The 71192-nt window shown below is 43.6% G+C and overlaps 2 protein-coding genes and 1 long non-coding RNA gene across 5 annotated transcripts; 1 reads left to right on the top strand and 2 right to left on the bottom strand.

Moving 5' to 3' along the window:
* Positions 1 to 17295: 17295 nt before the first annotated feature.
* MFSD1 (major facilitator superfamily domain containing 1) lies at positions 17296 to 48966 on the top strand. Of its 3 annotated transcripts, XM_016194038.2 has the most exons (16): positions 17298 to 17477; positions 20309 to 20361; positions 21396 to 21508; positions 25107 to 25149; positions 25985 to 26052; positions 27070 to 27178; positions 29810 to 29912; positions 32386 to 32484; positions 35133 to 35244; positions 36322 to 36378; positions 36931 to 37087; positions 39976 to 40073; positions 40603 to 40715; positions 42252 to 42299; positions 45610 to 45667; positions 47970 to 48966. In XM_016194038.2, the coding sequence occupies exons 1-16, from the start codon at positions 17333 to 17335 to the stop codon at positions 47971 to 47973; spliced, it is 1380 nt and encodes a 459-aa protein (XP_016049524.1). In that variant the 5' UTR covers positions 17298 to 17332; the 3' UTR covers positions 47974 to 48966. The 3 variants fall into 3 exon arrangements, with proteins under 3 accessions (XP_060053565.1, XP_016049524.1, XP_007536579.1); XM_060197582.1 differs by lacking the exon at positions 32386 to 32484 and having other exon boundaries at positions 17296 to 17477; XM_007536517.3 differs by lacking the exon at positions 47970 to 48966 and having other exon boundaries at positions 45610 to 45671.
* On the bottom strand, positions 27757 to 28516 carry LOC132540376 (uncharacterized). The gene is made up of 2 exons (XR_009551554.1): positions 28422 to 28516; positions 27757 to 27931 (listed from the first exon to the last, which is right to left on the bottom strand). It is a non-coding gene; the product is annotated as an uncharacterized LOC132540376 (long non-coding RNA).
* Positions 48967 to 58801: 9835 nt separating the features above from the next.
* Positions 58802 to 59806, bottom strand: LOC103125700 (P2Y purinoceptor 3-like). Its single transcript, XM_007536521.1, is given in 3 exon segments — positions 58802 to 58928; positions 58930 to 59210; positions 59213 to 59806. Coding segments are annotated over 3 exon segments (1002 nt in total).
* Between the last annotated feature and the right edge of the window lie 11386 nt (positions 59807 to 71192).

Genomic DNA, 71192 nt, shown 5'->3' with positions numbered 1-71192 from the left:
ACAGCTGTAGCACTGTTTCACCCCTCATGAAGCTCTTCCTGTTTCCCCGTCCCCAAAGTTGGGGCCTGGGTACTTGAACCCAGATCCTTGCACATTGTTACATGTGCACTCAACCAGGTGCACTACTCTCTGGCCTCTCAGAACAATCTTAAATCAAAATGCCCCAGAACCTTGGTACCCATCTAAAGAGACAAAATAAAGTTAATGACACAAATATATATACACATATGTAAATATTTTAAGACATTTCCTCTTCCTTTTAAAAGATTTTTTCAATGTTATCTATTTATGCCCCCTAATGTTAATTATTTCAGTCTTTCTGGTTGCTTTATAGTTCCTGTGGTCTTATTTTTATTTTCATTTCTTTTTTTTAAATAATTTATTTATTTACTCATGAGAAAGATAGGAGGAGAGAAAGAACCAGATATCATTCTGGTACACGAGCTGCCGGGGATCAGACTCAAGACCTCGTGGTTGAAAATACAATACTTTATCCACTGTGCCATCTCCCAGACCACTCATTTTTCTTTTTAATTTTTATCTATAAAATGGGAATATTGATAAGACCACAGGATAAGAGGGGTACAATTCCACACAATTCCCACCATCAGAACAACATATCTAGTTCCCTCCCCTGATAGTTTTCCTATTCTTTGTCCTTCAGGGAGTATGGACCCAGGATCATCATGGGGCGCAGAAGGTGGTAGGTCTGGCTTCTGTAATTGCTTCCCTGCTGAACGTGGGCATTGACCGGTCAATCCATACTCCCAGCCTGTCTCGCTCTTTCCCTTGGGGGTCAGGGCTCTGGGGAGGTGGGGCTCCAGTACACATTGGTTCATTTTCTAAGTCCTTAAGGTGTGTAGTCAGGTTGTCTATTTGAGCTTTTTCTTTTTTAAATTTTTCTATTTTTTAAAATACTTATTTATTCCCTTTTGTTGCCCTTGTTGTTTTATTGTTGCAGTTATTGATGTCATCGTTTCTAGGACAGAGAGAAACGGAGAGAGGAGGGGAAGACAGAGGAGGAGAGAAATATAGACATCTGCAGACCTGCTTCACTGCTTATGAAGCAACTCCCCTGCAGGTTCCTTACTCCAATCCTTGCGCTTTGTGTTACCTGTGTTAAACCCGCTGAGCTAGTGCCCGACTCCCTATTTGAGCCTTTCCTTGTTTCCTAATCTGTGCCTGTATGGCTATAAATTTCCCTCTTAGTACTGCTTTAGCTTTGTCCCAAATATTTTGGTAGTTTGTGTCTTTATTTTCATTTGGTTCTAGGAACACTTAAATGTCTTCCTTAATTTTCTCTTTGACACTGTAGTTAAGTTGTGTACTGTTGAGTTTCCATATTTTGGGTTTTATATACTAATTTCCTGTTTGTTGTTAAGTGTTACTTTAATTCCACTGTGATTTAAGAAGATGCCTGGGGGGAGTCAGATGGTAGCAAAGCAGATTAAGCGCAGGTGGTGCAAAGTGCAAGGACCGGCGTAAGGATCCCAGTTTGAGCCCCCAGAACCCCACCTACAGGAGAGTCACTGCACAGGTGGTGAAGCAGGTCTGCAGGTGTCTGTCTTTCTCTCCCCCTCTCTGTCTTCCCCTCCTCTCTTCATTTCTCTCTGTCATATATAATGACGACAACAACAATAATTACAACAACAAAAAAAAACCCAAGAGCAACAAAAGGAAAAGTAAATAAATAATAAGAGAAAAAAAAAGGAAGAAGATATCTGGGATGAGTTCAATGATCTTGAATTTGTTGACACTGTCTTTGTGGTATAACATATGGTCTATCCTTGAGAAAACCTCATGTGGACTAAAAAATAATGTGTATTCCAGTTTCTTGGAGTAAAGTACTCTGAAAATGTTTAATAGGCCTAGTTTATCTATATCTTCATTTAATTCTCTCATTTCTTTATTAACTCTGCATAGATGATCAATCAATTTGAGAGGCTGGAGTATTGAAGTTATTACTATACTTCTGTTGATATATTTTTGTACCTCTTTCAGTAGATGTTTGACATATTAAATGGCCCGTCATTTGGTGTGTAAATATTAATAATTGTTAGGTCCTTTTGGAGAATTTATGTAATATCCATCCCTATCTTTTACTACTTTATTTATTTTAAAGTCTATTGTGTCAAATATGAGAATAGCTATTCCTGCCCTTTTTTTGTGGTCAGTTAGCTTGTATGATATAGATCCAGAGCATCACTCTGGAACATATCAGAGCCAGGGGTCAAACTAGGGAAGTTGTGTAGGTTCCAGACTTTACCTACTTTGTCATCTCCCAACTGCCAAGATGTGCTTTTTTTTTTTTTTTTTTTTTTTGTCATTACTAGGACTTTAGTGCTGTGCAACAGAGCTGCTAGTAGGGTCTTGAGTGACTGGAGAGTTGGTTCAATGGTAGAACTTAGGTCTTGCATTCAATAGGCCCTGGGTTAGATTCTGAGCACAACATATGAGTGTGCCTATGTGGGATAATTCTGAAAGTATGGTAAGAGCATAGGGGAACTCCTATCATAAAGATAGAGGTCTGAAAAGATACCCCACCTATCAGCCTCTCCCTTTCAGGGGCTGAGAATGGAGGGAGAAGCTTTCCTGACTCAGTTTCCTCTTGTCAGTCTCCCAAACATCACAAAAACCTACACCCCCTAACACTTAACTCATTCCCTTGTTATAAACCAAATGGCTGCCTGCTTAAAAGTTCACTCTAAGTTCACCATCTTTGATCACATAGAGACTATACCATCATCCTACCCTGTCAGGAGAATACTAGTAAGGCCCACTCGCCATTTCCTCATTCCTCGATCACATATACTCCATACATCAATATTCTGCCTTGACCTAAAGGCTTTTCTCTGTCTGCCTCTCTCTTGCTGGTATGATTAATATGTTTTTCTAAATACGTTCAGCTAATTGACTCTCCTACCCAATAGCCACTAATGATTCCTGAACTTTCCTCTACCCCTATCAATTCTCTTCATTCCTTAGATCCTTCACCATGAGGGTTCTGACCTATAAAACCCATTATTATTGTCACATGTGAAAAACGTCCTTTGTTCCCTTCTGCTATTTAAACCCTGCCTTCTGTACAATAAACAGATCATTTGTGACTAGATGGTCTCCTGGTCTTTTCCTGTTGTTAGTTAGACACTAGAGTTAACACGAGAGGCCAGTACCAGGGCTTACCTCTGCCGTGAGGCACCGCACACCAGTACCGGCATGCCTAGTCTCTCTCTCTCACACACAATGATGAAAAAAATTAAAATGAGAAATGTAAAAATAAGGGAAGGTAGTCTCTTAAGAGATATCTATGAAGAAATCATGTTAAGTGAAATAAGTCAGAAACAGAAGGATGCATATGGAATGATCTCACTCTCAGGCAGAAGTTGAAAAACAAGACCAGTAAACACAAGTAGACCTGAACTGGAGTTGGTGTATTGCACCAAGGTAAAAGACTCTGAGGTGAGCGTACAGGTCCCAAAAGGATGACAGAGGACCTAGTGGGGGCTGTATTGTTATGTAAAAAATAAATAAAATAAAATTATAAAAAGAGGTATCTATTAAAGTTTACATTCACAACAGTATGATTTATAATAAATAGAAAATGTGGGATCAACCCAAGTGTCCAGAACTGGTCACATACATGGACTGTTACTCAGGCTTGAAGAGGAAGACAGTTGCTTGACTTGCTGTGACAATCCTTTGGAAAGGGTTGCACTTGGGCTTTGACTACATGACTGTGTTGCTTGTTTTTTGGTTTAAAATTTTAGCCTAAAACATTAATCTGACCTCCACATGTGCTCTGAAGACTTATGGGGGTCATAAGGTAGTTCCATTTCTAGCCTTCTGAGAGTTCTCTAGACTGCTTTCCACAAGGGTTGGACCAATTGACATCTCCACCAGCAGTGCAGAAGGGTTGCTTTACTGCCTCTCCAACCTCTTCAGCAGTTGTTGTCACTATCTTTTCTGATGTAGGGCATCCTCGTAGGGGTGAAGTGGTATCTCAGTGTTGTCTTTATTTGCATTTATTTTATTTTATTTTATTTATTATTGGCTAGAGACATAGAGAAACTGAGAGGAGAGGAGAGATAGAAAGAGAGATAGAGACAGAGACACCAGCAGCTCTACTTTACCACTTGTGAAGCTTTCCCCCTGCAGGTGGGGACCAGGGGCTTGAACCTGGGTCCTTGTGCACTGTAATGTGTGGGCTTAAACAGGTGCACCACTATCTGGCCCCATATTTGCATTTCTCTAACAATCAATAACTTTAGCATTTTTTCATGCATCTGTTGGTCTTTTGGATCTCTTCTTGGGTGAATATTCTGTTTATATCCTCTCTCCACTTTTGGATGAGATCATTGATTTTTTTGTTGTTGCTGACTTTGGTGAGATCTTTATATATCTTGGTTATTAGCCTTTTGTCTGATGTATGACATGCAAAGATCTTCCATTCTAAAAGGAGCCTCATTGGGTGGTGGTTTCTTTTGCTATGCAGAAACTTTTCATTTTGATGTAGTCCCATGGTATATTTTTGATTTTGTCTTCCTTGCAGTTGAAAGTGTGTTATTGAAAATACCTATACAACTTAAATGGAATAGAGTTCTGTCAATATTTTTCTCAAAGTATTTTAGAGTTTCTGGTCTAATATCCAAGTCCTTGATCCATTTGCAGTTTACTTTTGTGTGTGGTGAAATTGGTTCAGTTTATTCTTCTGCACATTTCAATCAATCAAGGTCTCACCAGTTTTTTTCTTTTAAAGAGAATACAACAAAAGCTACAAATGTTTATTTGGAGCCAGAAAATACGTAGAATCACTAAAGCAATCTTGAGCAATCTTCAGAACTGGAAGGGAGTCGGGTGGTAGTGCAGCAGGTTAAGCGCAGTGGCGCAAACCCCAAGAACCGGCTTAAGGATCTCAGGTTGAGCCCCCGGCTCCCCACTTGAGGGGAGTCGCTTCACAGGCAGAGAAGCAGGTCTGCAGGTGTCTGTCTTTCTCTCCCCCTCTCTGTCTTCCCCTCCTCTCTCCATTTCTCTCTGTCCTATCCAACAACAACAAGATCAATAACAACAACAATAATAACTACAACAACAATAAAAATAAACAAGGGCAACAAAAATGAAAATAAATAAATAAAAAGAAAAAAAAGAACAGAACTGGAGGCTTCACACTCCCAGTCAAACTATATTATAGATTCATTATAATAAAAACTGACTGGTACTGGAATAAAAACAAACACACCGACCAGTAGAATAGAATTGACAGCCCAGAAAAAAACATACACTTGGACATCTAATTTTTGACAAGGTAACCCAAATTATTAAATGGAGTAAGGAGAGTCACTTCAACATACGGTGCTGGGAAAATTGGGTGGCACTGTCCTTTTCTGTCCTAGTTCCTTATTCTCTTGCTGAGGGTGAGGTGAAGGCAGTAAGTAACAGGCAGGTTCATCTCCACATGTTAACCTGGATTTTCCTTACATTGTGACCAAATGACCTCACAGAAGGATAGAAACTGATAGAGGGACTGGAAAGAGCTTTGTGACTTGGCAGCAGCTTTCCTGTGAAAATATAGTAGCAAGTCTTGAAACATGGAGCATAGGAGAAACCCAGAAGCAGATTGAGGTCGGAGGGCCCTCTGCTGGACAGATGAGACCCTGGGTCCTGCTCACTCATTAGCAACTCAAATCCCAGAACAGACTCTTCCTGATGGCTGGCTATATACTGAGTCATTCCATTACTTGCAGTTTTATGGTCCATAGACTGAAGAGGAAGAGTAATAGACTTTCTGAGTGCTAAGAGATGAGCATGGGATGGCTTAAGACAAAACTTTAATAGTTGGATGAATAAATAAAGATGGAGGACTGAATCCTGCAAGACTTTGAAATGGTTCATGAAAGAAACAGTCCCCCCCCTCAAGATCATCTCTGGGGTTCAGTGACCAGACGACCCCACCACTGCTTCCAAGGTTATTTCTTAATTTCTTCTTGATAGTGGAAGAAAAATAGAGATGGAGGGATATAGAGGTAGATAGATGGGTAGATAGATAGGGATTGCAGCATGGTCACCCTTCTGGTCAAGTTTTATCTCATGCAGGCACTCCCATGTGGTTACCTGGGGCAGCTGTTTCAGAAAAAAAAGAAACAACAAACAGTTTTATAAAGGAATGGATGGTACTTAGAGCAGCAGAAAACACCATCAAGGTTGTTGACTTATTTTGTCTCACTCCGGTCCTGATCCGTTTAACTGATTGCTATTGGAAATTTCCATTTGGGTGACCTCTAGAATTTGAAGTGTCACCTTTCTCACTGCCAGGCTTCCCTCTCTGTTCTGTCTCAGGCAGCAGCTCCATCCTCCACCCAGTGGCCAAGCCCAGACTCTACGTATGGGCCCTCTCCCTCCTCATTAACACACCTGACTGTCTCTGCACTCAACCTTTCACAGCTCTGATACTTGACCTCACAGTCTCCACACTATCTGTCTAGTACTGAGCCACAGAACAGTGCTGGATGAGGATAGTTACCTGATTTGCCTAGTAAATGGATGTCCACCACTATAGAAAACAGACAATTTAAGGTAATAACTACTCTCTTGCCAAGTCAATTCACTTGTTTTCAAATGCTAAAAGGGACCTAAGGGTCTGATGTGGAGGGAGGATGGGTTATTGGCAGAATCTCTTGTAAAGCATGTGCTGCTTTCACTTTCCATGAGTTCTACACCAGCCTGCTCTAGGAACAGAGGATGCTGTCCCCAGAGGCCACCAAAGTGAGTAAAGTGCTGAAGGCCAATTTTCAATCCCCATGTGGACTGGATAGAATTTTCCATGGACTTGATGGATCAGAGTAATGCTAAAAAGCAAGTCCTCCAGCCTAGGGGTTTAGAACACCTATAAAACATGTTTTACAGTTTCTGCTCCATTTTATGCTGTTAAGCTAGACATTTGATATCATATGGCACTTTAAGCACCTTGATTTATGGTCAGTCAGCAATTTCATTGGTAATCAAAAGTCCAAAGTATGGGTTTTTAAAGTAATCCACTGTATTTATTACTGACATAAACAGTTACCTGTAGTCGATTTGAACATCTTAGATTTAACTCATGTATTAAAGATCTTATGTTTCCCACTCAGCAAGGTCATCATCAAGGTGAAAACCATAGATGGTTGGAAATGAAAAAGATCAAATGTGGAATGATAAATATTAAAAATAAATGATATGATATGTAGGGTTTCATCCTTCTACATTGCAACTAATAATCATGTTCTGTTTATTTTATGTTTTTACACTCACCTCCTCCCTGAAATTCCCAATTCTGACAGCTGCTAATCTGTTCTTCATCTCTATAATGCTGTTACTTTAAGAGTGCTGTATGATATATGGGGTCACATGATCTGTAAGCTTCTGAGTCTGGCTCTTTCTCATTTGGTATAATTCCCTTGAGGACTGCTGAAGTTTCTGGTGCATTGTCTCATGCTTGTTTCTCCAGTAGAGAAAGCTACAGCTAGGATGGCATAATTCAAGTAGGTTAAGAACAACCTTAGCCCAAGCCAAAGTAAGTAGTGTAGATTCAAAATAATTTCAAAACAAGGGGACATTATTTATAATTATAGCCCTATGTTAGTGAGTAAAAATGTCTATTTTAGACAGTATTAGAGCCAGTCTAGACAACTGTATCTAGTTCATCTAAACTGACTGGTAGCACAGTTTTAAAAATACTTGATAGCCTTAATGTGAATATCAAAGAAAAATTTTTGATAAACCTAGAAAGGATTCCATTTCCATCTTGCATTTGCAGAATGCATTTTTCATAGTGAATCATCACATATTGAGTCCACTGTATGTTTTGGTGTGTGTGTGTGTGTGTGTGTGTGTGTGTGTGTGTGTGTGTGTGTGTGTGAGAGAGAGAGAGAGAGAGAGAGAGAGAGAGAATGTGTGTATGCTCGAATGGAGCAGCCTGTACTTATAGTCTCAGGAAGCAAGTGGGCCAGGGGCCATACTGACATTGCTGTCTCTGACTATCCAGTGTTCTCTCCTGCTGGGAATACTGTGAGAACCAGCTTGAGCATGGTGAGGCTTTTCCCACTGAAAAATGGGGAACTGAGGAAATGAATCTCCCTGTCAGACTCTCTCTTGCTGAGGTTGAGCTTGGGAGAGGTACGGACCTCAGTTTTTTGCCTCCCTGTCAGCTTACTCCCTGTCTCCAGAGACCCTGCATTTTTCTGCCTCCAGGGGCTCGGCATTCCTTGAAACATTAAGCCAGCTCCCCTTCCTTACTCTGCATTCCTTCATACAACGGCCTGCTCTCTTATTATGTACTTGTCAATGCTCTGTTTTGTCTCACAAAGGACTTAAGGTCTTCTCCCTATTTCCCCACCCATTCTGCTCATTTGATAGATTCTTTTCCTACCCTCAAGACCCTCCCTGCCTGCAGGGTATTATTAATCTTACCAGTATAACTCCTCACAACAGTTGCTAAGGAAGTTCCTACCTTTCCCAGTACCCTTTTACCATTCTGTGCCCCTTTCCTAACCATGTATGGTAGTGTCAAGCCACTTCTGTTTCCAACTTTCCAATAAAGAAGTGAACTGCCTAGCCACCACCAGCTCAGTTCCTGGGTCATCTTTCTCATGTTGCTAGCCCAACACTCTCCCTCCCATTGCTCTTAAGATTTTGTATGTGGACCATTCTCTTTTCATAAACAAATTGGAAGTTTAACAAGGTTTGTTTTTTTGTTTTTTGTTTTTTGTTTGCCAGAGCACTGCTCAGCTCTGGCTTATGGTGGTATAGGGGATTGAACCTGAGACCTGGAGCCTCAGGCATGAGAGTCTCTTTGCATAACCATTATTCTACCTCCCCCTCACACCCACCTTTTTTTTTTTTTTTCTTTTCAAACACTTCAACAAAGTAAGGGTTGCAAGTCTGAGTGTGTTTGCTTCAGGCCCTATTCACAGCCCATATTATGAGGTCCCAGAACCATCCCAGGTTCAGAGCTCTCCCTCAGGATCACACACCACAGCACAGGTATACCTGTGACTGGTGTTGATGCGAGAGAGGGAACAAGTACAGTTTCTCAGAGTCCTGCTCCTCTATGTCCCCTGCTATGGAGCCGGGGCAGTAAGTGTGAGATGTTGTCATCCTAACATATCCAGTAGAGACCCCAGACCCGGGTCTCCTGGGGGCTGATGAGGTAGCACTCTTTACCTGGCACAAACTTGCTTCCAGACCCTGAGCAGGAAATTGGGGTGCAGCACAAATTGCAGTATTAGTATAAACAGTTTGGCACAGAGGGTTGGCTCTCATTTAGTGTGTGAGTGCAAGCCTCCTAAAAGCTCTGTAACCAGATGCCAGTTCTGGACTAAGTGTGCGAATGGGTCATTCCAAGGACACAGCCCAGCTTGCCACTCTTCTGTGCTTGGGGATTCTGTCTATTTGATCCCTATTGCTCTATTTCTCAGAAGACATGTAAATGCAGACAACAATGTGTCCTGGAACCTCACCTTCCCAGAGCCCTACCCCACTAGGGAAAGGTAGAGACAGGCTGGGGGTATGGATTGACCTGCCGACACCCTTGTCCAGTGAGAAGCAATTACAAAAGCCAGACTTCCAACCTTCTGTGCCTCATAGAGATATTTGGTCCATACCCCAAGAGGGATGAAGAACAGAAAAGCTGGGGGCCAGCTGGCAGTGCAGCAGGTTAACTGCAGGTGGTGCAAAGCACAAGGACCTGTGTAAGAATCCCGGTTCGAGACTTCAGTTCCCCACCTGCAGGGAAGTCGCTTCACAAGTGGTAAAGCAGGTCTGAAGGTGTCTATCTTTCTTTCCCCCTCTGTCTTCCCCTCCTCTCTCAATTTCTCTCTGTCCTATCCAACAACAATGACAAAAATAGTAGTACACTATTAAACAACACTGATAAACAACAAGGAATAGACCAGTGGAATCTCTAGGATGGGGATAGATGAATGACTGACTGTAACAGTGCATGAAGGACCCTTCTGGGATGACATCTATTATATGTATTGATTTGGGTGGTAGTTCCATAATGGTATATATTTGTCACGAGCTACTAATTTGTATAATGATAACATGTAAAGTTAATGGAATATAGATTATACTGCAATGAAAATGGTAAAGCATTATAGAAAAAAAGGAGAAAAACACACATGGGGTTATAGATGTAGTTTCATAACTAACTCCCTAGTAGTTAGGCAAATTCATATGGCTACAAACTAACTGTTCCCCAACACCTGAAATTCATACTTTGAAACATAATCTACCAGGTGTGGAAGTGAGGGTTTTGGGAGGTGCTGAAGTCATGAGGGTGGAGCCCCATGAAAGGCGTCAGTGCAACTTTTCTCAGAGGCCCTGGCTCCTCCTGGCACAAGAAGGCATGGTAAACTGTCTGTATCTATGAATCAGGAAGTGAGTCTCACCAGACACGGGATCTGCCTGAGCCCTAGGCTTACACTTGCAACCTCCAGGATTGTGGCAAATACATGTCTGTCATTTATAAACCCCTCTGTTTATGATGTTTTGTTGTAGCAGACAACTGCTTAAACAGGAACCAGTGGGCGGATTACTGGTGGCAACAACCTGAAATGGGTTCTGATAAAGACCTGGGACCCTGAGTCTCTGAGACGCTCCTTCCTCAGCCAACATTCCACATGCTGCCAGGACACCTCATGGGGGAACTTATATGTCAGTGTGATTTGCTGGGAGAGGACTCTGGCAAGCCTGTGCCTTATTACCTCTGGTCCTTCCCCACCACTACTCCCCTCTGCAGATTTTGCAGATTGTGCCCTGAAGCTGTGCTAAGCCAGTAGGCTATGGTGCCAGAGTCCTCTTGGAGAACCTTAGTGTACCTCATGGTAGGGAGATCATAGAGACACCAAAATGGGGTGGGAGGATGGTTCATGAAAGGACAGACTGCTGGGGCCGGGTGCTAGTGCACCAGGTTAAGCACCCATAGTATGAAGTGCAAATGTCCCGGCTGCCCACCTGCGGGGTGGTGGCTGTGGTGGCTGTGGTGGTGGTGGTGTGGTGGTGTTTCCTTTGCAAGTGGTGAAGTGAGCTGGCAGGTGTCTATCATTCTCTCCCCCTCTTTGTCTTCCTCTCCTCTCAAAATTTCTCTCTCCTATCCAACAACAACAATAACAGCAACAACAATGGGGAAATAAAAGGATGTCAGGAGCAGTGGATTTGTGGTACAGGCACCGAGCCCCAGTAATAACCCTGGAGGCAAAAAAAAAAGACTGCCACACAAATTACAGAATGGACAATTGGGACAACTGTCTTTTGGGAGAAGTTGGAACCTGGGCAGAATATGCATTTCATGTGCAGTCTCTAGAACTGCAGAGTGGGGTACTGTATCAGAATCCCACAGGCATGACAGCAGCAGGATCAGAGGGCCATGTGCAGTCATTCTGAGTTCTGTGGGACCTGCAGGTCAGAGTCCTAAATACCTAAATTAAAACACACAATACCAGAGGGGCTCGCGATTCAGAGACAAACCAGTCCTGTAACCACCTAGACTTGTGACAGAAGTTTTGCTAGCAGGGTAAGGTGGGGCCATTGTTGGGTGCTTATATGAGGACTGCATGCAGACCTTCCTGAGCAAGGGGGCAAGCAAGAACAAGGTTCTAGAGGCTCAGCAATGGACTGTAGGAATTGCATGTGTGAGGCCCTGGGTTTGATCCTGTGCACTGCCTATGACCGAGCAATGCCTTGCCTTCTCTCTCTCCCTCTCCCTCTTCCTCGCCCTCTATCTCTCTCTCCCTCTCCCTGTCTTTCTCTTATAAAATAAGTAAGTGAGGGTAGGGGTAGATAGCATAATGGTTATGCAAACAGACCTTCATGCCTGAGGCTCCAAAGTCCCAGGTTCAATCCTCCAGTGCTCTGGTAAAAATAAGTAAATAAATAAATAAATAAATAAATAAAATAAGTAAGTGAAATTAGAAACCTGGTTCTGTCTGGCAAGTGGATTTGAGGCTGTGAGACCAAGCCACCATACCAGGAAGACACAGTGTGTGAGAACCTCATAGTGCAGAGACAGGATACAGAACAAACATGATTCCTCAGCCACTCCTGGCTAAGGCCAATAATGGGGAAATTTTGCTGTGGATATCAAAACTCAGTGTGTGTGGGGGGGCGTATTTGTTGCCAATTGTTTTAATCTTGCTTATGTTTGCTCAGTACTGAGCTTATTCTAGAATGGGCACTGACTCTTCTCAACTAATATTTGGTAGTCTTTATTAAGGCTCATATTATTTTTCTTTATTTTTTTGCTGATGGGGAAAGAAAGAGTGGGGTGGGGGAGAAAAGGACAGAATGAAAGACACCTACATCACTCACCACTGTTCATAAAGTATCCATTATATAAGAGTCTTAAGCAAGGTTAAAACAACAGGATGGGAGCAGGCATCGCAACATGAGTGTGTTTCCAGGCGGGTCACCACCTGGCCCTGAACCTTTTTCTTTTAAAACAATATTATTTATTTATTATTGGATAGAGATAGAAAGACACTGAGACGGGAGAGGGAGGCAGAGAGACAGAGAGACACCTGCAGTCCTGCTTCACCACTCATGAAGCTTTCCCCCTTCAGGTGGGGACCAGGGGATTGAACCTGTGTCCTTGCACACTGTAGTGTATGTTTGCTCAACTAGGTGCAACCACTGCTTGGTCCTGACTAAACATTTCTCTGTGCAGCTTAGTTTTGAGTTGGCTTTTTCTGTATTGCTGTGTGTATGTGTGTGAAGGTATAAGTAAATGGGTACAACCTAATTAGAACTATTTGACACTGCCTTGTATTTTTAGGCACTTACCCTATTGACAAAACCAACCTCTGTGCAGATGCCATGGTCTAGGGGACTGTTAGAGGCAGTAACTCTAGAATAGTTATAAGTATAGTTGCTTTTCGAGTTTGAGTTTTAAGAATAGTTTAAATATAGTTGCTTTTTGCCCTCCTGCCCAGTGAGGTGGGAAATTCCTTGCCCTTTTCCCCTCAACAGAACCTAAAAGGCCATCAATTATTTTAACAGACCCTGCATTGAACAGACCTCCTCATGACCTTTGCATAGGAATACTGTCACCAGGTAGTTCAAACAGATGGCCTGATGAATTACAAACAGATGGCCAGGTGGTCCCAACAAAGAGCAAAGGAATGTGGTGACCCCCTCCCACTTAGGCAGGGACCTATTGGTCTGGTGTGATGTTTAGAACTAGCCCATGCTTTATTCTGAATGGATCAGGCTATTGATAAGTTTGAAATGATTGGATATAGGCTAATAAGGTGATGTGTTCCCCCCTCCCTGAGTGGAGTCTGAATTCCTATAAATTGTGTGGTTTGAGCCTTGTTCAGGGTCGAGCTTGGTAGACTAACACCAGTCACCATCTCGGCCCGGATTGCAATTCGTCAATAAACATCTTTGCTTCCTTACAGTGGATGATGGTTTGATTTTGCTCTTTAACAGGGACGGACTGTTGTAGTGTTTTGGGTGTTATTAATGTTCAGTGCCAGTAAGGAAGCAAGCATGCTCTCAAGTGGGCAAAACTGCTCACTTACTGCTCAGTTTCCCCAAATATCTGACCCAAGTTTGAGCCTGGCTCCGTGGTGTTGAAGAAAACTTCTGTGTGGTCCTCCCCACCACACACTTAAGACTATTTAATATAGGGGGTCGGGCAGTAGCGCATCAGGTTAAGTGCACATGGCACGAAGCACAGGGACCACGTTAAGGATCCTAGTTCCGGCCCCTGGCTCTCCACAGCAAGGTGGTGGTGGGGTTTGATTCACGAGCGGAGAAGCAGGTCAGCAGGTGTTTTTCACTGTCGCTCTCTGTTTTCCCCTCTGTCCTATCCAACGACAGCAGCAGCAACAACAACAACAATAATAAACAACAAGGGCAACAAAAGGGGAAAAAAATAGCCTCCAGGAGTAGTGGATTCGTAGTGCAGGTACCGAGGTCTAGTAATAACCTTGGAGACCAAAAAGGAAAAAAAAAGTAATGCACACAGAAGTTGTAATATGAGAGACAGAAAATCCTGAGCACCACTCCCGTACATATGGATGCCGCGGGCATTTAACAAGGAGCTTCAGGCATGCAAGTCCTGTGTTTTACCAGCTGAGTTGCTCCCCAAGAACCAGACCCTCCCTTCTGCCCCATCTTAGAAACCCTAGGAGCTTGCACCCCTAGTGAGAAGTGGGAGGGGGGCAGGCTTGGAAGTTTGACTCCAGAATCTAAAATTAGGTCCTGACCTAACAAGTCTGTTGGACTAATTGTTGCTCCTGAGCCCCCAGGCAATCTCACTGGAGAAACACAGGAAGAAGGGAACTAGTACTGCTACTGCAAATCTGTGAGGAAGACAAACGCCTAGAGTTATTGAAAAAAAGACGCTACACCTGCCACCAAAATTCTATGGAAGGGGGTCGTGCGGTAGCGCAGCGGGTTAAGTGCACCACTGGCATGAGGATCCCGGTTCAAGTCCCCAGCTCCCAACCTGCAGGGGAGTCGCTTCACATGTGGTGAAGCAGGTCTGCAGGTGTCTATCTTTCTCTCCCCCTCTCTGTCTTCCCCTCCTCTCTCCATTTCTCTTCGTCCTATGCAACAATGAACGACAGCAACAATAACAATAATAACCACAATGAGGCTACAACAACAAGGACAACAAAAGGGGGGGAAATGGTCTCCAGGAGCAGTGGATTCATGATGCAGGCACTGAGCCCCAGCAATAACCCTGGAGGCAAAAAAAAAATTTATGGAAAAATCTACCACTGACAAAAAGAAATATTTTTAATTGACATCACTTACAGTCAGTTTCATCAATAAGAGAAAACCAGGGACTCATCTAAGGGGGAAAAAAAGGCTATATATGAGAGGCGTTTCCAGAAAAACATATGTGGCTAGTAATCACAAATAAAAATTTACTCTTACTAATAGAAAATGCAAATAGTTTTTTCCCCCATGTGATTAGACTTGTGAAGACCAAAAATTTGATAAACAGCTACATTAGGGGCCATGTGGGAATCAGGCTTTTTCTGTATTGCTGTGTGTATGTGTGTGAAGGTGTAAGTAAATGGATACAACCTAATTAGAACTATTTGACACTGCCTTGTATTTTTAGGCATTTACCCTATTGGCAAACCAACCTCTGTGCAGATGCCATGGTCTAGGGGATGGCCTGTTGTAGTGTTTTGGGTGTTATTAAAGTTCAGTGCCAGCAAGTGTCGCGGACCACTCAGTGGATGAACAGCAGGAGGGTCAGGGGTCTTGAAGGCAACCTCTCAGGTGGGTCAGAAGTCAGCGAGGGAGAACAGATAGACACCACACTCTATTGGAGGGTGAATCTGGACTCGTTTTAATAGTGAAACTGTATTAGCTTTTACACTTTTTTCAGGTTACATTCAGGTTGCCTAAGCAACCAGCTCAGAAAGAAGTAACAATAGTCTTGTGGCTTTGGCAAGCTACATGTTATTCCCCCATAACTGTAAAGAATGGGTACAATACTTTGTGTATCGTTTTGTTTTCAGGGAAGGTCATACCCAGAATTGTTTTAGACTTTTGTTGAGGGCTATCTCTACCATTAATCTTCTATGGGGGCATACAGATCTTTGCCTAGTCGTGGACCACTGTTTATCTAGGTCTGGTACAGTTTAACTATTAATCTTTTTTTGTTTCAATATGTTAACTTGTACCTGGGAAGCCTCAATCTCTGTATTGTTTTTATGAGGGGCAAGTCATAACATAACTTGTTTTGTCTGTCTATGTTGACCCACCTTCTCCACTTTATAATGTAACTTTCAAATATGCTCCTGTGTAAGGGAGAGGGCGTGCTTCTGACTCTCCATTCCCACCTGGCACTGCCAAAGCATTATTAATCAATTGTGACAGTATAATTGTTTGTAGCAATAATGGAGGGAGAATGCGTCGACCCATTCTGGTCTTTCTGCCCAGCTTTTTTGAAGTCTGAATGCAGGTCCAGAGGAGATGACTTTGTCAGTCTCTCTGGTGGTCGTGACGGGGCGGCGCAAGCAAGGAAGCTAGAATGCTCTCGTGTGGGCAAAACTGCTCACTTACTGCTCAGTTTTCCCAAATATCTGACCCAAGTTTGAGCCTGGCCCCATGGCATTGAAAGAAACTTCTGTGTCTGTGGTCCTCCCACCACACACTTAAAACTAATATAGGGGGTCGGGCAATAGCGCATCAGGTTAAGTGCACATGGCACCACGAAGCACAAGGACCGGAGTTAAGGGTCCTGGTTCCAGCCCCTGGCTCCCCACCGCAAAGGGGGGGGGGGTTGATTCACAAGCGGAGAAGCAGGTCAGCAGGTGTTTTTCCCTGTCGCTGTTTTCCCCTCCTCTCTCCATTTCTCTCTGTCCTATCCAACAACGACAGCAACAACAATAATAAACAACAAGGGCAACAAAAGGGAAAAAATAGCCTACAGGAGTAGTGGATTCGTAGTGCAGGCACCGAGCCCTAGCAATAACCTTGGAGTCCAAAAAGAAAAAAAATTAATACACAGAGGTTGTAATATGAGAGACAGACAGAGAAACCTGAGCACCACTCCCGTACATATGGATGCCGTACATATGGAGGCACTGAACAAGGAGCTTCAGGCATGCAAGTCCTGTGCTCTACCAGCTGAGTTGCTCCCCAGGCTATTACATATATTTAATGTAAACAGGAGACACTTCAGTACTTCACCGCTTGTGAAGCTTCCTCCCTGCAGGTGGGGTCCAGGGACTTGAACAAAGGAGAGGGGGATGACAATTAGTTGGCTATATCCATAACTTAGAAAAAAAAAGTGTGAAATGGTTATCATGATGATAACCTTCATGGGCTGGGGAGGCACAAAATGCTCGCCGTGAGCGTTGTCCTCCCGGTCACCGGATGAACTGTCACCCTCAACAACCCCAGCGGTTTTTTTCCCTTAAAAAGCAGCAAAATTACGGCCTGAAAATCGGCTATAGGTCTCTGAAGACAGGAAACCCGACAGCGAGAGACCGCGCTGGTGCCACCTTGTTGGAGCAGATACTATTCGTCCTCTATAGGGAAACACCACCTAGGCAGCTCGCCCTGACCACCTCGGCGCCCAGGTGAAGACCACCGCCTGCCCGCCGGGGCCAGCGCGTGTCGGGTCCCCACGTCGCCCCCTAGTCACCTCTCAGTCCCCGCCCACTACGTAGTGACGCTGCCTGTTCCAACTTGCCGCCAGCCCCTCCCACACGGTCATGTGAGCTGGCACAGGCCGTGTCTCCCTCCCCCCACCTTGGCATCACGTGAGCGGGGCGATCATGTGACTGCCGTGTTTATTGGGCTTGGCGGGTTGCCTGTGCGAGGCAGGATGGAGGATGAGGAGGAGGAGGCGCGTTCGCTGCTGGCAGGCGACGGGGCTCTCGCGCCCCCCGCCACGCTGCCCGCGATCTGCGACCCCAGCCGCCTGGCGCACAGGCTTGTGGTGCTGCTGCTGATGTGCTTCCTCGGTTTTGGTGAGCCTTCGTGGACGGGGTCCTCAAGGAGCCCAAACCCTCTGCAGTCCCGGAGCCGCTCTCTCCCCTGAGCCGCTCACCTTGGCCTGTGGCGTCGGGAATGGGGGGAGGGTGTGCGGGGATTGAACTTTGTTCTCCACCTGCTGCTCTCGTGGGGCCGCAGACTGGAGGAAACCTCCAGCTGGGCTGCTTTCTTCTCGGGGAATCCTGAACGCTTTAACGAGTCTGCCTCCCAGCCTTGTGCGGTTGCTGTTTTGACCGGCTAGACTAGTTTCCTGCCCGGGCATTCGTAATTTTGGGGAAATGCACCCGTGTGGGGATGTGGCCCCTCTTTCTTCCATTTCGTCTGCCAGCGAGACTCACTGGGATGGGCTGGTCGGGTTCACTTACGAAATTTGAAGATTAGGAAAGCAGTTTCTTAAGAATGATCTCCAAAACACCTTGCATTCTTTGAAAAGGTTTATGCAAATTCTAGTGTCCGTGTGAGTTTGGTGTAGGAGTCAGATTTTTCTGGGGATTCGCTGCACTCATAATAATCAAATGGAAGAACATCGTGGTGCTTAGCTTTGTGCTACTGTGAGACTGCATAAGTAGGCATGAAGGTTGCTTTGGGGATCAGTTTCTTTGCACCTCTTCTCGTCCCATTGTACTACTATTTTGTAAAGCTAATAATGCCTATTATTTAGAAGTGATACTTCTTTTAGCAGCTAAAGTCAGAATCACAAGTGGCTGAGTTTAGGATCAAAACCTAAGAATAACACAAAAACTCAAAATAGTTTTTACTCCGTTTATTTTTGGCCTTGGTTAAATTACGTTTATCTGCTTAAATTCGGAAGCCATGTTCATACCTGAGTGACATTTTCTGTTGACCCTGTATTGTCTACAAAGTGCTTCGAGAGCTACGGGAGGATTTGAGGCATTATCAACTTGAGCTTACCCACAAATTGTTAGTATTTAAAAAACGATCTTCAGCACATGAATGTGGACATCCTCTCCATTTCCTTTTTACTGGCCAACGGACACTATTGTATTTGTGATTTAATTTTACTCTTTAGCAATCTTTTGTACTTGCTCATTTCTGGCAGTATATTCAATAAATCATTTGTTCTTGGGTATTTTGTAGAATTAGAATTTTTGTTTTGAATACTGCTTTAGCCAGAGTGCTTAAACTTCATCTCTCTGCTTTTTAACATACATGCTGACCTCATGTATATATTTTAAACTATCTTTATTTATTTACTGGATAGAGAGGGAAGGGAGTGATAGAGAGGAAGAGAGACCGAGGGACACCTGCAGCCCTGCGTAACACTTGCAAAGCTTTGCCCCTGTAGGTGGGAACTGGGGGCTTGAACCCAGGTCCTTGGACATTGTAACATGTGCCCTCAACCAGGTGTGCCACCACCCGGCCCAGACCTCATGTATCTTTACTAGAAAGTTGCTGAGGGTGTTTGTCAACATTTTTCAGTGTGTTTTTGGTACTTTAAAAAACACTTTTTTAATTGGTGCCAGGGCTTGAGTTTACTGTCCCTCTTCACCCATTTAATCTCTCTCTTACTCCACTGTTAATGAAGCTTCTTCCTGGTGCCTTACATGGCACTTCTATGTGTGGGGAGCAGCTCACATGGTGAAGTGCACGTGGTGAGCTCTATTTCCTGACCCCCCTTTTTTGTTAGCTTTAAATAAAGAGTATTTCTGCTTCATGAAGATGCCAATAAAATATATTATAAAATCATGATGGAAGTAATATGGAAGAATAACTAAATATTGGTTATCACTATTTTTTTTGTTTAAAATCACTCAGGGAAATATTTTACTTACTATTTTTTATTGCCACTAGGGTTATTGTTGGGGTTCAGTGTGAGCACTAGAAATTCACTTCTGCTAGAGGCCATTTTTTTGTCCTTATTTTTTCATTCTATCAGATAGAACAGAGAAATTGGGCGGGGGGAGAGAAAGATGGGGGAGAGAGAAAGATGGACACCTGCAGACCTGTTTCACACTCCTGAAGTGTGCCATCTGCATCTGCCACCCCCCAGCCCCCACCCCCCCATAGCTGGAGAGTGGGAGCTTGAACCTTGGCCACAGTAATGTGTAGGTTTAATCAGATTTTCCCTCCCTCTCTCCTGGAAATGTTATACGACTGTTGTCATTGGTGTCCATTAACTTACCCTGGTTCCCAGTAGTTGGTATATATATACACTTAGATGATTTGGAAATTGTTTCATGTTTTCTCCAGGGTACATGGCTATAATTTAGCAAATACTGAGAACCATGGAGTAGTAGTCTAGAAAAGTTTCCAGTTTTGATTCTGCAGCCTTAGTGTAAACATATCCATTCATTCATTCATTCATTCATTCATTTTTATTAATTTTACCAAAGAGAGAACCAGAGCACCACTGTGGCATATGTGATGCTGGGCATTTCCATATTTCTTAAGTCATGTGCTCTCCTTATCAGCTCCCCTTCACACCTTCCTCTGTAATATTTAAAATGACCATTTGAGAGCCAGAAGGGCCAAAGGGGTAGTTCTTGTGTGAGACCCCCTTTTAGTTTGATTACTGGCACCACATGAGAGCCGCAGGACTTCCATGAATAGTAGAGTGGTGCTTTGCTTTCTCTCTCTCCTTTTTCTTCCCACTCTCCCACCTCTCCCAAGCTAAAAGACTGGGTGAGGGTAGTGGCTCAGCAGTAAAGTGCATGGGTGAGACCATAATTTTGAGCCCAGGCACCGTCTAAAATCACCATTTGAGTAATAATTGTAATTTGGGACTCCTTAACGGATGGTATTCTTATTTACAAAATCTTTGCTCTTTTTTTTTTTTTTTCCCTAGGCAGCTATTTTTGCTATGATAATCCCGCTGCCCTTCAGACTCAGGTTAAACAGGTAAGTTGATTTTGCCCCATGTTTTCTTTCTGAGCTTTGGGCTAGAGATAACTGTTGAGTGATCATAAACTCTGAGATGGCTTAGCTTGCACTGTAGACCACTGAAGCCATTTTCACATGTGCAGCTACTAAATCCTACTGCTGCAAGGGCTGTCCTTGAGCTGAAATGAATGGCCACAGGCTACGCTTGGTGTTTTTTTCTATCTAAGAGAAATACTTTTATTGTTCCCACCTTATTGCCAGGTAGTATTAGTAGGTCTTTGTTTTCACTTTCCTTTTGTGTAGTCAGTTGAATAGCAAGTGGTTTAGTAGTTACTGATCTCTTGTGGACTGGAAAATATGGTTTTGTTTTGTTTTTGTAAATGTAAATACTAATTCTAGAGAATTGTCCATGTCAGTATTTTTAATCTGGTTTTGTAAAAATATGTTTACATTTATAGTTTCTTGTATAGATCATATATATTTTTAAAATTTAAAGTTTATACCTTTGTACAGGTAGAAATGTATAGATTGGCCCTTTGAATTCGGGAATGAGAGGGAAAGGTAGCAGTTAGTGGGGAATGGTAGGGGTGGCTTTCCATGTTGGGGGAGTCCTAGCGACAGGTTTATAGAGAGGAGAAGAATAAAAAAGGTGAGCTGGGGACAGTATAATGGTTATTCAAAAATACTGCCTGAGGCAACAACAGTCTGAGGTTCAATCTCCGACACCCCTATAAAGCCAGAGCTGACCAGTGCTCTGGTAAAAATAGAGACAAAAAAAAAAAAAATGGAAAAGATAAAGGCAGGTGCGGATAGAGGCGGGCCTCATAGTGGGGGGCTGCCTGATCCTGCAGGCCATGAAGCCCCCGTAAGGATGTCATCTCCAGAATTTCCCGGTTTTGTCGGCTTTTGGGGGGCACGAGTGGTAGCTGTCACAAAGTGGTGACTATAAATGATTACAAAGCTTCCTTACACAGAAAGTAAGTTTTGCTAATATTAGTATCTAAACTGAACTATTTGGAAAAAAAAAAAAGTTTTGTTTTCTCTCCATATAGGATATGCAGGTGAATACCACAAAATTCATGCTGCTGTATGCCTGGTATTCTTGGCCCAACGTAGTTCTGTGTTTCTTTGGTGGCTTTTTGATAGACCGAGTATTTGGAATACGGTAAGCTTGAAAAATAAACCTAATGTGAGCACAATACTACTACTAGATCAATAATTAAAGATATTTCTAGAAGTAACTTAATAAATTCCTGTACAGAGTGTTTTTTTTGCCATCAGTTTTATCACTGGGGTTGGATGTCTTTTGGACTCTACTTTATAAATTTTTATTTATAAAATGGAAACACTGACAAGGTCATAGGCTAAGAGGGGTACAATTCCACACAATTCCCACCACCAGAACTCCGTATCCCATCCCCTCCCCTGATAGCTTTTCTATTTTTTATTCTTCTGGGAGTATGGATCCAAGATCATTATGGGGTACAAAAGGTGGAAGGTCTGGCTTCTGTAATTACTTCCCTGCTGAACATAGGTGTTGACAGGTCGTCGATCCATACTCCCAGCATGTGCCTTTTTTTTTTTTTTCATAGAGTGAGAGAGAGAGAGGGAGAGAGACCATAATAGAGAGGTACCTATAGCTCCACCACTCCTGAAGCTTCTGCCCAATAGAGATGAGTGCTGGAGTTTAAACCTGGGTCCTTGGATGTCGAGATGTGCACCCGGCCCTGGCCCCCACCCCTCTTTCTAATGTAATTTTTGTATCTCTGGAATTGGATTTTGAAATAACTGTTGCAATAACAGTTAAAGTTGGGACTAGTAAATGCTGCTCACGAAAGAAGCTAAGTCAGTTATTTAAAGATAACTTGTGCCTTCCCTTGAGGTCAAACCAAGCAGAATCTGAACTCTAATCGCTCGTCATGTTAGCTCTGTAGAGCTTCTTTCAGATTCCTGGGCTTCAGTTGCATTAGTGGTAAATATGGTAGTAATTCCTGCCCTGCAATCTGGTTGTGAAAATCGGGGGGGGGGGGGGGGGCGCTAGATATACAGCATTTGACAAGTAGTTTTTGTCTCTCCCCTCCCCCCTTTAATCCACAGTAATATTTTTTCTGTTTGATCATCACGTATGTATTAGATAGACTGAGGTAATGGCTATCAGCTTTGTACTTCCATCTTTATGATAGGGGATGTGTCTTCTCATTGGAGACTTTAATAAGACGGGTGTAGACCAGGGATCTCTTTTTATAAGGCAGAGAGCGAAGTGATAGTCTTCTAACCGTGTCTGGTAGAGAAGGAATGAAGAGATTATAAGTATTTTGACTGGAGGACTAACTTAAAAATTTGTGAGGAGTACAACATTCATTTTGTTTGATCTAATGGAATTACTTTGAAAGTTTGAGGGGACAGAGTTCACTTAGTTTGAGGAAGACTTTATTTGACTAAGTTGATAGGAGGGGCTATATGTTGCCTTGTGCCATGGTGACTTTCTGTTGCTAGAGAACACGCAGTACATGTGGCATGACCATTTCACGAGGCTCTTGAGAGGGGTTTGAGTTTGAGAAGTAGGTGTACTCAGAGAACCTGTAGTAAGGTCTCCTCTTATACTGACTTTTTATTATTCTGGGCAAACAATTACATGAATCTTAAGTGTAGCCAGATTTGTAGTTTTAGTAACATGTGTGGTATTTTTCTTATTAAAAAGTTTTGTTATCTCTAACCCTTTTGGGTGGATGGGATATTCTCCTGAATAGAGCAGTGAAGTTAATAAGAGAAAGCTATAATAGAACTCAAATGTGCATTACCAACTTGGAAACAAATTGACTAATACTAGGCATTATGCAGCCTTTTATTTTTTTTTATTATTTTTTTTTATTTAGAAGAGCCTTCAGAACCTTGGGAAACTCAAGGACATCATTTTGAAGATGGCTTCTGGTTGTAGGACAGATGTAGCAGACAGTGGGAGTGTCTAGGAATGCTACTTAGGAATAAATTCCAGGTCGAATGAGCCCAAGCAGAATTTCTGCAGCTACATTCCGTTGTAGTAAATTCTTAGTATTTCTGATACTTTGTTACCTCATTTTATCTTTGCACATTGTCTACTTCGATTGTGCAAGCCCTTGATGCTTCATCCAGGTTAGAATCTCCACTGCTTTCTCTTCTCTTTACTATGTTTCTGGCTTTTCAACTGGGAATTGCACCTGCAACACAACATCTCCAGTAGACTTGCAGCTCCACAGCCAGTGTTGCCTTGGTCAAGGTCATTGCTGAACTTTATTCTCTCTCAGGATGTTTTTCAAAACAGAGCAGTGCTGCCCATAGAGCTAGTTTCTATCCACAGCTTGGGAAGTCCAGACTCAAAGGTTACTTGCCACTTAGGCAAGGAGTACGACGAGAAGTAGTGACTTATTTTTCTGAAAAGACTTTTAAGAAATTTTTGGATTTATTAGTTCCAGTAGGAGATTGCTGACAACGATGGCAATAATTTTGTCTTTTACAGATTTGGCTCTTGTGACTTCAGGTCAGCTTCAAAAGCAGTTTGTACTTAATCTGTACAGGACACTTGGAAATTTCCATATCCTGACTAGCCCTTTTGGATAATGTTAAAAATATCAGTTAAAGAAGATACATGTTCTCTGTTTATTAATACATTGCAGACCAATTTAGCTGATTGGTTTCAGGGAAATCTTTTCTAGTTTATTAAGTAAGCTAAAGGTTTTATTTTTTTTATATTTAGTACTAATCCCCATCTTATGTGGTTTAAAATTAGCCTGTAGATATTTCCCTCTCACTTCTGTAAGCTCTTGAAGGATAAATATAAGCAGGAAACAAACAATGACAACAGCAATAAAATAAAAATCTCTTGAAAACCTTTAAAAAAAGTTTAGTTATTACAAATTAGAGCTGATTGAAGTTATTTAATCTGAAATTCTTTGAGTCAGTATTAGATTTTTGTAACATGGACGCTCAGCCAGGTGCACTACCACCCAGCCCCGTGAGTCAGTATTAGACTTTTAATAGAAATACTATCAAGAATTTTTGGGGGACCAGGTGGTGGTGCACCTGATTGAGCGTACCTTACAATGTGTAAGGACTGAGGTCAAACCCCTGATCCTCATATGCAGGGGGAAAGCTTTGTGAATGATAAAGCAGGGCTGCAGGTGTCTCTCTGTCTCTCTTCCTCTCTATTTCCCCTTTCTCTCTTGATTTCTGACTGTCTTTATCTGTAAAGACAATAAAAATAATTTAAAAAAGGAATCTTCATTCTCAAAGGGGAGCTTCTTGAAGATTATTTAATGTTTCATTTAAGAGGCAGTGGCTTAATCTAACATGTCATTACTAAAACCTGAAGTCTCAGAAGTGCGGACACTTTTTTTCATTTTTCAGTTGAATACATCTGATGTAACATCGTGTAAATTTAGGGTGCATGCATGCTAATTTAACATGTTTGTATACTGTAATATGATTGCCACTATAGTGCTAATTAATTAGCATTTTTATCACTTCACATAATTATTTTTTTTGTTAATTAATAATTTTCATCATGTAATGCAGTTTGACGATTAAGGTACAGCACTTGCTGTCTCAGAAGCGTAGGTTTCTATCGACCAGTGTTCAGCCTGAGAGCTCTGCTGATTTCAGTGGCAGACTGAATTTTTACTTTCTTTAAAGGGGAATGTGGGGGCGGGGTGGGGAGGAAATTGAAGGGCATTGTTATTGAAGGACTTACTGGCATACCTCTAATTCTTGTTCTGTTTCTCTAACAGATGGGGCACCATTATTTTTAGCTGCTTTGTTTGCATTGGACAGGTAAGGAAGGCCAGAAACATTCATTGATCATGTGATAGCAACTTGTATTCTTGTCTAAGCCCACTACTAAAGATTTGTTCAGTGAAACCTAATTTAATGGGTCTGTAGATATGCATATAACATAGCACAAAGTATATTTAAAGCTTTGAGATAAATATTAATGGAAACATTTCACTAGCTTAGTGACAATAGATTGGAAACCATTATGGAAGTTGTGATTTTTAAAAATTTTTTTTGCCTCTAGTCACTGGGGCTTGGTGCTGACACTAAGAATCCACTGCTCCTGGTGGCCATTTTTTCTTTTCTTCCCCGCACCCCCGATTTTATTTGATTGGACAGAACGAAATTGAGAAGGGAGTAGTAGATAGAGAGGGAGAGAGGAAGACACTTGCAGGGGCCAGGTGGTGGCGCACCTGGTTGAGCGTACGTATTACAATGCGCAAGGACCTGTGTTCGAGCCCCCGGTCCCCACCTGCAGGGGAAATGCTTTGCAAGTGGTGAAGCAGTGCTGCAGGTGTCTCTCTGTTTCTCTCCCTCTCTATCATCCTCTTCCGTCTTGATTCTGGCTGTCTCTATCCAATAAATAAAGATAATAAAAAATTAAAAAAAAAGACACCTGCAGATCTGCTTCACTGTGAAGTGTCTCTGCTGCAGGTGGGGAGCTGAGGCTTGAACTCTGGTCTTTGAATAGGTCATTATGCACTGTACTATGTGTGCTTAGCCAGGTGTGCCATCGCCCGGGCCATGGAAGTTGTGATTCTTAAATTACTTGTTTCTCTTGAATGCCTTAAATTTACTTTTTCATACATTCTGCATTTTATATTCTGCACTCTAGGTTATTTTTGCTCTCGGTGGGATAGTCAATGCATTTTGGCTGATGGAATTTGGAAGGTTTGTGTTTGGGTAAGTTATGTGTAAGTTCATTTATTCTAATGACATCAGTATACGCGTTGGATCAGGAGAAAGGAGGGAACATGCTTTTGGTTAGGATGGAGTAGTGTTGAGGGCTGGGTGATAGAACATGGGATGGAATGATCAGTATATTGAATTTGTAGAAGGGAAATTAAAGTCCAGGAAGAAGGAGAATCTGAACTATGGAAGGTATTATCTTGAAAAGTGTTTTATGTCCTTACAAAGTTTGATTTGTTCTCTGTACATGCACATTTTAACTTTTATTGTTTTTAGAAAAGACTTAACTTTTGTGGGTGAGAACAGAAAGTGAGAGTAGTCACTGTCCAGCTTTGGCATATGGGTGCCAGGGATCAGATTTGGGACCTCAGGTTGCCAGTCCCCTGTTCAACTACAGAGCTATTTCCCCAGTCACATGAATACTGTATATGATGTAGATAGTGCTGTAGGAACCCAGGTTTCTCTTATTACTTCTCATGACCACTGTTGCGGCACCTTGCCTTCCCAGAGACTCAGCAGTGAAGAACAGTCATTCCCATGTGCACTTTTGTGGTGCAGGAATTTGGACAGGGCACATCAGGGGCTTGTGTGCTGAGGTTTGGAGCCTTGACTGGGAAGACTCATGGAGGTCTGGGGACTGGGCATATTAAGAGCTTGTTAACGTAATAGCTCCTGTTGGGCTGGAGTGACTGACATGAAGACCAGTCAGTACTGAGGGGAGTATTATGCTTCCTTCACAGTGGAAGCATTCGGTCTTCCTGTGAAGTGGTTTAGAGCTCCAAGTGAGCTTTTGATTGAAAACCCAGGTGTCCCCTTAAGACTCAGCCTTGTGAACACCCAGCACACTGTCAGCATATTCTATTGGTTGAAGCAGTTGTAAATCAACTCGATTCAGGGATATACAACTCCTCTTCCCTTTGTTGGGTTAGGGAGGAGATCAGATTTTAAATCTGCTTTGATTACTTGTTATTATTTTTAAAAACCGTGCCTTCTTCATTTCCTCATTTCTAGGATTGGTGGGGAATCTTTAGCAGTTGCCCAGAACACATATGCTGTGAGTTGGTTTAAAGGCAAAGAATTAAACCTGGTGTTTGGACTCCAACTTAGTATGGCTAGAATTGTAAGTATGACAAACTTGATAGAGCCAGATATGAAGCCAAGGTTCAAATCTTGTAGTTCTGTTCTATAACAGACAGGATGACTAGTGTTTCTGTATTTTAAATTAGTAATTTTTTCCCCTTGTGATTTGATAATGGTTTATAAGATTACAGGGATATCTTTCTACACTGCACCTGCCTCCAAAGTTCTGGGCTCCCCCTACCCCCATAGGCCAAAGTGTTTGTTTATTTCTCTATGCCACAATATGACATTTAGCTGATTTAATTATTTTTGGTTGCCACTGGGTTATTGGTGGGGCTTGGTGCTTACACAACTGCACAGCTCCTGATGGCCATTTTTTTTTTTTTCTCTGACTGCTTTGATAGTGTGTGAGAGAAGTGTGTGTGTGTGTGTGTGTGTGTGTGTGTGTGTGTGTGTGTGTGGTGTTGGGAGGCAGGATGAACAGAGGAGAGACACCTGCAACTCTGCTCCACCACTGATGAATCTTCCCCCTGCAGGTGGAGACTTCGGACTTAAATCCAAGTCTTCAATTCATGGTATTGAGTGCACTCTACTGGGTGTACCACCACCTCCTCCTGGTTGTTTTTTTTGCCAAGATTCATTTTATTTTATGAGAGCCAGAGGAGAGAGGGACAGAAAGAGAGAGAGAGAAAAGCCAGAACACCACTTCTAGTTACGTGCTACTAGGGACTAAGCCACGAGCTTCAGACATTCAAGTCCTGTGCTCTACCAGCTGAACTGTTTCTCTGGCAACCTATTTCTTTTTCTTTTTTTTTTTTTTAATTTTTTTTATTTAAGAAAGGATTAATTAACAAAACCATAGGGTAGGAGGGGTACAACTCCACACAATTCCCACCACCCAATCTCCATATCCCACCCCCTCCCCTGATAGCTTTCCCATTCTCTATCCCTCTGGGAGCATGGACCCAGGGTCATTGAGGGTTGCAGAAGGTAGAAGGTCTGGCTTCTGTAATTGCTTCCCCGCTGAACATGGGCGTTGACTGGTCGGTCCATACTCCCAGTCTGCCTCTCTCTTTCCCTAGTAGGGTGGGTCTCTGGAGAAGCTGAGCTCCAGGACACATTGGTGGGGTCTTCAATCCAGGGAAGCCTGGCCGGCATCCTGATGGCATCTGGAACCTGGTGATTGAAAAGAGAGTTAACATACAAAGCCAAACAAATTGTTGAGCAATCATGGACCCAAAGCTTGGAATAGTGGAGAGGAAGTGTTAGGGAGGTCTGGCAACCTATTTCTTTTTATACTTTATTTTCCATAGGGAACAGTTCAGAATGACTTAAGTGAGCATTCCTCATCTCATGGAGTCTGAGTGTTGGGAGGGATTGTACAGGTTTTATTGTCTAAATTCTCACTTGTGTCCAGCATCTTTGCTGTGACAGTCTCATGGGAGTTGAACCAGTTTCTGGCTACACATTTCCAGTGACAGAAAACTCGCTGTGTGACAGGAACCTGTCTGTTTTTGACTTGATGACAGTCAGCCTTACAGGGATGAAACCTGCCTTCATAATGAAGTCTTCCTCTGCTCTGCCCCTTCCCTTTAGTGCATGTTTGTGCTTCTGCTGTGAAAGCTGCTCTTGCGATCTCAGTCAGACCCACATACTCACATGGTTGTCTGAGCCAGACAGACAGACAGACAGGTATTCCTGCTTCCTGGCTCAGTGACTGGCCGGTGTCTGGACTCAGTAGTTGCTAATGAGTGGATACATTTGTAAAGAGATTTCCTACTATCACTTTTACTGTCTGGATGTTCAGAAGATCCCCCTCCTCCCCCTGCTCCCCCTGCTCCCCCTCCTCCTGCCCCAGGTAGCACTTCTAGAAAACCTTTTTTTTTTTGTCTTAGGCACCTGTAAGTGTTGTGATTCAGTCTATTTCACTTTTGCTTTGGCAGAAATTCTAAATGTATAATCTTGGATACTATTTGTCAGACATTTTTTCTGGTTTTCTTTGAAAAAATGTGATATAACTTTTCCAAAAACTCAATATTATTTTCTTTAGATTGGTGATATTTGCACACTGACCTCACCTGTGGCTTTTAGCTTGCTAATTAAAAAAAAAAAAATCTTGTGGGCCAGCAAGGTAGCTGGCTCACAACCCACCTTTGAACTCAGCCCTCACTGGTGGAAATTTGGGTGCTGTGGTATCTTTCTCCCTCTGCCTCTATTTCTGTCTTTATCTGAAAAAATTGTCTTTGCTAGAGCAGCGGAATTCTATCAACAACAAAGTCAAATATATATATATATATATATATATATACACATATACATATATATAAATTTAATCTATATCCTGTTATACCTATTTTTCTTTCTTTTTTCTTTTTTTTTTTTTTTTTTACTTTTATTGGATAGGACAGAGAAATTAAGAGGGGAAGGAGAGGTAGAGAGGGAAAGAAAAACATCTGCAGACCTGCTTCATCACTTGTGAAATGTTCTCCCCCTGTGGGTGGGGAGCAGGGGCTCGAACCTGGACCCTCACATATAGTAAGGTGTGCTCTCACCCAGGTGCACTGCTGCCACCCTGGTACCTGTTTTTCTAAGCAACTCTAGATTTTAATTTTTTCTGAATAAGACAGAGTAGATGACAATTTTGTTGAAAAAAATGTGTTTTTTCTTTCAGGGAAGCACAGTGAATATGAACCTCATGGGATGGCTGTATTCTAAGATTGAAGCTTTGATGGGCTCCACAGGCCACACAACTCTTGGGGTCACACTGATGATTGGTTAGTGAGTCCTGATGTCCCATGTTTGTCTTTGGAAACTTTCTGTTTTAAATTTTTCCTCTTTTTTATATATAAAAAAAAATTACTGACAATTTCATACAGTTCCAACTACCAGAGTTCTGTACCTCATCTCCTTCATTGGAAAGTTCCCTATTTATCCCTCTGGGAGTCTGGACGCATTTTAGGCTCCAGAAGGTGGGAGGTCTGGCTTCTGCAATTGCTTCTCCACTGGACACAGGCGAATACTCCCAGCTTATTTCTATCTTTCCCTAGTGGGATTGCCCTCCTGGTTTCATAGTGGGTCTGAGAGGTTGTGGTAAATGTACTGAGGTGTGCATATGCTGAGTCGTGGTGATTTCTCAAACCCCCAACCCCCTCTGTAATGATGATGATGATGAATTTTTGTGATTAACTTTTAGTTATTGCCCTCTGGTGTGCATATCTGCACTCTGTGGCCTCAAACCAGATGGAAGGGGAGGTACCGGTGCAGCTCCCAGACATTCTGGTGTTTAGTCTTTCCCCTTCTTTTTCTTTTTTTGTCTGTTTATTTTGCCTCCAGGGTTATCGTTGGGGCTCAGTGCCTGCACTACGAATCCACTGCTCCTAGAAGCTATTTTTTCCCTTTTTTTCTTGCCCTTGTTGTTTATCGTTGCTATTGTTATTATTGTTTTGTTATTGTTGTTGGATAGAACAGAGAAATCGAGAGAGGAGGGGAAGACAAAGAAGGGGAGAGAAAGATAAGACACCTGCAGACATGCTTCACCGCTTGTGAAGCGACCCCCCTTGCAGATGGGGGCTGAAACTAGGATCCTTAAGTTGGCGCTGAAACTAGGATCCTTAAGTCCTTGTGCTTCACGCCATGTGTGCTTAACCCACTGCCTAGCCCCCTCTAGTCTTTCTTCTAAGGAAGTTGCAGGGGGGAGGGGTTGCTTGACCAGTTCAGCCTGCTCTGAGTTCCTGGTTTGTCTTCCACTGTTGTGTGTCGTAGAGCCCTTAAGGACCATCCATAAGACAGAGTAGATGACTTAAGACTGCTTGTTGGTGGGGGCTGGGCGGTAGCTCAGCAGGTTAAGTGCACATGGCGCAAAGTGCAAGGACTGGCGTAAGGATCCTGGTTTGAGCCCCCAGCTTCCCACGTGCAGGGGGGTTGCTTCAACAACTGGTGAAAAGATCTGCAGGTGTCTTTCTCTCCCCATCTCTGTCTTCCCTCCCTCTCTCCATTTCTCTCTGTCCTATCTTTCAACAACAACAGCTATGACAACAATAACAACTACAACAAGCGCAACAACAAGGGCAACAAAATGAGGAAAATGGCCTCCAGGAGCAGTGGATTCGTAGTGCAGGCACCGAACCCCAGCAATAATCCTGGAGGCAAAAAAAAAAAAAAAAAAAAAGACTGCTTGGTAAGGGGAACAGTGGAACAGTGATGCCAGATAGGCAGCTTCACCCATTCTTCTCCATTCCCTTCCCTCCCTGGAACTTTGCTTTCTGCAGGACCTCTGCTTTGCCTTCCCAGGCTCTTCATTATCCCCTCGGTAATGGAGAATCGGAGAATTCTAAAGCAGTTTAGAGCTAGAAATGAGTTGTACCTTTGGTGTTCTATGCCTCTTAGGTTTCAGCTGGGGGAACTGAAGCCCCAGAGAGGTGAAGTTCTGTGTCTCAGACCACTCAGCTTGTCAGCAACACAGGTAGAGCCTATGGCCACTGACTTTATTTGAGCAGGTTTTCAGCTGGACTGCACCATACTTTGTTTCACCAAGTGTCTTTAAAGGTTCTTTATGATAAGTATAAACTTGATTGCTTTTTGTCCTAGATGGCTTTAATGGTGTAATTGAGGTGGTGAGGTTGGGAAGCTTTGGGAAGGAACTAGAAGGAAGATGAGGTGATTATGGGATTGGACTTGGCTTTCATAGTTCTCCTCACGTTCCATCAACAGCTGGTGCTTAGGCTGAGTGGAGACTGTAGGACTACTCTGCTAACTGGCCATCAGTTGTCCTGCTTTCAGGGACAGCAGTCTCCTGCTTTGGAGAATAGAGGCTGTACTGTCTCTGCCTTCTTGTCCTCATGCTCTTCCTGATGAATGACCATAGACTTTCTCACCTGTGTTTGGAAGTTGGGTAATGTGACATGCTGCTGTCTTTCTGTATCCTTTAGCTTGGCTCTCTTTTAAAAATACAATCTCGGGAGGCAGTAGCGCAGCAGGTTAAGTGCAAGTGGCGCAAAGCTCAAGGACCGGCGTAAGGATCCCGGTTCAAGCTCCCGGCTCCCCTCCTGTAGGGGAGTCACTTCACAAGCACTGAAGCAGGTCTGCAGGTGTCCTATCTTTCTTTCCCCCTCTGTCTTTCCCTCTCTCCATTTCTCTCTGTCCTATCTAACGACGATGACATCGATGACTACAAAACAACAACAAAACAAAACAAAAACAAGGGCAACAAAAGGGAATAAATAAATAAATAATCTCTTGTTATTACAGGGGGTATCACATGCATCCTTTCACTCATCTGTGCACTGGCCCTTGCTTACTTGGATCAGAGAGCAGAAAGAATCCTTCATAAAGAACAAGGAAAAACAGGTAAATCTAAAGTCAAAGAGAGCAGTACCTTGGGGTATGGTATTTTTGGAGATAATTTATATTAAATTTCTAATGCAGTGTTAAATGCAGGATTTAAAAAGATACTTTGTTTCTTATGGGTAGAACTGGAGGGGATTATGTTTAGCAAAATAAGTAAAGGGATAAAAGATAACTATTGGATGATTTCACTCATGGATTTTAGGGACCTAATAAACATGAACTTGGGGAAAAAAACAGAAGTAGGGGCTTGGGCAGTAGCGCAGTGGGTTAAGCACGCATGGTGCGAAGCGCAAGGGCTGGCATAAGGATCCCGGTTCAAGCCCCTGGCTCCCCACCTGCATGGGCGTCACTTCACAAGCAGTGAAGCAGGTCTGCAGGTGTCTGTCTTTCTCTCCCCCTCTCTGTCTTCCACTCCTCTCTCCATTTTTCTCTGTCCTATCCAACAACAATGACATCAATAATAATAACCACAACAGCGATAACAAGGGCAACAGAAAAAGGGGAAAAAAAAGCCCCTCCAGGAGCAGTGGATTCATGGTGCAGGGACTGAGCCCCAGCAATAATCCTGGAAGCAAAACCAAAAAACAAAACAAAACAAAAACCAGAAGTAAACAGTTTCTAAGAGAACTGTAGTGGTTATTTTTTGGGAGGTGGGAGGGTGGGAAAACAGAACTTTGGTGGTGGGAGTAGAGTGGAACTATACTCTGTATTCTTAATAATCTTATAACCTATTAATCACAAATAGACAATGAAAAAGTTTTTAATTCTTCCCCTTCCTCAAATTTTGGGTACCTTCCTTACCCTGTGTTTTTGGCAGAAGTTAGCACTCTGGGTTTGTACATTGTGTATTTAGAAAATGATGAAATATCCTGAAGGGAGCAGGAAGGTAGTCTGTGACTTCAGACTTTATTTTTATTTTGTTTATTGTTTGTCATTACTGGTCATTCACTGATATTGGATAACAGTTTTTTCACAGATAAAAAGAGAGACTGTTAACAGTGAGACAAAGAGTGTGAAAAAAAAAAAAGACAGGAGTCGGGCAGTAGCACGGTGGGTTAAGTGCATATGGATTCAAGCTCAAGGACCAGCATAAGAATCACGGTTCAATCCCCCGGCTTCCCACCTGCAGGGGAGTCGCTTCACAGGTGGTGAAGCAGGTCTGCAGGTGTCTATCTTTCTCTCCCCCTCTCTGTCTTCCCCATCTCTCTCCATTTCTCTCTGTCCTATCTAACAATGAAGACATCAATAACAACAACAATAACTACAACAACAATAAGAAACAAGGGAAAATAAATAAATAAATAAATAGAGACTATTATTCTCAGAGCTTACTTCAGTGTGGTGGGGACTGGGCTCTAACCTGGGCTAGATACAGGGCAGAAAGCACACTATTTTGTAACCTTAGGTTTTCTTTTTTTTTTTTTTTTTAAATATTTATTCATTTATTTCCTTTTGCTGCCTTATTGCTGTAGTTATTATTGCTATTGTTACTGATGTCATCGTTGTTGGATAGGACAGAGAGAAATCGAGAGAGGAGGGGAAGACACAGAGGGGAAGAGAGAGACACCTGCAGAGCTGCTTCACTGCTTGTGAAGCAACTCCCTTGCAGGTGGGGAGCCAGGGGCTCCAACTGGGATCCTCACGCCCAACTGGGATCCTCACACCGGTCCTTGTGCTTTGCGCTGTATGCGCTTAACCTGCTGCACTTCTGCCCGACTCCCCAGGTTTTATTTTTCTAATGTCATTTTAAATTGTCCCAGAAACTGTATCCTGGTAATTTATAGAGAAAGGTGTTTTTAAACTGAATTGCAAGAGAAAAACAAGATGATATATTTTTTCTTAGTTATTTTTTATTCGTGATTTAATATTGATTTACACAATTATAAGATAATAGGGGTATAATTCCATATATTTCCCACCATAAGAGCTCTGTGTCCCCATTTCCTCTATTGGATACTGTATTAATTCTCACAAGATCACAGACATGGGTTAGCTGTTACCTATCTATTTGATAAGGGGCTGGGTTGTGGTGCACTTGGTTGAGGGCACATGTTATAGTGCGCAAGGACTGGTTTGAACCCCTGGTCCCCCACCTGCAGGGGGAAAAATTTGTGAATGGTGAAATAGTGCTGCAGGTGTCTCTCTTTGTCTCCTCCTCTCTCTTCCCCATCCCTCTTGATCTCTGGCTCTCTCTATCCAATAAATAAAGATAATAAAAATTAATATATATGTGTATATTTATATACACACAGGTTTGCCATTTTTTTTCTGTGGTCCTTCTCTTTCTTTTCTTTTTTTTTTTTAATATTTTTTATTGCCACCAGTGCTATTACTGGGTCTAGGTGCTGCCACTACAAATCCACTTTCCTGGAGGCCATTTTTTTTTCCTTTCTTTTTTCCATTTTTATTCTATTTTATTCGATAGGAAAATTGAGTGGGGGAAGGTAAAGGAGAGAAAAATATAGATACCTACAGACCTGCTTGGCCACTCATGAAATGTCCTCCTGGATGTGGGGAGTTGGGGCTTAAACCTGGGTCCTTGCACAAGGCAATGTGTATGCTTAACTATCTGCATGTGCCACCATCAGGCCCCCCAGAAAGATAGCTTTAACTCAGGTGTGCTGACATCTTCTGCCTTCCTTCTCCAGGTGAAGTTATTAAGTTAACAGATGTGAAGGACTTCTCTTTACCCCTCTGGCTCATATTTCTCATCTGCGTCTGCTATTATGTTGCTGTGTTTCCTTTTATTGGACTTGGAAAGTGAGTACTCTGGTTTTTTTGTTGGTTAAATTATACCGAGAATTCAGTCATATAAATAAACTTTTTTTTTGACATTTTTATTATTATTATTTTTTTATATTTATTTATTCATTTTCCCTTTGTTTTTGCCCTTGTTGTTTTATTGTTGTAGTTATTATTGTTGTAGTTAATTATATCTTCGTTGTAGGATAGGACAAAGAGAAATGGAGAGAGGATGGGGAGATAGAGAGGGAAGAGAAAGATAGACACCTGCAGACCTGCTTCACCGCTTGTGAAACGACTTCCCTGCAGGTGGGGAGCCGGGGGCTTGAACCGGGATCCTCTCGCCGGTCATTGTGCTTTGCGCCACCTGCGCTTAACTGTTGTGCTACCACCCGACTCCCATAAATGAACTTTTTAAAAGCTGTACATTTGCTAGCTACAGTTTCTGTTTACACAGGAGTCATTTTATATCTTGAGATACAGTGAATCATTCTTTTTTTTAAATGTTTTATTTATTTATTTATTTATTTAATATTTTATTTATTTATTTGTGAGAAAGATAGGAGGAGAGAGAAAGAACCAGATAACACTCTGGTACATGTGCTGCCAGGGATTGAACTAAAGACCTCATGCTTGAGAGTCCAGTGCTTTATCTACTGCGTCACCTCCTGGACCACTCAGTGAATCATTCTTTTAGCTTTATTTAGGTCTAGTACTAGTTTAATTTTTTCTTTGTTCTTTCAGAGAAGTAAGTTTTGGATAGTAATGTGGATTGTCTTAGTAGTTGGCTTTGGGTTGCATTACCTTTTACTTGCTGTTGCTTGGTTAGGCCACCAAAGACCGAGACTGGAGACAGTGTGCTGCCTCATTCCTCGGCTGCGTAAGTAACCAAGCAACAGCAAGTAAAAGGTAATGCGATCCAAAGTCCGTAACTAAAACAATCCACATTACTATCCAAAACTTACTTCAGTGATGACCAAAAAAGTGAAAATTATTATTTTGCCTTTTTTTAAAAAAAACACAAAAAACAAAAAACACAGTAGTTCACTCTTAACATGCTTCATTTCTCTCTCTCTCTCTCTTTTTAAATTTTAGGGTCTTCTTCATAGAGAAGTTTGGATTTTCTTCCCAGGCAGCAAGTGCAATTAACAGGTGTCTTATTAATTATGTGTTTATTGCTTGCATAGTGCGGATTTTTAATTATGACCAAATACGCTAAGAGACACAAAAGACATATCTGACCTAACATAAAAGTATGAGACCGAGACTGTATTGGGACTTGAATCCTGTGTGGCTATGTTGGCTTTAATAGAAAATGAAAGAAGTCAAACCTCTCTTTAACTTTTCTACTGAAGAGAATCATTTTAGAATGAAATGAGTTTGGGGGGCCGGGTGGTGGCGCACCTGATTTGAGTGCACATGTAACAATGTGCAAGGACCTGGGTTTGAGTCCCTGGCCCCCACCTGCAGGGGGAAACCTTCACAAGTGGTGAAGCAGTGCTGCAGGTGTGTCTCTCTGTCTCCTTCTCTCTCTGTCTCCCCCTTCCTCTCAACTTCTGGCTGTCTCTATCAAATAAATAAAGATTAAGAATTTTTAAAAAATGATTAAAAAAAAAGAATGAAATGATTTTCTTTGCATAATGACCTGTTAGTGACTTTGTTTTCTTGTACCTGATGCATCAGATAATCTTTTTCTCTGTGCAGTGTTGTATATGTCATATCAGCCCCCATGTCTCCAATATTTGGGCTGCTGGTGGATAAAACAGGGAAGAATATCATCTGGGTTCTGTGTGCTGTGGCTGCTACGCTTGCTTCGCATATGCTACTGGCCTTCACGCTGTGGAACCCCTGGATTGCAATGGTAATGAGGGGCAGCACTCAGGAGGATTTTTGTAAAGTGCATCCCCACTTGTGGCAGGGGAAAACAGTCTTGATTTTCAATTTCTATGAAATAGCTGCCTATAAGGTGCAAATGTTACTAACACATGGGACATATATATTTCACTTGCTTTAGTTAACAGGATAATTTCAGTACTGACATAGGACTTGAAATGAGTTTTCTAAAAGTCAAATTGTTTTTGATGCTTAGGTCAAAAAGTGATCTCAGATTCAAGTTTTTGCTATTCTTCAAAATAAACTGTGTTTAAGACCACAGGCTGAAGTGCTTGCATTTCTTAGTTGTGAGTAGGACATCTTGAATATTTGTGCACTTGGTGAGAATTCTGTAGGATAGAATTCTTTCTTTTAAAATTTTTTTTTGCCTCCAGGGTTATCGCTGGGGCTCGATGCCTGCATTATGAACCCACTGCTCCTGTGGCCATTTAATTAATTAACTAATTAATTAACTAATTAATTTTTGGATAGCACAGAGAGAAATTAAGAGTAGCGGGGAAGATAGGAAGAGAGACAGAGAGATTCCTGCAGACCTGCTTCACTGCCTGTGAAGTCACTCCCCTGTAGGTGGGGAGCTGGGAGCTCAAACTGGGATCCTTGCACCAGTCTCTGTGCTTTATACTATGTGCACTTCGCCTGGTATGCCACTGCCTGGCCCCTGCTTAGATTCCTGATGTAGAAATACGATAGAAGGGGATCAGGTGGCACACCTGGTTAAGTGCGTCTAGTATGCATAAGGACCTGGGTTCAAGCCCCTGGTCCACACCTGCAGGGGGAAAGCTTCACAAATGGTGAAGCAGGGCTGCAGGTATTTCTCTGTCTTCCTCTCCCTTTCCATCTCCCCTCCCTCTCAATTTCTCTTTATTCTATCAAATAAGTAAAATAGGGGGTTGGGTGGTAGCACAGCGGGTTAAGCACACGTGGCGCGAAGTACAAGGACCAGCTCAAGGGCCCTGGTTCCAGCACCTAGCTACCCACCTGTAGGGGGAGTCGCTTAACAAGCAGTGAAGCAGGTCTGCAGGTGTCTATCTTTCTGTCCCTCCTCTGTCTTCCCCTCCTCTCTCCATTTCTCTCTGTCCTATCCAACAATGACAGCAATAACAACAATAATAACAGTAGCAACGATAAATAACAAGGACAACAAAAGGGGGAAAAATGGCCTCCAGGAGCAGTGGATTCATAGTGCGGGCACCAAGCCCCAGCAATAATCCTGGACGCAAAAAAAAAAAAAAAGTAAAATTTAAAAAAGAAATACTATAGAAGCATCTTTACATAAATAACTTTATAAATCTTTGAAACTTCTTTAATAACTTTTTATTTATGTACTTATTTTCTCTTTTTGTTGCCCTTGTTTTATTGTTGTAGTTATTATTATTGTTGTTATTGATGTCATTGTTGGATAGGACAGAGAGAAATGGAGAGAAGAGGGGGAGACAGAGGAGGAGAGAAAGATAGACACCTGTAGACCTGCTTCACCGCCTGTGAAGCGACTCCCCTGCAGGTGGAGAGCTGGGGGTTTGAACCGGGATCCTTATGCTGGTCCTTGCGCTTCACGCCACGTGTGCTTAACCTGCTCTGCTACTGCCTGGCTCCCAATAACTTATTTTTAAGGTGTATTTATTTATGAGAGAGAGAGAGAGAACTAGAGTATCATTCCGGCATGTGTGATGTCAGGGATTATACTCAGGACTATGTTTGACAGTACAAACTACTCACTGTGCCGTCTTCCAGGCTGTTCCAGTAACTTTCTATGCATATATAGCCTCACCAGTGAGAGAAGAAGGGGTCTTTCATGTGGTTGCCATTATTGGATCTGGGCATTGTTTTCATCTCCCCTAGTTTCATAGTGTAAATGACACTACTTTAATCTAAATCCTAGGCTTGTTTTTAATTGAAAAAGTCAGCCTTCAGTGATGCGTAACAGCCATTATGATTGAAGGCTGCATGCCTTGCACTGGTTCAGTGGTTATTGACCCCAGAGGGCAGATAATGGGATGTTGGTGTGATGTTGTCTTGACTGATTAACTTTAATTTCTAGTAAATACTGGAAAATTAGCTTGCCTAAACTTTGGCAATACAGTTTTGTAACTTAGCTTAATTTTTTGTTTGATCCTGATTGTACTATGGGCTCAGCATAACAATGTTTAAGACAATATGTATATTTTTCATTACTAAGCATCATTTTAGAGCATGAGTGTTTTTTTTTTTTTTTTTAAGATTTATTTATGGGAGCTGGGCGGTAGCGCAGTGGGTTAAGCGCACATAGCACAAAGCGCAAGGGCCGGCGTAAGGATCCTAGTTCAAGCCCCCAGCTCCCTACTTGCAGGGAGTTGCTTTGTAAGTGGTGAAGCAGGTCTGCAGGTATCTTTCTCTCCCCCTCTCTGTCTTCCCCTCCTCTTTCCATTTCTCTCTGTCCTATCCAATAGCAACAAAAGCTATGATAACAATAATAGTAGCAGCTACAATGAGTGTAACAGTGAGGGCAACAAAATGGGAAAAGTGGCCTCCAGGAGCAGTGGATTTGTAGTGCAGGCACTGAGCTCCAGCAATAACCCTGGAGGCAAAAACAAAACAAAAAAAGACTTATTTATTAGTGCATGACTCTGGTATGTGTAGTGCTAGGGCTTGAACTCAGGGTTTGATGCTCATAGGCCTAACCACCCTATGACATATACCACCACACCTCCACTCGGGCCCTGGGTAACGGTATTTTTATATTGAATATGAGTTGTAGCTTAGTGATAATAAAATCTGCATAGTTATTCCCTACTGACTGTTATGTTACTCTTACTAATCTCTATCAAAATCATCGTTTGGTTAATAATCGACATTCCTTTTCCACATTGCTTTTCACAGTCTCTCCTGGGAGTCTCCTACTCATTGCTGGCTTGTGCATTGTGGCCAATGGTGGCGTTTGTAGTGCCTGAACATCAGTTGGGAACTGCATATGGCTTGTAAGTGTTTGCACTGTGGACAGTACAGTATCTTTCTCTGCCATATTAATTGCCATCTGAAACTCTGGGTCTTCTGAGTGTAGTCATCTCAGGGTACTGGGACATCTCTGAACCTGGAAATACCTAGGAATTTCAGTCAGTCTACTTGTAATACTGTTGTGGCAACAAAAAATAGTTGAAACCTCCAGCAAGAGAGCTGGAGTTTGGCTAGCCCATCAGAGGTAGTTGTTGAGACTGTCTTTGCACAAAGCTGATTCTCTTCTTATTTCTCAGTGAGAGCAGGCCAGCTCAGAAAGGGAAACCACACCTGTTTTTAATTCATTAAGCAAGTGCACTTAGTATGTCAAAGTCCTTCACTTCACTTGGCTTAATAGAAAGCCTAGTGACTTGGTCAGGAGATAAACAAATGCAATCACATCATTCTCACTTGAAAACATCTTGTATGTGACTTATAGATAGTAATGCTTTTAGTGAATTATTAGTATGCAAAGACCTTTCAGAGTGAAATGTGATAATCTGTTTCTCGTAGCATGCAGTCCATTCAGAACCTTGGGTTGGCTATCATCTCCATCATTGCTGGCATGATTCTCGACACTCGAGGATACCTGTTTTTAGAAGTTTTCTTCATTGCCTGTGTTTCTTGTAAGTGTGCCATGTAGCAACATTTAATCTCTTTTACTATGTAGCAGGGTGTTCTCATTTATACTTTCAGGTTTTTTATTTTATTTAAATTTTTTTCTTTTTTAAAATAATTCTTATTAGTGATTTAATAATGATTATCAAGATTGTAAAATAACAGTGCTACAATTCCACAAAGTTCCCAACATCGGAGTTCCGTGTCTCATCTCCTCTCATTGCAAGCTTCTCTATTCTTTATCTGTCTCTGGGAGTATGGACTAAAATTCTTTATGGAGTGCCGGAGGTGGAAGGTCTGGCTTCTGTAATTGCTTCTCTGCTGGACATGGACATTGACAGGTTGGGGAATCTCTTATTCTTTAGCTGTCATTTGTTTCCACTGCATTTTTTTTTTTCTTTTCTTACCTTGAGTTTTCACCATAGTTTAAGGAAGATTTGGGTTTCCAAATGGAAGATTTGATCTCAGTTTACTAATTCTTTACAGCAAAGTGGCTAGCAAGCTTGTTGAAATAGTACTTGTTAACAAGTAAGCCAGCCTTTTCTTGTGAAAGAAGTCCTTATTTAATATGTCAAGATGTCAAGATGTCAAGATGTCAAGATGTCAAGAAGAATGTGTTAAAAATAGGAAACCACATTGAAGATTATACTAGGCTTTATTTTTATTTTTAGTGACTAAAGAATGTACAGGAAGTGTAGTATTTGCAGATAATTACTTAAAAGTAGTGAAGAAAGAGTTGGGTGGTAGCACAGCAGGTTAAGCGCAGGTGGTGCAAAATGCAAGGACCGGCGTAAGGATTCTGGCTCGAGCCTCTGGCTCCCCACCTACAGGGGAGTCGCTTCACAAGCAGTGAAGCAGGTCTGCTGGTGTGTATCTTTCTCGCCCCCTCTGTCTTCCCCATCTCTCTCCATTTCTCTCTGTCCTAGCCAACAACGACATCAGTAACAACAACAATAGAACAAGGGCAACGAAAGGAAATAAATAAATATTAAAAAAATAAATAAAAGTGGAGGAATGGCTTAACTGGTAACTAATGTATCATTATCTCATAATTTTAGAAATAAGCACATCAGATTATATATATATATTTTAAATTAGAATCATGAGAATTCTAAATAATGTTTTAAGACTGTCTTGTCTAGTTCTGGTGGTACAAAAAGCTGATTAATTTCAGTCTTCAGTCCCATATATGTCTATTTCTCAGACTAAACATGATATTTAAAACCATCTTTTTTTGTTGTTGTTAAAGTAAATTCAGTGTGACTGGAAAGGGATGAGGAGATGAGGTGCTCAGCTTTTTTATTTCTAGCCCTTTCATCCCTGGATGGACTCCAGTAGCTCTTGGAGAAAACAGTGTATAACTTAGGTCTAGTGCTACTGGGAGGGAATGTGAATAGAAATTTTATCTTTCAATGCCAGCTAGTGAAAAGGTGATGGTGTCTGACCTTTTACTTGGTAATTAGAATTACTGTGGACTCCGTGGGAAGAAGTACATGTTTTTAAGGGCTCTGCATTTTTATTTTATTTTATTTTTTCTCTTCTAGTGTCACTTCTGTCTGTGGTCTTACTGTATTTGGTGAATCGAGCTCAAGGTGAGTGTAAGCTCTGATCATTTTTCCCTCCTTCTACAGGATCACTGTGTAGGATCACTGGACTATCTGCATGCTTTTTTGGTGGCCAGTGCTTCTGTGGTTTATATAGTAATGATTGTGTGTTTACAATGATAGAAGCACGTTTCATTCTGTAACTTAGCCTTATGTATTCTGGAACTTTGTATTTACTGAAGTTATTGTCGTGTACCTCCTGGCCAATTTCAAGTTTTGTGATAAAAATTTAGATACTACTTATATGTTAAGAGGATAAAGAAATTCAGCAGTTTTGAATAACAAAGCCTTTCCTGTGTTATTGCCCCCCTCCCTTTTAAAGAAATAAACAAATTTATAGTTGCATATAGTAGTCTATATAATTATTATTAGTTTTTTTTTTCCTACCAGGATTTTTGCTGGGGCTCAGTGCCTGCATAACCCACTGGTGGCCATCCCCTCCCTTCCTCTAGAGAGAGAGAGAGAGAGAGAGAGAGGGTAAGAGGTAGGGAGACAGAGACAGAAGGAGAGATGGTACAGCACCTCCCCACTGCTTTGAAGGTTTCCCATTGCAGGTGCTCCCATGTGGTGACACAGGATCCAGCCAGGTCCTGAAGTGTGGCAGCGTATACAGTCTTACAGGCTGAACCACCTGCTGGCCTCCTAGTTTTATTTTTTTTAAAGATTTGTTTCTATAATGACAGTGAGATCAGAGCACTACTCTATCATGTGTAATGCTATGGACTTAACTTGGGGCCTGTACATGAGATTTGAGCCACCTCCCAGGTATGTTGGTCCATACTGCGTTCTAAGATTGAGAATGTTTGGCATAGAGCTAGAAAGGAGGATGGCTGGCTGGGTGGTGTCACACCCGGTTAAGTGCGCAAGGACCTAGGTTTGTGCTTCCATTCCTCACCTGCAGGGGGGGCACTTCACAGTCTGAAGCAGGTCTGTAGCAGGCTTTCTCCTATTTCCCCCACCCCTCCCCTCAATTTCTGTCTGTCTTGTCAAAAAGAAGCAGCAGCAGTAGCACATCAACAAAGGTTGCCAGAGTGGTGGATTCGTAGTGCAGGCACTGAGCCCCAGTAATAACCTTGGTGTGGCAATTAAGGAAAAAAAAAAAAAAAAAGATCTAGAAAGGGAAGATTGGTTTTTGTTTCTTTTTCCTTTTTTAAAATGTTTTTATATTTATTTACTTATTTTCCCTTTTGCTGCCCTTGTTGTTTTTCATTATTGTTTTGGTTATTATTGTTGTTGTTGTTATTGATGTCATCATTGTTAGATAGGATAGAGAGAAATGGAGAGAGGAGGGGAAGATAGAGACAGGGAGAGAAAGAAAGACACCTGCAGACCTGCTTTACCGCTTGTGAAGTGACTCCCCTGCAGGTGGGGAGCCAGGGGCTCCAACTGGGATCCTTATACCGTTCCTTGTGCTTTGCACCACCTGCGCTTAACTCACTGTACTATTGCCCGACTCCCCAGAAGATTGGTTTTCTGTTGCTAATACATAGCATTTGTACTTCTTTTAAAAGTAAGATTCTTTTCTTTAAGAAATTTACTTTATTTTTTTATTTCTTTCTTTTTACCAGAGCACTGCTCAGCTCTGGCTTATGGTGGTACTTGGGATTGAACCTGGGACCTCCAATGCCCAGGTATGAAAGTCAGTTTGTGGGGCTGGGCGGTAATGCAGCTGGTTAAGCACACATGGTGTGAAGTGCAAGGACCGGCATAAGAATCCCAGTTTCAGCCCCCCCCCCCCGCCCTGGCTTCCCACCTGCAGGGGGGTCGCTTCACAAGTGGTGAAGCAGGTCTGCAGGTGTCTACCTTTCTTTCCTCCTCTCTGGATTTCTTTCTGTCCTATCTAACAACAACAATAACAATATTCACAGCAACAATAACAATAAGGGCAACAAATGGAAAGAAAGGTCACTAGGAGCAGTGGATTAGTAGTGTAGCACTGAATTCCAGCAATAGCCCTGAAGGCAAATGAAAAAAAAGTCAGTTTGTATAATCATTATGCTATCTCCCCAGCCCCAAAACTAAAATTTTTATTGTATTTACTCCTATTAATTCTTTAAACTGACTTGCTTCTAAAGGCTGTTGAATACTTAGAAGAATGTAATATATATATGCTGTTGAAATATTGCTAGATCATTTTATTCAATTTATCTCAATTATTAAATATTAATACAATGTCTCAACTTTATCAAAACTCAGTAACACATATGTCCAAACTTAAAAAAAAAAAGCATTTAAATTTAAGGAATGAGTATTTGTAATATGTAAGAATACTTATATAAGGATTTATATTAATATGAAAAACACTTTTTTTCTTTGAAAAATTTCCAAGTTCTTTTTTTTTTAAAAAAGGGTTTTTATACTTTTATTTTATTCTACTTATTTAAAATTTTTTAAATATTTATTTATCTATTTTCCCTTTTGTTGCCTTTGTTGTTTTTTATTGTTATAGTTATCATTGTAGTTGTTATTGATGTTGTCGTTGTTAGGAAACAGAGGAATGGAGAGAGGAGGGGAAGACAGAGATGGGGAAAGAAAGATAGACACCTGCAGACTTGCTTCACTGCCTGTGAATCGACTCCTCTGCAGGTGGGGAGCTGGGGGCTTGAACCCGGATTCTTACGCAGGTCCCTGCACTTAGCGCCACGTGCGCTTAACCTGCTGTGCTACCGCCTGACTCCCTATTCTACTTATTTTTTTATTGAAAAATTGAGAGGGCAGGGACAGAGAGAGAGAGAGAGAGTGAGAGAGCGAGGTTCACCACTCATGAAGCCTCTCCCCTGCAGGTGGGGTCTGGGGGCTTGAACCCAGGTCCTTTTACATGGTAATGTGTGTGCTCAATGGAGTGCACCACTGCCTAGTCCCTATTCCTCATTTTCATAGATTGTTACCCACCCCCTTCCCAGCACTGCTCAGCTCTGGTTTATGGTAGTGTGGGGGATTGAACCTGAGACTTTGGAGTCTCAGGTATGAGAGTCTCTTTCCATAATCATTATGCTATCTACCCTCTCCCATTCATAGTCCTTTCTGTTACTTTTAAATTAAAGTATATTGATACTCGGATAATGTGCTGCTTTGCTGTTTGCATGACCTGGGTTTGAATCCAGCCCCCACCACATTGAAAGAAACTTTGGTGCTGTGGTTTTTTTCTCTCACTGCCTCACTGTCTCTATTTTGAAAAAGTCAACCTGGTGTGGTAAAGTACCAGAAATAGGAGAATTAAGAGAGTTTATTGATGGAAATGATTTGTGTGTGTATGTGTATTTGCATTTTACTTTAATAGTTATATTTTGTGCTTCAGGTGGGAACCTTAACTATTCAGCAAAACAAAGGGAAGAAATAAAACTTTCACATACTGAGTAAGTATTGAAAAAGAACAGAGTTGTCTTTATTTTGAATGTCTTAAACATTAGTGTTTCATTTTATAGTAGTTCGATTTGAACTTAGAGGAAGTTAGTTTTTTCATGATTTTCAGAGCTAATACTATCTGAAATTACTTTGGTAAGATGCTTGTTTGTTTCAGAAAATCAATAAAGGTGGTTATCTTGTTAAAATGAAGGAAAATGAACATAGGTCTTTAAAAAAATCTGTTGAAAGAGATAAACCTATGTATCTAGTGTTTGTAATTTATTGCTGAAGAGTTGTACATCCTTAATTCCTGTCTGGGTTCACCCTTCCATGCTCTGATATCTTTCTTACTTTTTTAAATTTCTTTATTGGGGGATTAATGTTTTACAGTTGATATTTTTCATTTTTAGCTAGTGGAGTTAATCTTTTATCTCCTCTTGGTACTAATATGTCATCTGTGTTCTTACTCATCTGAACAGATGGAGGTATATAGTATGGCCTTTAAATAATTTTTGTCCATAGTATATGCTAAAACATACTTGTAATTTTATTTCCTGTTATTAGCTCTAATTTTTCAGACATTGGATTTTTCATGATCTGACTTTTAAAAAAAATAAATGTATATCATATAAGTTTTGTGAATTTTTAGTAGTTTGAAATATGACTGAAAAAACTTTTTTTTTAATGTCTGGGGTTGGTTCTTGGCCATTTCATACTTCCATTTAGCATAGTAACTCTACTTCTAGAAATAAATAAAAAAAAATCAGAAGTATGACAAATTTTAAATATCTTACTGTATTTGCCTTACTATGTCAAAAATATTGGGAACAATGTAAATGTCCAGAAGTAGAGAAACAGCTAAGTATTTTTTTCAATCTTTATTTTTGAATTTTCTTTCTTTTTTTTATTATTAGTAATTTAATACTGATTTTCAAAATTATGGGGTATAATGAGTCCTCCACACAGTATGTTGTTAAAGTCATGCTTTAGAAGGATTTTTAATTTCAGAGATAGTTAATGTGCCACTAGTTACTAAAAGACAGCAAATATTAATAAACTATGGGGGCTTAGGTTGTAGCACAGTGGGTTAAGTACACATGGTGCCAAGCACAGGGACTGGCTTAAGGATCCTGGTTCGAGCCACTGGCTCCCCACCTGCAGGGAGGTCACTTCACAATTGGTGAAGCAGGTCTGCAGGTGTCTATCCTTCTTTTCCCCTGTCTTCCCCTCCTCTCTCGATTTCTTTCTGTCCTATACAACAACAACAACATCAATGGTAATAATAACAATAAGTGACAACAACAAGGGTAACAAGGGCAACAAAATGGGAAACAATGGCTTCCAGGAGCAGTGTATTCATGGTGCAGGCACCGAGCCCCAGCGATAACCCTGGAAGGCAAAAAATAAAATAAAATAAAATACCTAGATTTTATTCAGAAAGTGTGTAGGCATGTGTATTTCTGAAACCAGTTTCTTGTATGTAGCAAATTCTAAAAGGAAAAACTTCCAGATAATTGATAATTCATTTGAATAGTAAAGTTAAAAGAGTTCACTATTTACTCTTTGATGTTTTAAATTTTTTCTCTTTATCTTTTTGCTTCTGTGGTTATCACTGGGACTTGGTGCCAGCACTAGGGATCCACTGCCCATGGAGGCCATTTAGATAGGTCAGAGAGAAATTGAGAGAGGAGAGGTTAGATAGAGAGGGAGAAAGATGGAGAGATACCTGCAGACCTACTTCACTGCTTGTGAAGCGACCCTCCTTACAGGTTGGGAACTGAGGGCTTCGAACAAATTGTTTTGTTTTGTTTTTCCTTCCTTCCATCCTTCCTTCCATCCTTCCTTTCCTCCTTCCTTCCATCCATCCATCCATCCTTCCTTCCTTCCTTCCTTCCTTCCTTCCTTCCATCCTTCCTTCCCTCCTTCCTTCCCTTCCTCCATCCATCCATCCTTCCTTCCATCCTTCCTTCCCTCCCTCCCTCCCTCCCTCCCTCCCTTCTTTCCTTCCTTCCTTCCTTCCTTTCTTTTTCTTTCTTTGTTCCTTTTTTTGTATATAGCATTTGTTGTACTTCTAGGCAATGAGCAACTATGTGCTCTTAACCCATTGCGCCACCGCCCAGTCCCTTATTTAAAATTTTTTACATTGACCCTATGCTACTTGCACAGTCAAGAGACATTAAAAAAAGTTATCCACAAAAGTGTAACTTTCAGCATCTAGCATTACATATTTTATAGTGGTTGGAGCTGTGAATCACATGGGGCAACATGGTTTTTGCTTCCCTTTTTTGATAACCTATTACACGTGTTTTTCAGATGAGAAGTTTAAATGACTGTGTCTTGAGAATGGACTGCACACATCATTGGTTGGAAAACTTCCATTTAAAAAAAAAATTAGTTTGGTCTTTAAGAGGTATAATGGTTTTGAAAGTCATTCTAACTACATTTTGAACATACCTATTTCAAAGTACATTTGTGAGGACTGTTTTCGCCCGTGTCTCTTGTGTGCTGCTGAAGAAGCCTGCCTTGTAGTAGGCTTGTTGTGGTGACAAGTGCTCTGGGACATTATTGAGGACAGTAAGGAATGAACTTTTTTGGGGGGGGCTGTCTGTACTGAGCTGATTTTCACATATCATTGGGGATATCGCCTTTTCTTGAAGGAATAGAAGGGATTATTTTCTACACAGTAACAGTGACATTTTAAAAGGGCTTTTTCTTCTTTTTTTAATCCACTGGGTAACCTTTGGGAGATATTTTTATGAAGTCTCTTCATTTTCACAAATAGCAGGTGGTCTGCTCTCCATAACAATGGGGTTGATGAGCAGTACTCTTTTCTTCTTTCTTTTTTTGCCTCCAGGTTTATCACCGCTAGAGCTCAGAGCCAGCACTCCGAATGAAGCCACTGCTCCTGGCAACCATTCCCCCCTCTATTTTATTGGATAGGACAGAGAGAATTTGAGAGAGGAGGGGAGGTAGAGTGGGAGAGGGGAAGAGAGACACCTGCAGAGCTGCTCTGCCTCTTGTGAAGCGTCCGTCTTGTAGGTGGGGAGCCAGGAGCTCGAACACAGATCCTTGCACAGGTCCTTGTACTTAGTACTTAACCTGGTGTGCCATCGCCCTGCTTCCCTGAGCAGTTCTCTTCTGAGCTGCTTTTTCTTCTGCTTCTGAAGGTAGCCATTAGTTAGGAACATGATTTTGTGACCAAAACTTTCTAAATAGTTTTTCTTATATCTAACAACCAAAAAGTGTCTTTTAAACTGTCCTTTAAATCACATACCTGTGTGCATAAATAAAAAATACTGCATGAGGAATACTTGATGTCTTCTAATTAAAAAAATATATATACAAACACTTATTTTAACTTTTCTATAGAATATTATCTCCATAAGAAAATCTAATATGGCATAAAAAAATTTACCTAATTATAGTCATTGAAAGATTTTTGGGAATAGTGTTTTCTCTGGAGCAGGGCCATAAATAACATTTGTTTTTTTGCATTAAACAAAACATAGGTATGACAGTTCTACAAACGTACAATACTTCATATTAACTCACTCTTAGAGTATTACACGTGAAGTTTTTTTTCTTGTATTTGTTCCATATGAACAGTGAATACTAAACTAATAAAATAACTGGTTATAGTGTTTAAAGTATGTGGCCTCATGTTGTAGGCTTAGAAGTTCTGAAACAGATCAAAATTGCATTTCCTTTTCAGGGTAACTTCCCACTTTTCAGTTACAGTTGATTATGTCAATATTTAGTTAGTTAGTTTAAACTTTGATTGTTTTATGGCTGTAAGAGTACCTGACTGGACAATTATTCTCTCAGGAGGAGAGGAGGAGAGAGTTGGGGAGTCAGGGAGACTGGGGAAATTGGTTGTGCTATGTGGTCTGCTGCCTTCCTTTTTTTTTTTTTTTTTTTTTAAATCTTGTGCCTTTGACACAGTGATCTGTTACATAATTTTCAAGTGGATCATGTTCCATCCTTTTTGAAACTTTCTCTACACTGTGCCCTTTTAGAGTATTTTATCCAGGCCTCTCGTGACTTGTTCCACCTATCTCCAGCAGAAAAATAAAGCCTTCACTTAGAATTATTCTTTGTATAGAAAACACCCCAGGTTTTCCTGACATAACTATTATCTTGAAAGCCCACATTTTTCTCTCTTGGCTTGCCTTAAATTACCATGGATTATGTGTTGTGGATACCTACCTCTTCCTTTAGAGTGTAAGCTCCTGGAGAGCAGGCACTGTGTCTGTTATGTTCTTAGGGATCGCATAGATTGTGCTGAGCACAAAGGCAAGAAATATATAGGTTTTGAATGATGTATGCATTTTATTTTTATTTATTATTGGGTAGAGACAGAGTGAAATTGAGAGAAGAGTGGGATATAGAGACAGAGAGACACTTGCAGCCCTGCTTCACCACGAGTGAAGTTTTTGCTCTGCAGGTGGGGACTAGGGGCTTGAACCCGGGTCCTTTGAACTATTGTGTGTGCTTAGCCAGATGTGCCACTGCCTGGCCCTGTGATGCATAAATTTAAAAGACAGAATAAATTGGAATAATATTTTTGTAGGATAAACTTACAGTGTGAGTAAAAAGATAAAAGGGGAGGGGCTCTAGGTGGGTTAAGCACACATGGCTTGAACTTCAAGGACAGGCGTAAGGATCCTGGTTTGAGCCCCTGGCTCCCCACCTGCAGGGGAGTGGCTTCAAAAGCGGTCTGCAGGTTTGTCTACCTTTCTCTCCCCCTCTCTGTCTTCCACATCTCTCTCGATTTCTTTCTGTCCTATCCAGCATCAGTGACGGCAACAACAATAACAACAATAATAACAACAATGGCAAACAACAAGGGCAACAAAAGGGAAAAAATCCAGGAGCAGTGGATTCGTAGTGTAGGCACTGAGCCCCAGCAATAACCCTGGAGGCAAAAAAAAACACAACAGGGAAGATGGCAGGTTTGCCTACTTTCTGGTTTAGCACTTCTTCCATTTCTAATAATTTACCCCCATCCCCAACCAAAGCAAATGTGCATAAATAGAAGTGTATATATTGGATTGTGGGGAAAGTCATGATGTTTTTTTCCTGTGGAAAAATGCGTCATGACTTTTACGACAGCTTAATATATATCCACATAAGCATATTTAAAGAAAATATGTTTATTGTAAGGTGGTTTGTAATAACCTAAAGTTGGATAAGAGTAGATTATTGATAGGAATGGATTACGTACATGGCATCACACACTTAGAGAGAAATGTCTAGCAGCCAGCTGTCTTTACTGAAGTCAGTGGCATTATAATGTGGGTGACTCCATGCTGCCATTAGTGTCTGGGTGCGAGCTTTCTTTTGATTTGTATTTTTGGAATTTCAGGAACAACTGCCCCCCACCCCCAAATATAAATTGTCATTTAGCACAGTTGCAAGTGCTGCTGCTATTTGCTGAGGAAAGGTTAACATACCTGTTTACCCAGGAACTATGGAGAAGGGTGTAGGCTATAGGTGGGAGTGATTCAGGCTCTTGAGTTGATAAGGGAATTGCATTGACAGGAAGCAAATCGCACGTGAAGGGAACAGTTGAAGAAAAAAAAAAAGTGGAGAATTGGGTCAGGGTAAATAAAGTAACACATTTATTCCCCCCACCCCCCCTCAGGGCAGCAGAAAACAGCTTTCAGTAGGAAAGAGGGGAGATGTGGGAGAGAGAGGGAGAGAGAGGGAGAGAGAGAGAGAGAGAGAGAGAGAGTGTGTGTGTGTGTGTGTGTGTGTGTGTGTGTATGTTTTAAGTTTGGCTCCCAGCTGAGGTTTGTTGCCTAGAGGTTGGTAGCTGGAGTGACTGACTGACTCTCTCAGGTGCCAGACTCCTTACTGTGCTTTTCCCTGAGGAGAGGGAGTCTGCCCTGTAAGTGTTTCTCAGCCTGTGCGCCCTCTGCTGGGGGACTCTTAGCACAGGGCCTTCTACTTGATTCCTCCCCCTCAACAGTCACCACCCCTCCCCCTGCAGGTTACTGCAGATTAGTTGTGAAATGAAAATATGTGGGCCTATAAAGCATTTTTATTTGGACTGAGGTGCTTTTTATTTTTACAGTGTTTCACAAAGGACAGTATCTTAGGAGGCCTAGAAATGCAGACCCGGCCTGAGTGTGGTCCTAGCTGATGAGTTACTATAGCAGGCACACAGGCTTCTGTCCTGCCTTCTAGTCTGTGGGCCTGAAAATCTTCACTAGAAGGACTCAGAGATGTGGAAGCATGTGCATCCCCTACTTCCGGGGTTTAGTCCATGTTGGGGGCAGCTCTGTTGAAGTGCATGGGTCACAGCACCCCTGAACCTGAATTCCTGAGTTTCCCAGAGTAGATGGCTCTTGACCACATTGTAGGAGGAGGAGTGACCTGGGCAGAGGAGTCAGAAGAGGACGGGTCATCCCGGAGCAAGTTCTCAGGGCTGCTGGGTGCTGGTGGGGCGAGACATTCAGCTGGAGGTGGGGTGCTGAGGACTGACTGAGAATGCACCTTCAGCATTCTGCTCTTAATCCTGGAGCAGATGGGAACCATTGGGAATTTTATGTTGGTGATTGTTCTAAAGCAGTTTACCTTCTAGAAACTGTAGAAGCAAAAGGAGAAGAATGGCTGGGGGCAGAGGGGGGTGAATCTGGGCCCTGGAATGTGGACAGTGAAGTCTGAGTGAGGATGGGCACTTGGATTGTGCTTATGGATGTGAAGGAAACAACAAGCTCCTGCCGTGCTCCGTTGGTTGAAATAATAGTGTGACCGCATGAAGTAGGGGGGAGACCAGGATTAGCACAGTCCCCAGATGCTAACTTGTTTGCCTGGGTGGCCTAGTTATAGGAAGAGCACAGATGGGAAAGGACAGACTTGGAGAGAAAGTGATTCAGACCTGGATTTTGGAACTCAAGCTTGCAGTGCCCCCAGGACTGACTAGAAATAAAGGGTTCACTATGTGAGGGAGATATGGGGGCATCTGTGGGTGACTTGGCAATCAGTGAAATTGCCGAGGAGGAATGTGAATGAGAAAGATGCCAAGGTGAGTGACCCTGGGGTAGCAGCAGAAAAGTGGGAGGAGGGGCCATTGATAATGGAAGCAAAGGGGAGTCTAGGATGGGGGAGGGCAAGGTGACCTGTCTGGGACCCTGAAACCTTGCCTGGATAAGTCTGAGGATGGCCATGTGGCTTTTGCTGGAATCTCTGGTGCTGCTAAAGTAGGCCTGCCTGTCCCTATGGTTGGGAAGGGAGTCACTGGTATGTTTTGGAGACTGACTCAGTGGAATGGGCAGGTAGGTGGCAGCCAGCTCCTGACTATCAGGGGTGGGCATTTACAGTAGCAATCGCAGTAAGAAGAGAAGCCTACAATTACAGGTAACGAGGCATAAAGACAAGAGCGTGGTGTTCAGTGGGATTTCTCTGGCTGTTGGGTGAGTGCTGTGTATTGATAGAAGCCTCTTTGTTAATGAGCTTTTCCACTTGTAGACTGGGACACTCAGACTCTGTGGGTCTGTCATTCCAGATGGCACGCTGCTTTCTGGTGATCTAGTCACTAAAAACACCCATTTGCAGCTTGTTGTAAGAAGGCAAGTTTTGCTTCTCATTATGGAATACTTCTCTTTCTTTCTTTCTTTCTCTTTTTAAAAAATTTTTATTTATAAAAAGGAAACACTGACAGAAACCATAGGATAAGAGGGGTACAACTCCACACAGTTCCCACCACCAGAATTCTGTATCCCATCCCCCCCCCCCCCCGTAGCTTTCCTATTCTTTATGTGGAATATTTCTTGAGGTTGTTACTTGATGAAGTTGTCTGATATGTTTACAAAACCCTCAGCTAAACAAAAAGTTGAGTAGCTAAAACCTTGAAAGACTTGACTTGTTTATAAGAAAGTACAAAGTAATGAGTATACCTAACTTTAAAGCTTCCTTTTAATAAAATATTTTTATTTAGTGGTTAGAGGCAGAAATTGAGAGGGGAGAGGGAGATAGAGACAGAGACAAGAGAGACACCTGCAGCCCTGCTTTACCACTTATGAAGCTTTCCTCCCTGCCGGTGGGGACCAGGGGCTTGAACCCGGGTCTTTGTGCACTGCCATATGTGTTTAACCAAGTGTGCTACCGCTTGGCCCCTAAAGCTTTATTTATCCCGGAACTGTAGTTGATGCTTTGACAAACCTGCCCTTTATTGTCTTTGAAATGTGAATAAAAAGAGGGAGTCATGTGCTTGGGAGATGGGGATGGTGAGTATAGGAGGGCTCACCCAGACCACTTGTGATTTAGTTTTCTGGGCACTGTAAATTGGATTTAGGTAGTAATTCCAGGAGAGTCATGTGTCTTGTTCATTTATCCCACAAAGTAGTGCTGAATGTTTCTATCATCAGGCCTTTTATTTATCCCATAGGAAGGCAGATAAATGAGGTGTACCTTCACGGGTGTGGGTGATGGAGCAGCAAAAGGCTGCACCGTGTCATGAGTGGTCAGGGGAGGCTTCTGGAAGGGATGGCATTTGAACTGCTGGCTGAGAAGCAGCTATCTATTTGCCTGACTGTCCTGTTCCACAGTTCCCTTGGGTCTCTCTCTAGAGAGCAGTCCTTTATTTGATTATTCCTTATCTTTCTCCAGCTGTTGTCCAGCACCACCTAGTTCTGTGTTCCCAGAGTTCTTGTGTTTTCCAGGTCCTCTGTTGCATCTCCTCCCTCCTCAGCATTTATTTACATCTGCATCTTCTAAACCCAAAGCTTGACCCTGAGCCATCAATGAACTTTTGTCCTGTGTTTCCCACATGAAGTCTTACTAGCAGTTCATATGTGATTTGTCTGAATTTGGACTCTGTACAATGCACAGCTTGTTCTTCCTCCCTCTCTCATCCCTCATTCCTCTCCAACTTCCTTCAGCCATTGCTTCCTCCTGTGTCCCTCCCTTTCCCCTCCTCCTCTTCTTCCCCTTTGTCTGTTGAGTGCCTGCTCTGTGCTAGGTACTGATTGACACTTTTTCGGTTCTTCAGACATGGAACCACTGAGTCATTTTTGCTTTGCTATTTTATCAAGCAAGTCTACACAACCATTTCATTTTTCTGTACTCCTTAAAATGTGCTCTGAAGTTCTCAGTTTACTCAAGCCTACCATTGTGTTTGGATCGTGCAGTGGTCTTTTCACTGTTTCCATCCCCCCCTTCACTGTCAGTGACCCCCCCTTTACTGAGGGACACACAGATGGTGCTGGGACGCTGTGTCTAAACGCTGAATGTGGCACAGCAGGTGACATGCATCAGGTCTGTGTTCCAGTGATGAGTCTACAAAGTTAACGCAGGAAACCTCCATGAGAACGACTAGAACCTCAACTAGAGTGCTGACGGCCTGAGGGTGGGGGAGTGTTCCCCTTAACCACTTAGGGCTCCCAGGCAGGAGGCATCCACAGAGCCCTTGGAGAAAGTGTCATAATGGACTTCACACGGGAGGTGGATTCCCTGCTGCTGCCCAGCACGTTGTCAGCAACCAGCTCCATGTCACCTGAGCTCTTACTTCCCTTAATGAACATTCATTCTCTTGCTGTTGACCTTGTACTACCACCCTGTGCACCCCTGGCCCATCTCTGCTGGCCAGGCAAGGTGCTGCTTGTTTCCTAAATCATTCAATAAAAAAATTGGAGCTTCACTACTTGGTTTTATTAATTTTTAATAATCCAGCGGGGGAGTGGTCAGTGTGGGGGAGTGCTGTCAAGTTGGGAGGCGGCTGGAAGAGGAGGCTCTCGAAACGTGTGGAGGAGAGTGAGCATGTGTGAGGGGCAGGAGACTGGGGACTGTGGGCCTGGGCAGCTGGGTGACCTGGGTGTGAGGCCACAGGGAGGGCATGAACTGAGTCGGAGAATGTGATGCATGAGAGCACTTTTGGAAAGATAGTCTGGGGACACACTTTGCCATGCACAAGGACCTGGACTCAAGCCCTGAGAACCACGTGGGAGCGCCATGCACAGACCAAGGAGACTCTCCGAGAATACGCATTCCTGGAGCTGCAGTATCTGCCTCTCTGTATTTGAAAGGAAAGGAAGCAAGGTCCACCAAGAGCAGTGGCCTCATTAAGGTATTGAGGATCTGGAAGAAAAAAAAATGCCTGGAGGCTCTACATGTAGGGAAGGTCAACCAGTCTGGACGAAGACCTTGCCTGAGTGTGAACTCTTAACCACCGTCAGTTCAGGAATTCAGATCTTGGTCCCTCAGTGATGTGCCGAGTCCTCTTCTGGCTCAGACACCTGCCCTGGGTCTTCATGCCTGTGGTGGTGCTCTGGCTGGAGTTGGGCATCCCTGTCACACTTGAGTCCCTTTTTCACTACTGGCTTCTTCCCTCTGGAACCTCCCTTTGGCCTCACAAAAATTCTCATTTTCTACACTGTTGGTGTGTGTGTGGTGGTGGTGGTGGTGGTGAGCTTCTAATTGAAATTCCACTCTGCCTTCGTGCACTCATGGCCTTTCATGGGTCTTCCTGGCCACTGAAACTTGCCAGCACTTCTAAGTGCCTGTGGTGTTCTTTGACTAACAGAGGATGTGAAACTGTTTCCTGGTGCTCCTGCTGTGTGTTTTGTCTAAGTCTGTAGCCTCGGGGCTGGAAATACACTTTACACTTGGTAGCTTGCTTAGCAATTATATCAGTGGTGCTCTCTGGATAAGGTCCTGTTTACTGGCCTTGGTGGTGCAAGATGCTTGGGCCCCTGGGATTCCAGCTGTCCCAGGGTAGGGGAACCTATGGGGGGATTCAGGAAGACCTTTCATTGTTTTCACAGCTAATTGTCTCCTCTTTCAGGAGGGTTTTCAATGACCACAGGGGAGTGGGGAATGTCCCCTGACTTGTGTTGGCCAGTGCGTTCCTCACAGTGGAGCCCTTGCCCGAGAGGAAATAGTCTAGCTTGGGTTTTGAGTCTTGAGATAACTGTCCCTGAAAACTATGATGACACATCAACCAAGTTAAATGTTGGTGACTCCAGCTGCCCAGAAATATGTGTAAAAGTAGATACTTTAACTGTGTCATTAAGTAGGTCAAAATATGTTGCAGAGCCAAAATTAGCATTAGGTGGACCAGAGAAATAATTGCCAGCACACAGGTTAATGAAGATTAGAGGCTTTCTAGGAAGCTTCCTTCCCGTTCTAGGATGGGGTGGGGGTGGGGGTGGGGGGGTGGGAGCGACTCTGCAGGTAGTGGTTGGGGATTGGGGGTGGGCAAGGGAGTGAATAAGCTTTGGGGGGGGCAATTGAATGTACTAGTTTTCTATGATGTTAAACCTCATTAGTTTGCAAGGGGGAGATGATGGGGACTGAAGGTTGGCTGACTTCTCCCTGTGTTTAAGGCAAAGGAAGAACAAAATGAGCAGGAGAGGCGGTTCAAAGGAGCTCACAGGTTTAAGCCTTTAGCTACTGTAGAAACACTGACTTACGTGGAAACAGTTGACCTACTAATTAGAACACATCCTTGCCTATTCATTAAACTAATTATTCTAGGCATCACTTAGTCTGTTTCTAATTATCATGTGCCCTTGAAAGCAATAAACTGTACTTTTAGAACAAAATTTTACAATGTAGTCACGGCATGGTTTCTGTAGACAGTTCCTGTAATTAGGGTGGGGGAGTGGTGAAGGGTGGCATTTGGGTTTTCTGAAAAGGCTTATCCACCTCTTCATTGGAGGGTGAAATGGGTTACTCAGTGATGCGAATTTAGACCTGGTAACCCCTTGGAGATCATTGTTTAAATATTAGAGGGTTTTATTTTGTTTTTCCACTAGGCTTATCAGTGGGGCTTGGTAACTCCACTCCTAATGACAATTTCTTTTCTGATAGAGACAGGGAGAAATGGGGGGGGGGGAATGGGGAAGCAAGACACCTACAGCATTGCTCCACCGCTCAAAGAGGAAGCTCTCCTCTTTGCAGCTGGGCACCAGAGGCTTAAACCTGGGTCCTTGTGCATGGTAATGTATGTGCTTTGTTGGGTGGGCCACTGCTGAGGCCTGAGGTAGTTTTTTTTGTTTATGTTTATTTTGGGGGGTTACTTTATATCTTAAAAGTTTTATTGTAGAGAATGAGCATCATTTTGTCATTTAAAGATACCCATTTAAATTTTTTTTTTTAAGAAAAATTATCTTTATTTATTGCATGGAGACAGCCAGAAATTGAGAGAGTGGGGGAGGTAGGGAGGGAGGGAGAGAGAGAGGGAGAGGGAGAGGGAGAGAGAGAGAAAGAGACCGACAGCATTGCTTCACTCATGAAGCTTTCCCCCTGTAGGTGGGGCCCAGGGCCTCAAACCTGGGTCCTTGAGTATTGTAATGTGCACTCAACCAGGTGCTCCAGCACTTGGCCCCTCATAGCTCCCATCCTGGGAGGCTGTGATGCTGAGGTCATTACCTGCTCTAGACTCCCCTGCTGGTGACCTTCCACGAGAAACTGAACAACTCTGGGTGGGTCAGCCAGGAATGACCCATGCCAAGTGCTCTCCCATAGCAAGGGTTTTGCCCACCCACCACATACCCACCCTCTACTCACACCTTGTGCACACAGTGAGGGCTTTATTCACCACCTACCATTCCCTCACCCCCAGCACACATAAGGGCTTTATCCACTACCCATACCCTATACACCCTTTGCACACAGTGAAGGCTTTGTGTATCCACCACTCACTCACACTTCATACACAAAGAGGGCTTTATTCACCTATCACTCATCCTTTGCACACAGTGAGGACTTTTCCCACCCACCACTCAGCCTTGCATGCAGTTAGGGCTTTATTCACCACACTTCCTCACACACCCCTGTGCACATTGGGTGCTGTGTTCAGGGGGGCTGGCATTAAGGGTAGAGTGATGAGACAGATGTGGCCCCTGTACTGTCGAAACCTAAGCTAGCAGGACAGAGAACATGGATCAATGGATTACTAGGTCTGGGTGCTAACAAGTGTTGAAAGACACTTGGTGGGCAGGGGACCTTCTGAACTGAGACTGACAAAGGATAATTGTCAGCTCTTAGGGAAATAAAGTTCCTTTCGTGCCAGGGTTTCTTCATACCTTCTGTAAATGCTTTACAGCAGTATGAAGTCCTTCCCCCACAGGCTTGGTCAGGAAAGCCTGAACCCCCTCCCACCCCCCAGTCCGACCTGCAGCTGTGTCAAGTGCTGCCACTCAGCATCGAGCTCCCTCGCTCAGTGCCCAGATCCGCCAGTTCCTGGGTTGCTGCCCCACCCTGTCCACCCTCAGTTCCCGCAGGAGCTGGGCCCACTTCCTCCCTGACAGGAAGTAGAGAATGGGGTTGAGGCAGCTGCTGAGGCTCACCAGGGGCCTCCAGACCTTGTAGGCCAGACTGGCCACTGCCAGCAGCCGGCAGTCCTGAGTAGGCAGGAAGCGCAGTGCCAGGTAGCAGGAACGGGCCAGGTGGAAGGGCAGGAAGCACAGGGCAAAGAGGCTGCACACCAGCATGACGGAGCGGATGGACTTGGCCCGAGCTGCGCCGCCCACGCTCGCCAGGCCCTCCTCTGGCTTGGCCAGGCTCCTGACCATCAGCGAGGAGCACACAGTGATGACCAGGGAGGGCAGGATGAAGCCTGACAGCGTCAGGAAGATACCATAGGCAAAGAAGTGGTGGAAGTTGCTGGGGCTGGCCAGGTCGTAGCAGACTGTGTGGTCATTGATGTGGTCAGTGTGTGAGAAGACCAGCGTGGGCAGCAGCTGCAGCACCACCAGGGCCCAGCTGAAAGCGGTGGCCCACAGGGCGTGGCGGCGGGTGCGGTAGGGCAGGGAGCGCAGCGGGTGGCACACGCCCAGGAAACGGTACACGGAGATGCAGGTGAGCAGCAGGATGCCTCCATAGAGGTTGGTGTAGAACAGGAAGCGCACCAGCCGGCACAGCAGCTCCCCGAAGGGCCAGCTGTCCCCCAGTGCATAGTTGATGACCAGGAAGGGCAGCGTCAGCACGTATAGCAGGTCGGCTAACATGAGGTTGACCAGGTAGATGGTGGCACAGCCCCAGCGCTTGGCTTGGCGCCAGCAGAGCCACAGGACAGTGCTGTTGAGAGGCAGCCCCAGCAGGAAGATGAAGCTGTAGGTCAGGGACAGATAGACTTGCTTGTAGTCCTCTGACAGCTGGCAGAAGTTCTGCACTGCAGAGGCGTTGGTGCCTGGCAGCTCCATCTCCTGAGTGGCGCCTCCTGGTGGCACAGCTGTTCCAGCTCCCCTGGAGGTGACGGGGAGACACAAGGACTGTGCTCAGGTCTCTGATCTGACTTAGCTTTTGGCTCTGTCCCCAAGCCCTTTTAGGAGATACTAGCTCTGGGGAGAGGGGAGGCAAGCCCAGGGGCAAGTGATCTCCAAGGCAGAGCTTGCAGACTTACCAGAGCCAGGGGAGGGAGCTTACATTCTGCCCCAGACCATGCCATGGGAGGAAGCTTAGGGTGGCACATGGAGGCTCCTCTGCTTCTCTGGTCTGGACCCTCCTGGGGACACACTGGTCTGCAGAGTGGGTGTCACGCCTGGTTCCTCTCCTAAGCCCACACCGTGCTGAAGTGCAAGGTGATCTTGGGTTGGGAGGTTTAGGGAAAGCATGGATTTTGCCTATAGGCTTGCTGCAGGATTTTGATTTGTATCTCTTTCAGGATTTATTAACTGCGTCTTTGACTACTGAGGTGAGTTTGCATATTAACTACCAAGCATCCTGCACGCCTGGGAAAACAAATCTGAGTTGTGAAGCCAGGTGTGGCTTACCCTGGAGCGTGGGCTATGGGTCAGCCAGGTTCTGTCCATTGGGCTGTCAGACCTCAGTCAGCTGCCCAGTGTGAAGCCTACGGGGTGGAAAGAGGATGGCTTCGGGGGCCAGGAGGTAGTGCGCCGGGTTAAGTGCACATAGTACAAAGGACCCACTCAGGGATCCCGGTTCTGAGCCCCCGGTTCCTCACCTGCAGAGGGGTCTCTTCACAAGTGGTGAAGAAGGTCTGTAGGTGTTTATCTTTCTCTCCCCCCTCTCTATCTTCCTCTCCTCCCTCAGTTTCTCTCTGTCCTATCCAATAAAAAAATGGAGAAAATGGCCTCCAGGAGCAGTGGATTCGTAGTGCAGGCACTGAGCCTCACTGATAACCTTGAAGGCAAAAAAAAAAAAAAAAAAAGCATGGCTTGTGGGGCTTAGCATTTAGAAAGATGAGGTAATGCTGGCAACAGAGAAAAGTCCCAGATAGGTAGTTTTGGGATAAGTTGTTAATGATGTAAACTACAACTTACAGAACTTCATTCACAACGAAAGGGATACAGAGCTCACCTAGTCTTGTTATCAACAAAACATGGGCACTGAGCCTCTCTGAACAGTGGTCACCAAGACGCTGGCAAGCCAGCTGGGCAGCAGCTGTCCTAAGGAAGCCAGTGAGCTTCTAGACCAGGTGCATCTGAGCTGCTGGGGAGAAAAGAGTAGAGGGGAGGCTACATGGTGGAGAGGGCAAGGACTGAACTGTTAAGGCAGGAGGAGCTCACGCAGTGGTGACTGAAGGGTGGCATGTGCTGGAAATGCAGGAGGGAGAGCCTGTGGATGGTGGTGGTGGTGACCATTAATGCCACCAGGAGGCTGGAGGTTGAGGAGGGTGGTGGTGGGATGTGGCTGGGAGAGTGAGGGGAACAGAGCGTAGGTCAAGGGATTGAGGCCTTCTGCAATCTGTGGAGGCTGTAGTGACCATGTGATTGAACATGGTGTGAGGCCAAGAAGGAGGTGAAAGGAACAGATACTTCTTTTAATTTTTTTCTATTTTTTCAGTTTAATTTTTGTTATTGTTGTCACGGTTATCACTGGGGAACGAATGGTGCTGGCACACAAATCCACCACTCCCAGTGGCCATTTTTCTCCCTTTTTTCTTCTTTTCTATTTTTTTTTTTTTTAAGATTTTATAGGACAGAGATAAGTTGGAAGGGGAGGGGGAGATAGAACAGGAGAGAGAAACACAGAAACACATAGAGAGTGGAGGAGAGCTCAAATCCCAGTCCTTGGCATGGTAACATGTGCACTGAACCAGGTGTCCACTGCCTCTCCCCCACATATTTCTTTGTTATGATTGTTCTTATTGATGTTGTCGTTGTTGGATAGGACAGAGAGAAGTGGAGAGAGGAGGGGAAGACAGAGGGGGAGAGAAAGACAGACACCTGCGGACCTGCTTCACCGCCTGTGCAAGCGACTCCCCTGCAGGTGGGGAGCCGGGGGCTCGAACCGGGATCCTTAAGCCAGCCCTGTGATTTGCGCCCCACATATTTCTTATTTTAAGGGTCTGAAGTAGTTAACAATACCCTGGAAGATGACACAACTAGGAGCAAAGAACCATTGCCTTTCCTTTAACAAGTATAAGATATACTTGTCAGAATTTACAAGAAGAAATAAAGGGAGTCTGGTGGTAGCACAGTGGGTTAAGTGCAGGTGACACAAAGCGCAGGGACCGGCATGAGGATCCCGGTTCGAGTCCCCGGCTCCCCACCTGCAGGGGAGTCGCTTCACAGGTGGTGAAGCAGGTCTGCAGGTGTCTTTCTCTCCCCCTCTCCATTTCTCTCTGTCCTGTTCAACAACAGTGATATCAACAACAATAATGACTACTCCAACAATAAAAACAAGGGCAACAAAAAGGAAATAAATAAATATTAAAATCTAATAAAAAAGAAATAGAAATTTAGTTGAGTGATTGATTCTCCCTTTCGACTCGAGAGAAGTGTTTGCTGGGAAGGTAGAGTCTCTGGGAAGATTTTGGGTCAAAGGAGTGGGCATTGCCCATTTTCAAATTTAAAAATAAATCATAAGTGTATTTAAGACTATAAATTGACTTCAATATTTACTGGTACCTGGAAACTTTTTCCTTTACTTTATTCAGTAGGACAAAGAGGAATTGAGAGTGGAGGAGGACAAAGAGAGTGATAGACAGACACCTGCAGACCTGTCTCACAGCTCATGAAGCATCTCCCTGCAGGTGGGGTGAGGGCTCAAACCTGTGTACTTGATCATGGGTTTTTGTGAGCCTAACCAGCTGTGCTATCACCCGGCCCCCTCTGGGGGACATTATTTCTAAAAGTGTTTTTTATAAGCTATTCTGAAAATCAGCTGTTGGTTAGTATATGCATTTCTTAATTTAAATTCTGTCAAAAATTTGTTATTTCCATAAAATTGTAATTATCTGACTTTTCAGTAGGTTTTAAAAAAAGCGATCCCCGGTATTCAATTAGTTGGTTCTTCTTCTAGCGTTTGCCCTTCTTCCGTAGCCAGTCAACAGCGTCAGGTTGAGCCTGATGTAAAGTTTCGAGACCTCCTTTGAATCTGGAGAGGTGGCAGTCGTTGACTATGTGGGTCATAGTCTGTCTGGAGCCGCAGGGGCAGTTCGGGTCGTCTCTGGCTCCCCAGCGATGGAACATAGCGGCGCACCGGCCATGGCCTGTTCGATAGCGATTGAGGAGGGCCCAATCATAATGTGCTAGGTCAAAACCGGGTTGACGCTTGCAGGGGTCTGTGATGAGGTGTTTGTTCTTGACCTCAGCTGACTGCCAACTCTGTTTCCAAGAGACTGGAACAGAGAAGTTCAGTGTAGGCATAGGGGACCAGATTGGGTGACGAGACGTCAAGCGTTGGACAGGGTGGGCGAAGATATCCGCGTATTGGCAGGTCCGGTCGAGCGTAGACGTGGGAAATGAACTTAGATGATGCCGCATCCCGACGAATATCTGGCGGGGCGATGTTGCAAAGAACTGGTATTAGTTGGTAAATTAGAGAAACAGTTTTATAGTGAAGCATCCCAGAAGATGATGTGGTGTTATTTAGCATTGACCACTGGGTGGCGTTGCAGACCGGTAGCTAGGTTGTAGTCTCTCCACAAGGAAGTGAGAAGCAGTTTGGGTTCCCATCCAGGCTGAGCAGCCAAGCTGAGGTGTAATCCACCCAGCATGCAGTCCCACAGATCACACTACCTCTTGGGCTTTTGTCTGTGATTGTTGTGTTTGTATATATATTTATTTACTTATTACTTTATTAGAACACTGCTCAGCTCTGATTTAATGGTGGTGCAGGGGATTGAATCTGGGACTTCAGAGCCTCAGGTGTGAGAGTCTCTTTGCTTGTTGTTCATATGAGAGATGGGTCTCACTGTGTCTGGGGGTTGGACCTTGTGTACAAGCAGAGCATACCTCCTGACTTCAGGAAAGTTTCTTATTACCCCCCCCCCCCCGCCTCCAAACACACACATTCTGCGTGGCACGTCCACACACACAAAGAAAGGAAGACCTTGAGACAGATGAAAAAGCAGGTGGCCTGAGGGCGGGTGTGGAGCCCTGGTTCTGCACACAGGCCCTGGCTCAGGAACACAGGGTGTGGACAGCTAGCTATGAAGAGAGAAGAAATGAGACCTGTCAGGAAGGACACTCTCCCTGACCCCAAGTCCTCTCCCCAATTTAAAACTTTTTAACTGTTTTCAACTAAAAGGCAGTGCCATCAGTGTTTCAGTAGTTGCCTTATATATGTATTCAAACACCTTTATTGTAATTATTTTTTGAGAGAGAGAGACCAGTAAGCCCCATGGTGGTCCCAGGGATTGAACCTAAGGCCTCACAAGGCATGTGAGGCACAGGTTCTACTGCTGAGCCATCTCCAGGGTCCCTTTGTCTTGTATTTCGTAGTTTAGGCGGGCACTCTCTGTGCCTGGTCCCTTATTCATGTATGAATTGTTCTAAAACATAGGAGTCCAAGGACTTTCTATTTCTTTACTAGGCAAGCAAATTGCACCTTTAAATAATTTAGAAGGCTGTCTAGAGACAGAATACTTAATTCCAGTGATTAATTTCTATAGCAGTTTGCACATTTTTGTTTCTCTCGACAAGGGTTTGACATAATTGACAGCTTCAAATTAGTGTAAACACTGGGGATAATTGGGACTTAAACCCCTGCATTCTATTGTCACAGCAGAGAAGGTGGCTGCTCAGAGCTGATTGTTGCTCTGTCTGGAAAAACAATCACTACTAAAAATAATAACAATCATTCACTCCACCTGTCCAAATGTGTGAGCTCTAAGCTGACTGAGATCAGGCTTTCTAACCTGAATAAGTGATACAGTGAAAATGACCAGGGTTATGGGCCCTGGGATGGGCTGGGGAGGGGATCCATCCTTCCTCTGGGTACATGACTCTGGAAGGAGGTCTTTCTGTGACTTCCTTTGTTTGGTGCCAAGAGACTTCCAGAACATTGGCCCTGCCCCCATGTTCCTGGGGAGACCATGCTCTATGCTCACTGTAGCTGTCCCCATGGGTCATCTGTCTGGAGGCCTCTATGTGCTTTTACTGTCATTGTTGCTTTCTCCAAAGATACAAATGCTGGGCCCCAGGTTCACTGGGTAGAGTACAGAGTATGTGGCTTGCCATGTTTGCGGCCCAAGTTGAAGCCCTGGCCTCAGATGGGAATGCCGTGTTACTGGGGGAAAGCCGTGGTGCTGTGGTAGCTCTTCCTTATCTCCGTCTCTCTGGCTGAATGCAGTAATCAGTGTGGGAGCAGTGAAGTTGCATGAGTGACACCCAAGCTCCAGAACAACAACACAAAAGAGATTTTCAAATTCTGAGACTGGTCTGACCCTTGTGATCTGAAGAAACAAGAGAGAATTGTTTTGGTTTGTGATCAGAGAGGGACTGAGGGGCAGGGCCTAGGGCTCAGAGCAGGGAGGCTTCCTGAGATGTTTACTGGCAGAATGTGGACCAGGGACCTCCTGCATCCCCTAATACAGGCTCAGGTCCCCAATAGCCACGGGACATGCTGAAAGTCGTGCTGGGGAGGGCCACAGTGCCTCTGCAGCCCAGCTCATCAGGAGTGGGGGGGACCAACTGGCTTAGCTGAGATACTGGGGGGGTGGTTTGCATTATCTGGGGTGCAGTTCCAGGAGCTAAGGTGAGGGGCACAGGTAGAACACGAGGTGTCATGTTTGTTGGGGTCACCCCATGAAAATTCATTGAGCTCCCAGTCCCCAGGTTGTCTTTAAGTCCTGGGTTGGAGTCCCAGGAATGTCCCCCTGTCTTGGGAGGGTATAGCCCCCAGGTCCATCTCTGGGGACAGACCACTGGGGCCATGGCAAAATTTATGAGCAGTGGGGCTCCAAAAGAGGGGGTACTCTGAGGGGCATCTGTTCCTCACACTCCCATTGTTTTGCCTGAAGTGCCTCCCATTTCCTGACTCCTGGCTTGGGGATGAGGTGTTCCTGCCGTCTTCAGACCATCCTTTTGTGTGAGGACAATCTGTCGATTTCCCTCCACTATTTTTTTTCTTATCAAGTTTCTGCATTGCTTTTAAGAGTTCTTTACATATTTGGGATGAAAGTATTTTCAGGTACTCATCTTGCAAATACTCTTGCTTCTCTCAAGTTTTCCTTGACTTAATAATGTAAAATGCTATTTAAGGAGCAATAGTTCATTTTTACAAAGTCACAACGATCAGTTTCCCTTTCTGATGTGTGCTTCTTGTACCTGGTTAGGACCTTTCTGTTAAGCGCACGTGGCGCAAAGTGCAAGGACCGGCGTAAGGATCCCGGTTCGAGCCCCCAGCTCCCCACCTGCAGGGGAGTCGCTTCACAGGCAGTGAGGCAGGTCTGCAGGTGTCTATCTTTGTCTCCCCCTCTTTGTCTTTCTCTCCTCTCTCCATTTCTCTCTGTCCTATCTAACAGCGACAACAACAATAATAACTACAACAACAACAAAAAACAAGGGCAACTAAAAGGGAATAAATAAATAATAATAAATATTTTTTAAAAAAGAAAGGACCTTTCTCTCTTTTTTAAAATATTTATTTATTTATTTATTCCCTTTTGTTGTCCTTATTGCTTTATTGTTGTAGTTATTATTGTTGTTATTAATGTCATTGTTGTTGGATAGGACAGAGAGAAATGGAGAGAGGAGGGGAGGACAGAGAGGGGGAGAGAAAGATAGACACCTGCAGACCTGCTTCACCTGCTGGTGAGAAGGAGAGAAAGATAGACACCTGCAGACCTGCTTCACTTGCCTGTGAAGTGACTCCCCTACAGGTGGGGAGCCAGAGGCTTGAACTGGGATCCTTATGGCGGTCCTTGCGCTTGGTGCCACGTGCACTTAACCCACTGTGCTATCGCTCGACTCTCACCTTTCTCTTCTTGTGGTCATAAGATTTTTGTTTTTATAACAGTATATGAAATCTCCCCTTTGTAGTGCTATTTTGTTCTAAGGGTTTGGTATGTGTGTGTGGCACAGAGCATGACAGATGAGCACTTCTTGAGGAAGGGACTGTTGGACACAAGTTAGGAAGCATTTGCTCTGCTCTAGGAGGGAGCTGGTGGGAGCTTTGCCCTGAGAGGTGAAGATCATGATGGAAGGAAAGGGTGGAAGCAGTGGAAACTTAGGTGGATGAACCTGATTTGGTAGTGAATTATAAGTGGGAATAAGGGAGTGGTCAGGGGCTATGCCAGTAACCCTGTCTTCCTCTGCCACCAACGGATGTCTTCATCCTCCTGATACTTACTTGCCATTAGTTTCCATCTCTTCCTTGTTTCCCCTGAAGTGCCCTCCCTCAGCGTATTTGCAGCAGAACTGGAGACATTCTCTCAGGAGGCCCCAGGTGGCCCCAGTGTCATCACACTGTGTGGGGGGTCAGACCCAGTGGTGGTGTGCTTACAGCTCAGCTGGCTGGCGGCCCTTTCCTATGACTGGGGGCTGCCGTCAGGGCAGCAGATGGGAATTGGGGGACCCCTGAGTGCATCTCTCTATAGGCACTTGGGAAAGAGTTTCAAGGGGGTTGTCTAGTGGGACCTATTGTGGGTTCAGGATAGTAGTAAAAAAAGGATTCCCACTTAAGAGAATTAATTTTCTTTTCTACCAGTCCCCATTTCTCTCTCTCTCTTAAAGATTTTATTTATTTATGAGAAAGATAGGAGGAGAAAGAAAGAACCAGATATCACTCTGGTACATGTGCTGCCGGGGATCGAACTCAGGACCTCATGCTTGAGAATCCAAAGCTTTATCACTGTGCCACCTCTCAGACCACCCCCATTTCTCTTTAATAATGTCTAAATAATGAACTGGCTCTCTAAAATATATACCTATAGTAGAAGCATTTCACAATGGTAACAAATGCCTTAGCAGATCTGCTGTTTGGCACTGGTCTCCCATACGGAGAGACAATTTATTAATAGCACACCAGCTGAGCTCCAACGCCAAAATGCTTTGTTCATACATAAGTCATGCATTTGAAACAACAGTCCTATTAATGATGGACTGCAGTTCTTTGTGTTTACGGTAAAAGGACCAAATGGATAGTTTTTGAACCTCATTACATGCAAGACAGATTAGAAGCAGTGGCTGTAGAGGCCGACATGGGCCTGCATGTGGGTGTTCGGCAGGATCTGTCAGAGGTGAAATGCAGGGGTGAGTATGGAGCTACAAGGCATTTCATTTAAACACAAGCTCAGGTATTAATATTTTCATTGATTTATTCTCATGCCAATGTGTTCCGACACAAATATGGTGATGTATAATGTATCGACCATAAAAAAATCAACATTATTTCTAAGGCTGAGTCAGGGAAATAATACCACATTGTTAGTTCTGGTATATTGGGTAGGTTACCCTGTGGAGAAATTAACCTCTCCTGCTCCCAGCTCAGTGAAGTAAAGGGAGGCAGTTATTTATCTTATTTAAAATTATTTATTTATTCAGGACAGAGAAAGAGAAAAATTGAGAGGGAAAGGGAAGCTGGCAAGGGAGGGAGATAGAGATAGAGAGACAGACAGACACCTCTAGCACTGCTTCACCACTGTGAAGTTCCTCCCCTGTAGGTAGGGACCTGGGACTTGAACCTGGGTCTTTGTGTACTGAATGTGTGTGCTTTACCAGGTGAGCCACCACCAGGGCCCTTATTTACTTATCCTATGAGAGAGATACCAGAACACCTTTTGATTCTGGCACATTGTTCCAGGGGGTGTGTCGGTCTGGCTTTGCGAGAGGAGACAGATGACCTGGGACTCATGGCTGGGTTGTAGGCAGTATCTCTTTATTCATGCAGGACGCAGCACAATCTAAGCCAAGCTAAACTAAACCTAACACTACAACTTCAACTTACCCCTACCAAAACGAACAATGTTGTTCTTATATACTTTCCAAGTAGGGTGTAAACAGGATGTGATGTAGAGAGGGTGGAGAGAAAAGTGACTGGTGAAAATCAGGGTGTGACAAGGAGAGGGGGCGGAGCAGGCGAGAATTCTACCACTGAACCACTAATGCCCTGGAGGGAGTGTGGTGCTTTATGTAAATGTAAAAGTGATTTATGTAAACAGACCGCTTTGAATGGGATCAAACCAATCCCTATACAGGCATACCGGTGCTTGGTTAAGCAGAAGCCAGGGGGAGCTGGCATACTACCCAACAGGGGTGGACCATGCATGCAAGTCCTGGGCTCTACCGCTGAGCTGCATCCTTGCTCCCTGGTATGCATCTTAATGGCCATTGAGTATGCGTCTGCTTTGTGGCCCATGTTATGTCTGAACTAGTCTGTGATGTGATATGAAATAAAAACACGGTGTTATACCTTCAGAGATAAAGTAGTCAGCAAACAGCATCACTTTTAGGAGGGTCAAAGGCCTGTGAGGCTCCTGGGCAGAAAACCTGGGGCATACTTAGCATTTGTATCTGTGGAGAAAGCAACAACAAGATTAGAAGCACACGGGCCTCCAGACAGATGGCCCGTGGGGACAGTGTCTGCCACAGCGAGCATAGATCAGAGACTCTCCAGGGATGCAGGGGTGGGGCACCCCAGTGTTCACACATGCCAGCTGCAACCATGGCGTGAACATGTGGAACAAACTCTAGCCAAAGAGAGTCTAACTTCACAGTACAGAAAAACATGCTAATGAGACCCAGTGAGACTTGGATGACCTCTCTCACGGACTTTCAGAACAGAACAAATTGGCTGAAAATGATAAGATCCTGAGAATTTTAGAAGCATTCTATTGTTGTGTGGTTGCTGTTACTGTTGTTGTTGGATCGGACAGAGAGAAATGGAGAGAGGAGGGGAAGACAGGAAGGGGGAGAGAAAGATAGACACCTGCAGACCTGCTTCACCTCCTGTGAAGCAGCCTCCCTGCAGGTGGGGAGTCGGGGGTTCGAACTGCGATCCTTGCTTGGGCCCTTGCACTTCATACCATGTGCGATTAACCCAGTGTGCTACTGCCTGGCCCCCAACTCTATTTTATTTGTTTTACTATTTATCATCATCATTTTGTCTTAGACCAGAGCGCTCCTTAGCTCTAGTTATTTGTGTTGCTGGGGATCAAATGTACAACCTCTTACATGCAAGTCCTGTGCATTAATGCTGCACTAGCTCTCTGGTGACAGAAGCCTGTGCCAAAGGTGACCAAATGAAATGCCTATGGGGAGCTCAACCATGCCTGTCCTGCAGAGCTGGGCCTTCAGGAGGGTCTGATGCAGCGTCAGATGTGCTACCACCCATGCTCTTTCTCTCTCCTTTCTGATTCCACTTTTCGACATTGACCCAATTCTCGCATACACTCCTCCCTTCTCATGATGGAATAGCTGCTTCAGGTCACACACTTTCTCTTAACCATATGTAGACCTAGTAGGAAAGATCACCCCTCAGCCAAGAGGTCCTGGGAAGAGCCTAGGTTGGTTCTGTTGTCTTCTAAGCCCTGTGTCTGTCAGGAACTGCGCATAGTGGCTGGCGAGTGGGAGTTAGAGAGTGAATTACATAGAGTGGCCAAGAACTTGGCTAGAGGTCCCTCCCCTAGGACTTCAGGGAGAGTAGATGTCATCAAAATCCATGTATTTAAAAATTCTTTCTCTTTATTTTTATTTTTTTAAATCAGAGCACGGCTTAGCTCTGCTTTATAGTAATGTCAGGGATGGAACCTGGAACCTGGGAGCCTCACATAAGGAAACCTTTTACATAACCATTATGCTGTCTCTCAGGACCCTCCAAAGTCCATATATGTAGTGTGAAAGGAGGGAGGTTGTCCTGGAGCACAGTTGTTGTCCTTTCTTTTTTTTTTTTAGCCTGTGGGGTTATCGCTGAGGCCTGCACTATGAATTCACTGCTCCTGGAGGCCATTTTTTCCATTTTTATTGGCTAGAACAGAGAGAAATTGAGAGGGGAGGGGAGATAGAGAGGGGGAGAGAAAGATAAACACCTGCAGACTTGCTTCACCACTTGTGAAATGACCCCCCCCCTGCAGGTGGGGAGCTGGGGGCTCAAACTGGCATCCTTGCATTTAGTACTATGTGTGCTTAACCGGCTGTGCCACTGCCCAGTCCCAACATCCTTTATTTTTCCACAGGAAGGGGACTGAATGTCAGGCAGTAAAAACAGTGAAGGCTCCTAATGACTTCTCAGACATACCCTTTCCTCGCATGCCTCCTGCCCCCTGTCCAGGTTCTTCTGCGCTCCCCTCCTCATCTCACCTCTAAGGATTGAGCTCCAGGCCGCTCCAGGCCCCCTGCACCTGTGCTGTCTTTACTCATAGATCAACTAGTGAGGTCCCTTGTGAACCAAGTGGCACTT

This window comes from Erinaceus europaeus, chromosome 9, assembly GCF_950295315.1.
Source record: "Erinaceus europaeus chromosome 9, mEriEur2.1, whole genome shotgun sequence".
Classification (NCBI taxonomy): domain Eukaryota; kingdom Metazoa; phylum Chordata; class Mammalia; order Eulipotyphla; family Erinaceidae; genus Erinaceus; species Erinaceus europaeus.
This window is presented reverse-complemented; position numbering and strand designations above follow the sequence as displayed.

Bases quoted from the DNA above. Each gene is read 5' to 3' on its own strand.
- MFSD1 (XM_016194038.2), top strand. From the start codon at position 17,333: ATGGAGGATGAGGAGGAGGAGGCGCGTTCGCTGCTGGCAGGCGACGGG. The intron at 17,478-20,308 runs GTGAGCCTTCGT...TTTTTTCCCTAG, and splicing joins GATGTGCTTCCTCGGTTTTG to GCAGCTATTTTTGCTATGAT. The intron at 27,179-29,809 runs GTAAGTATGACA...TTTTTCTTTCAG, and splicing joins AACTTAGTATGGCTAGAATT to GGAAGCACAGTGAATATGAA.